We start from the raw sequence: 72,089 nt of genomic DNA on the forward strand, positions 1-72,089 counted from the left end.
AATTGTAATTTAACATCTGACTTTACCATAAGTTAGGATTTTAAATTAGGATTCCAGAGGCACTAAACATGAACGAGTTGTCTCTTGCCATTTAGAAATTACACTTATAGAATGTAATAAATCAACTTGAATGTCATCATATGGGGGAGATAGGTCTTGCAGTAGTGAAAAACGAATTTAAACGTTTATCACTACTAGTACATGTCTTACTATTTATATACACTGCACTCTGCCCCTGTGGCTGTCCAAGGCCTACCTTAGGGATGACTTATATGTATTAACCGCTTCGCTGCAACGCACATTCACCTGCTGTGCAGGCAAATTGTACGCGTGCGGGAATCAGACAGCCCCGGCCGTCAGACAGACACGCCCACCGTGACATTAGACGGCCGGGGTCAGTCCGATGCACGGAAGAGATTAAAAAGGAAGGTTTGGACACACACTTGGAGAACATTTGCATGCTGAGAGCTGGTGCAGAATCTGATGTGATCCATTTCTGGTAGTACCAGAGGTATGGGGCCGCCCTTGTAATCCCAAAGGACCTTCTGTAGATATAAAATAACCTACTAGCAAGGGGGGGGATGAAATATAGGTATATTTTACACCTGTTTCCATTTAGCATTATAGCATGCTTTCTCCCTTTGTATTTTATGGAATAGTAACTATGCTGATAATCTTGTTGCTTATAATATGTCTGCTTGTATAAGCTAAGATACTGCGCATGAGAACACAGCATTAGAAATAAATATATCAAACTTGCACATGTCTTCTTTTACTCCCTGTTTTGGACTGGTATGATAGTATAACGAAAGAGTGTTCATGTGTTCCACATTGCCTGAGGCAATCTAAGTTCCATGTTCTGGGTTGTCTAATCATTGGTGTTATGGAAGAGCCAATGAGATACTGATGCTAGTCTGGTAGGGGATATTGGGGACTAAGGTGAGTTTTGGCACACCCTAATTCACTGAGGTTCCAAGTCTCTATGCACAGTTCTGTGTAGGAACAGAATCACTGCTACACCACCAAGAGCATACTTTACCCAAATGTGCAACATCTCAGCCCTGTATGAGCACAGAAGTCAAAGGCACACCACATGAAAGGGATAAGGGGCAGCAAAATGCAGCACACACACATAACATTCAGAGCACATCAACATTGACAACAATGTGGTACAAACTGCAACACGTTCACAACAGGATAGAGGACACAACTGGTGTTGCTTGTGTGTAGAAACTGGCCAATCACATTTTGCATAGCAGGGAAATGTAAGTTGATAATGTACAAGTACAAACACACACCTGTGATGTTGTTGAAATGTCAACTGTCCCACATCAAATAGGCAGCTCCTCCCAAACAGTCACAATGTACACTTGTCATGCAGTCTGTATGTAAACTCATATAATGTGTCAACATACATGTGAACATAATGTTAAACTATATCTCTCCTTCACATTGCAGAGGGAAAATCAACACCTCCTGCAGAGCTGACCGAACATCTCTTCACTGATGACGAAGAGTACCTCCACACCATCGACCCTGACGCCCTCCAACAGCTCATAGACATCCTCAGCACCCCACCTCCAGGAGCAGGCCAGCCCAGCTGCATCGAGGGGACCCCACCCCCTGCACAGACCACACAGCAGGAAGCACCCACCACCACAGCTGTCTCCCAGGACCCACCGAACAACACATGGCCTTCCAACGCCGTGTGTTGGGGTGCCAGAAGATGGCTGATCAGGTGCGGGTGGGGTTCGACCTCATGGCATCCAAACTAAATGCCATACGTGGGTGTCTAAGTCCCATCAGGGACCACTCACAGTACCTAACAGACACCTACAGTCTGCTCCATGCTCTCCAACGATCCATGGCTGACATCACTGGAGTCCTGACTCTGAGACAAGAACAACTGTCTAGTCAGAGTGGCTCCAGCGATCTCAGCCGGGAGTTGGGACACATGCGCAGGATCATGGAGAACATGGAGCGGACGCAGGCACAAATAATGGCTGCCACAGCTGCACACCAGCGAGAGGTAGCTGGGTTCTTCCATGCCCTGCAGACCCTCATCATGGCATTTCTGCCACAAGGCCGAGCGCAGATGAATGCTGCTGCTACTACTCCATCTACATCTCCGCCCCTGAAGTGTTAGTGACACACAGTGCTGCAAACAATCCACCTCGGGTCACTGATTTGTCACTGCCACACAATGATGCAGACAAAACAACACCACCCACATGTGAGGCACATGAAACATCAGAGGATGAAGATGCGGCTTGATTCTGCCTCAGTGATAAGAAGGAAGCGGTAGCATTCATCTCCGCCATATGGCCTGTTTCTGCTTGGTTCTGCGCTCTGCATCATCACCTTCCACTGTCCCCTGATACACTCTGCGACACTCACCTTTGACCTCGACATGGACTGCCATATTCTGTTTGGTTACCAAGGACAAAGCAATCAGACTGCGGACTGAACTGTTCCTCTACCGATGAACTTGTCAATCCCTAAAGGTCTCTGGCTGGCCCTCCACTGGGCAACAATGTAAAGTGGGTTTGCATGGCCCTGTATTGCTCCATCCTCAACAGTCCACCAAATGTGAATAAAACATTCTAGTTCACACAGATGTGTCATGTCTATGATCAATCAAGTATGAAAGTATGGATGAATGTAGGGGGAGTGATTCCCCCTCACGTCCATGTTGCTAATGTTGTGGGACTTGAGTCACAGGGTGCAACTTGCTGCATCATGGGTGTAAATATTTGAGCCCAAATGACGCCCTGTTGTCTTTTCTTGGTCACAAATGACAGCCTTTATGTCATGAATTTTGACACATGTGATATGCTGCTGAGTGGGATTACGTACTATCTTTGACACCCTGAAATGGCATTTTGAATATGTGACACCCTAAACAGGCTCTCTGTGCAGAGGTGACGCACCCACCATCTAATTGCCATTTGTGAGATTGTTAGCACTAAATGGTGCACTTACACTTGTCAGAGTGATGAGCTTATGCGGAGGAGTGACATGCACACAGGGAATGTGTGTTGGAATGAATCTATTTGTACATGCTGTGCCTGTGGTCCTTTTGTCCTGTCCCATGATTGCTGAGGACAGTCACAATGTGAAGTGCTCATGTGAAGAAATTGTTAATGATTGTGTTCCTTCCGGCTATTCTAGCTGCACTTGTGTGTGTTCCACCTGCCTCATCTTCATAATCATCATCTGGTGTATCTGGCACTTGGATCCATGGGACATTGGTGCGTACACATATGTTGTGCAACACACAACATGCTATGATCATCTTGCACACTATTTCCGGGTTGTACGCAAGTCTTCCACCTGTGATGTCCAGGCACATGAAACGTGACTTTAACACGCCAAATGAGTGCTCCACAATGCCCCTGGTGCCTTTGTGGGCTGCATTGTACTGCCTCTGGGCCTGGGTGTTCGTGTCTTGGAGGGGTGTCACCATTCACGGGCGGAGTGCATATCCTTACTCACCTGTGACAGGAGAGAGAGATATGTGTCAATCGGTGGCTCTGCATTCTGTGTTGGCTGGTTTATTAGTTTAGTGGTGTGTGGTGTGTGCGACTTTTGGATTCATGTTTGACATGTATTGCTTGTGGCAAATGAGCGGCATTCATGTGTATTACATTGCCTCACAGCTTCTCCTCACACCCCCAAGCCTATTTACTTGTGTGCGCTGTGCGGTTGCATCACTTGCACTCCTAAAACACACCATTGTCATGACTGTCTGCGTCTGTCCACCAAACTGACAACAACACTGGGATATTGGCCATTGAAAGTGGTTGGCCACATGTGTGTAGGCCTATGGTCAGGATTTGTCAGACACAGAGACACACGCAGTATTTACTTTGTTGGCCATCCCGGAGGTGAACCACGCCCAGAGTCCAGGGCTATTTATTTCCCCTCCTACACTGAACTGGCGTATGCCGGCCCAGCTCACTCCACTTACGCTTACAGGGGGGACGACATAGCTACATGTCCAAGGTCTTCCTCACTGCCTGAGGTAACATGGTTGCGTCCACTGTCCACAACACGACAAACACCAGCAGGGTATGTCGACATAGACATGTCTGTGCTCTGCATACTGAAGTCTGTCCAGCACATTACCGCCACACTTGGCATTGTGTACATTCTTATCCATGGGTCACTTGCCTCCTTCACACAGACTTGGTTCCCACCTCTCCCCACATTCAGAAATTATGTGGCAGAGGTACCATGACTTGGATGGTTTGTCTAGATGGCTGGCCACGGTTACCACAGTTACTTGTGTTGTCGTGTCTGGTAGGTGGGCATTTTGGTTGGCATGTTGTAAGTGATTTTGTAACGTGTGCATTCCCAAAGTTGTGAGTTGCATTATTGTGGAGTTGAGGTGTGTAGTGTGTTCATTTGGTACTTGCTAGCGAGCAATGCATTTTTATAGGTGCCATACTGGAAGCGCTGGTTGATGATGGACTGTCGGAAGATGTAGGAATCATGCACACGGCCTGGGTAGTTGGCGACAATGGTAATTGTGTGCAGTGTCGGCAGGGGGCACAAGTAGAACATGTGTGCAGTCAATTGCCCACAACAAGTGCGGGAAGCAAGCTATGGCGTAGAAGCCTTGCTTGGTCTCCAGCTGTTCCTGCTCAGTGTGGGGGAAGTGTAGGTGATGGGGTACAGCGCTGGTGATGGCATCCAAGACAGGTGTGAGGAACTTTGATAGGGCTGGCTGTGAGACTCCTCCGACTCTGGCAGTTGTTGTTTGGAAGGTACCAGAGGCCAACAGGTGCAGCACAGCCAGCAGCTGTGTCTGCAGAGGGATGTTGGTTCTCCGCTGTGCTGGTACCATCAGCCTGTGGGCAATGTGGGTCAGGATGTGGAGGATGGCTGTCCTTTTGAGCCTGTAGTGGGCAATGACATCCTGTGGTGTTAAGTCTGTGAGGCTGGTGCATTTTTGGAAGGTCCGCTGTCTTGTTCTGCTCTGCCTTTGTGGTAGTCCGGGGTGGTTTGGGGACGGGCCTGGGGATGGTGGCGGTAGGTGTTGTGACCCTCTTAGATCTCCGAGCTGCAGGATCAGAAGCTCCATGACATTTGTTGGTCTTCAGATGTGGCTCTGGGCTGGGCTTCCTTTTATACTGCAGGTTGTCGTCCTGCTTAACATCGGTAGAAGGCAGGTGTTAAATCCCTGCTGCTAACGCTCCTTATCGCCTGTTTTTGGATCGCATCGCCAATCTGGCTGATCGTTGAGAATATCGTGAAGTGGTATTTTCGTGTGTTTTTGCACGGGAACGCCTGCTCTGTATATCATTAGCGTTAGTTGTCACTCTCACCCACGCCAAAGTTTTTTGTGCCAGCTATCGCTGGAAAACTGGCGATATCAGCAGATTGCACCAGCTTAAGAATAGGGCGATAAATCTATCTCCACTTTTGCGGTGCTAAAGTACTGATAAATCGGCAATAAGTCCTTGAGAACATGCCCCAAAGTGTATTAGAAAATGTGTCTAGATTGCTACTTAGCTTGAAGAGGAGAGAAGCTCCAGAGACACGCCTTTGATGTTCACAGATGCCCTGCCTTTTCCTGCCCTGGCTCCAGACTAACAACAGGGTATGCAGCCCTTTGTGGACAATGGAGCGCGTCAGGTGAAGGCTCTTTACATTAGACGGACAAAATGCTGCCGATTTCAGTTTATGTGTCCCTTAAATCCAAGCTGGATTAGTGCCAGCACTTGGGAACAGTAAGAGAGGTTTAAAAATGCATATATTTATTGCTTCTACTGCAGTGGCAGCGGAAAGTCCAATATCTCTTATGCAGGTTTGTTCTTAATACCCGGGGGATCCTTTCAGTGAGACGGACGCTTTCTTTGTAAAGTTAGAAATGCTGGGCCTCATTTATGAGGCCCCTTGCGCCACCGGAATGTCACTTTTTATGATGTTCCATGGCGCAGAAGCCTGAGTGATATTTATCAGGCAGCACTAAGCCACTTTTTTTGGCTTAATGCTGCCTGATAAATATCAGTCCCTTTAACGCAGTGTTCTGCGTTAAAGGGACGTGCAATGGGTGTTGCTGGGGGCGTTCCCAACAACCTCCATTGCCTTTTGACACTGCCCCAGATTTACGAGAAATCACAAATCTGAGGCAGTGCCAAAAGCTTACACCTCCCCACGGGAGGCGTAAGGGAGGCGCAACAGGGAGAAATATCTTTATTTCAAAATGTTTTTCCTTTTTCTATGTGTGCTGCATTCTGCAAATGTTCCATCGAAATTCCCACTAAAACTGCCATGTTGATTTAGATTTAAAATACCAGAGTGTGACCCAAATGATACCATGAGTTAATGTCGATTTCACTATGGTTCAACTATCGTTCCTCAGGACATTTTCAGACCCTATGCCCTGTAGTGACTGACGTGATCTGCTTTTGCCTGTAGATGGCAAGATGCAGGTCATGCTGCCTGCACTGTTGTCCACACATAAATACAGAATACAAAGGAACTCAGAATCTTTCATACATCAGAGCTAAAAAACTGGAACAAATCTTAAGACAGAGTAAATAACTTGGCAAGCACTTTATGTAGAACAGGGGCGAAAAGGTATCTCCACAATATAATCTCCTACAATGAGACCATTTTTGGGACAACAATGTTACTTTTACTAAACAGACCAGCTAACATTACACTTTCTTGATGCAACCCCACACTCTCATGCAAACAGATCTGCACCAACATTGGTTTGTCTTGAAGAACAGAATAAATTGCCACTATATGACAAGGAACAGGCACGAATGATAATACAAACCCCCTGTTTTACTTCTTCCTCTTATCTCGTGCACTAGTTGCTACTTGCTGTTGTTAGTCTTTTGATCTGCACTTGTGTGATTTGTTTCCCATTGGAGACATCTGTCTGTTAGAGCTGCTGACAACCTCTCAGGCCAATGAGAGTCCATTGGATATTGATGAAGATCTACCTTTGTTGCCACCATTTCAACTCAGATGTTTTTTATCGCTGTTGCTGAGGCTATTCCTCATTTCCAAAAGGGAGGCTGCTAGGTATGCACTTTTCAGAAACCTGGGAAGTAGATTAAAAACAGAGGATGTTGTCCCCAGATTCCAGTGCGGTCTGTCTCTAGACCCAGAAATAGAATGGCTTCTCTTCTTGTGACAGCATGGAAAGATATACTGGGAGTTGTTATGTTACTTATTTTATTGGATATTTCTACTACAGTTGACATGTCAACCACCAATCACTACTCCAGCATCTTAGGTACCAAGTGTGGATCACAGAGGACACTTTCAAACAGAGTTCTGACTTCAAAAGCAACATATTCCAACAGGTAAAACTCACAATTTTTTCTAGGAAAGGAACCAACTTGACCTGCGGGTTGCCCGTTTCTCACCTTTCACATGTTGTAATTAACAAGTAAATGCATGCCTCTTCTTCTATAATTGACGCTTTGTATTAAACCAAGATTCATAAACCAATAGAGTACATATCATGTGTGCTAGATGATGTTGAATTGTATGACACTCCTTATGGACTGCAGTGGTAACACTAGGGAGAGGAGCTTTTACTGGCTTCGACTCAACCATGACCCCAAAGTCATTCTTTCTAGTGAACAAGAGAGGAACTCCATCAACCTGCCTTAGTTATGTTCAGAGCCACTGGAAATATGCGATTGTGTGGCAGCGAGGTTTTTCACATAATTATTGATTTGCAGCTTTTGCCACATAATCCACCATCTACTGCATAATCTGTATGGGTTACCGCTCACTGGAAGGCTCTATGAAAAGGTTGACTGGTCACCTTTCTGTTGCTTGCCTCTATATTTGGGTGTTAAACTGAAACAGATGTGGTGCAACCAATGCCCAAGCAGCGTTAGCAAGCATAAAAATATCAAAATAATCAAGTAATACTATGATAAAATGTGCTAAACGACACCATATAATTTGCCTTTTCTTGCCGGGTAATTTATTCAACCATGCCACATAATTTGGCCCTCCCCTGCCGCATAAAGCAGTGGCCCGGGTTATACTCAACATATCTTTACACTATGTATTATTACCTCCTACAAGATCCAACTTATGGGTGTGGTTTGGTCTCCCAGATTTCTTACTCTCCCCCTTTATACTTCCATCATAATGTCTAATTCCATCAAAATAGTTTTTTTGCATTTCTAGTGTTTGAAAAACATAATCCCATGCATGGTAATTTTGGATAGAGGCATAATCATGAGTCCCTTTTTAGTATATGAATCATCATATACTACTACAATGATATGGATGTAGTTTTCCCTAGCACTCACCTCAGACAGTGTCAAGTAATCCAAAAACACTGTGTGGTCAGGCTGATTTTTTGCCAGAAGAAGCTGCCTAGGCACAAATAAACCTCATTTAACTACTAGTAGAAGTTGGATCTAGTTTGAAACAGCATGTCATTCCTAATAATGCTGTCCTCTTTACGGCCCTTTGTAGTTGAAGCAAAAGTGAATACATTATATGTCTAGAAGATACCTAAAGTCAGGATAGGAAATTTTTTTAACAGTCCCAGTCCTCACACTTACATAGATACAATGGCTCCTGGAAACAAATGGAATGATTTCCCCTTCAAAACATTTCAGGAGGAAATCAAGGGAGATCTGAGGAGACAGATGGAGGAATATTTTATGTTTAATAAGGCCACCGCTCCAGAACAAATAGTGTGGGAAGCTTTCAAGACTTACTTAAGGGGTCTATTTACCACTATAATGATAAAGAGAAGTAAGATTAGAAAGGAAACAGAGAGGAATTCATTACAGGAGATCAAGCAAAAAGAGCAACAGCTGCAGAAGGCTTCACTCGAACAACATGCTAACATACACATCTTACAACAAGAGTTAGAAAATTTGAAAGCGAAATATCAGGCGAATCTTGATAAGGTTATCAAAGAAAAATGTGATTCAAGTAAACTTCGCAACTTCTCATATGGGGAAAAATGTGGCCGCCTTCTTGCATGGAAGGCTAGGTCTGATAGAGCAAGAAATCAAATCAACGGCCTCAGAGTGCAAAGTTCTGGAGATGTCTCCTATGCTAATGAGGTAATATCGGAAGAGGCAAGAAGATACATGCAGACCCTATATTCCGAAACCAAGGATAAATCTAATCTGGATGTAGATGGATGGTTGGAGGGGGTCAGACTTCCGCAGTGTCAGGAGGACGACTTTGACTTTGTAAGATCTGAGATAAAAGAGGGGGAAGTACATAATCAGATGAAGAAGATGGCAAAAGGAAAAGCTGTGGGTCCGGATGGACTCCCTGTGGAGGTATATCAAACTGGTGCGGAGATAATTGTCCCGGTTCTCACTTCTCTGTTTAACAAAATATATCTGGCTGGTGAACCTATTCCAAAGACCTGGTTGGAGGCCTCAGTTGCTTTGATCCTAAAGCCGAATAAGGACCCCCTGACTATTGAATCATATAGGCCAATCTCGCTGCTGAACACTGACTACAAGATTTTTGCAGGAGTCTTGGCGGCGAGGCTGGCCAAAGTAATTAAAACTATCGTGCATGAGGACCAGAGGGGTTTCATGCCAGGTAGGCAGATTAACGAGTTGACTTTTCAGGCCATTACAGCAATAGACTATGCTACTGATAAGAAACTTCCGTTGACCATTGTAGCAATAGACGCCGCAAAGGCATTTGATCAAGTCAATTGGGAATATCTCTGGGATGTACTATCCGGTTTCGGCTTACCAACTAACTTTATCACCTCTGCAAAAGCACTGTACCTGAACCCAAAGGCAAAGATTTTTGTAAATGGGACGCTCACAGACTGGGTTCAAATATCAAGGGGTACTAGGCAGGGGTGCCCCCTTTCCCCCTTATTGTTCAACTTATATATTAAGCCATTAGTGATTAAATTAAGGGCAGATCATTTAATAAAACCCTTTTCCATAACAGATTTGGATCTAAAGTTCGCCTTATATGCAGATGACCTTTTAATGTTTACTTCCAATCCTGAGGTAGCAATACCTAGACTTTTCGAACATGCAGAAGCTTTTGGAGAGACCTCTGGATATAGAATAAATAAGGAAAAAACAGAAACCATGCAATGGAATCAGGAGGTAGTGTTGCCTGAAGCAAAATTAAGGATGAGGTACCTTGGGATCCAGTTAGTCCAGGACATTACTCAGATATCGAAAGTTAATTTGGACAAGGTGTATAAGGACATTTGTGGACAATTGCAGCGTTGGTCCGGGATCCCATTAAACATCTTCGGGAGGGTCAATCTTATAAAGATGATTATACTGCCAAAGGTAACTTTCCTGTTTAACTCAATACCCTTATCTTTTGATACAAATGAGGTGGGTAAACTACAAGGAAAAATAGGTTCATTTATCTTGAACTCCAAAATGCCCAGAATTTCTGCTAAGAAGTTAAGGAGACAATTAAAAATGGGAGGACTGGCGCTACCTGACATCTTGCATTATGGCCATTCCTTCCACTTTAAAAATTTCAGAGTTATGGCAGGCAAGGCAGATGCATCTTTTTTGGGACATTTGTTTCAGCCAATATTGCATGATATCCCCCAAGGCTACGAATATTTCTTATTTAAGTTTGGAGACCCCAGATTTTAAAAAAGGTCAGACTAAAGGTTTTAGTTACGGCTCTGAAGAATTGGGTTTTCTTCAGGAAAAAACTACAAATTCCATACTATGCTCCTCAGGCCCCAATATGGGACTCTCCAGGGACCCCAGAATGTCTTAGAGACCGACTGTCAACCCCTCTCAAATTAGCAGGGCTAATGCAGTGGAGAGATTTACAAAATGACCAACAGCTATTGGGGTGGGATTCCCTCTTCATGTTGACTGGAGGAACCCTTACAAGATTTAAATATTACCAGCTGTCAAGCTGGTGGTCTACTGAAATATTGGATTGTGCATCTAACCCGAAATTTGATTTTGTAAATAGAAAGGGGCGTTGGGATAAAGAGCTCTCTTTCTGGTATGAGGCATTGATGGAAAAAGAGGGAGTTACTGATTTGGAACTTCAGAATCTCTGGGGAAATGTTGAGGGATTGGATAGTAACAAACTGGTAGACCTGTGGGGAGATTCTTTTAGTCTGGTGAACGGAATAGTAAAGTCAGCTCCTCTTAAACGAAACCATCTGTTCACACTGTACAGGGTGTATTTTTCCCCAAAAAGATTGACAAGGATCACAAACCTGCAATATAGCTGCCCACGGTGCAAATCTTTAGAGGCAGATGACTTACATATGTTTGTGAATGCCCTGGTCTCAAGCTGTTTTGGAAAAAAATTGAGTTTTTTTTGGTGGAGGTATTAGGAACACGGATTGTGGTGTCACCGGTAATGATCCTGTTCGGTCTAGAGGCGGATTACCACCTCGATAATCTGCAGACTAAATTTATTTTCTATGTGATGTTATTGGCAAGACGAGAAATATGTAAAGTATGGAAATCTGAAGATGCTCCCACTTTTTCTGAATGTTTAAGGTATATTATAAATATTAGTGAGTCTGATATAGCATGTGATAATTCCTCAGAGTACAAGATCTGGGAGCTCCTTGTCGCATGGCGGAACAGATGAGAGTATTCCGATGATTTCACCTGGGTACTGTCGGTGCTTAGTCCTCAACCAATCCGGGGGTCGCCAAGTCACAGAGGTTGAGGTGGATAAAGCAAACAGTAAACACTAGAGGGGGGTATCTTTTCCTGCCTCCACTGGCATCAAATTCTGTGGTCGTAACATCGAGATGTCAGGGGGGGGGGGGAGAGGATCTCCGTCTAGAGCACCCAAAAAATTGGTATATGAGGAATACAAAAAAATTAAAAATAAATAAATAAATAAAAAAAAAACATTTCTAGCCAGAGTTGCTTGTTATTTTGAGCCTGTATAAGTCCTCGAGGTAGAGTACCAAGGAACTCCCTCTTTCGCTGTTCGGTCTGCTATATAAATACAATATCTATCGATTTCAGATGTCAATTTGTTTGATAAATGAGAATTTTCAAAAATTAACAAATATTTTTAGGCAAAACAGACAAATATAACTATAAGTAAGTGACAAAGTAAGACTATATAAGGAAAACTTGTTCTTTCAAAAGAAGTATCTGAAGGGGATTTGGATATGTGGTGTTCTTAGTGAATTTTAGGAAACAAGACCCTGCTAACTCATTCTGACATCTATTTCTATGATTTTTTAATTCATTGACATTTACCAGTGTTACTGATATCCTCTATTCATAATTCTTCTGCAAGTGTAAGTGGATTTTGATTTCCCTCTATCTTTTTTTAAATTCTTTCATATTCCCCCTTTTATTCCTCTCTTTTTTTTCTTCCCATTCCCATTCCTGCCCTCTAGAGTTCCTTGTGAGCTTTTTTAATTCATTTTTTAAAAAGCACATCTCTCCCAAAAACAGCCACATTTTACCCACTGTCCCATTCACGACCTGCTTTGGGGTAGAGGTTGGAACTCATTCTGTCTTTCTTTCTCACCGCCCTCTTCTCATCTGTGGTCGTCTCTTTTGTCAACATTCAACCTATTTTTTTCAGCCTCCTATCCTATGCATATTCCACTTTCTCATCTCAGCTGTTGCCTTACCTACAACTCCGTAATTTTGTTTTTCATAAACAATTTTTTCATTTCGCTTCATCCCTACTTATTAATTTGCTCTGTCTTGTTCACCATTCCTGATTTCGGTTTAGGATTATGATAGAAAGACACAACTGAAAACATAAATTCTCCTTTTGATTGTTGTAAGTTCTCGTTTTTAAGTATCTTTGAGGTAAAACTTTCCATCCTTATTTAATGGATTATTGAAGGTTTTCGTGTTTCTTTTTTTTAACTGGACTTATTGATTTGGGCTTGTAATCTTGAGCTTTTTTTCCATCAATTTATTGTTTTACAAAATGTACTTTTCCTGAAAGAAGGGTTTCAACAGCTTGTTTGCGTCAACTTTTGTAATTGAAATGTTTGTATTTTTGATATTTACCATCACTGGTGAGAGATTGAGTGTGTCGGTTCCATGACTGATGTGTAATGATACCTCTCAACTTCAGCATGTCACTATCATGGCTCATGGTGGTGATGATCTGGGCTAACGATGTAGCAGCTGGCATATTTGATTTTAAAACAAAATTGATGCAGGCTGCAGCTGTCTTGTATGGAGTACCCAGACCTTGTATAGGGGCTCTGGAAACGTAGTCAGCATTGTTTTGATCCTTTCCTGGTTGATGCACAATGATATAATTGTATTCTTGTAATGATAGAGCCCACCTTTCAATGTGAGTAGGCATCTTGGCTTTTAGATTGCCAAAGTTAGTCAATATAGCTTGATTGCCTTCATGATCAGGTACCAGCATAAAAGGCTTTCCAGACAGGAACACATGGAAATGTTCACAAGCCCACACCACAGCTAAACTTTCTTTCCAAGGTTGTGAGTAAGCATGCTGTGTCTGGGACAAACTTCTACTGGCATTTGCCACAATATGCCTTTGAGCATTTTGTGTCTGCTGTGCTGTGCAAGGATAGTGCAGCATCAACAACTACTATATGATGCTTTGGACTGAAGAAGGCAATTTTGAGCAGCAGTTTCAATGGCTTGAAATGGTTCTCCCATTCTTGTGACCACTAAAATTAAAACATTTTCTTTGTTAACTCTGGCAATGAAGCACTTACAGTAGCAAATTCTTGTATGGATCTTGAACAGTAACTGGACACGCCAAGAATGTAAATGTCTCAGCATTTGACACTGCTTGTACTTTCAGGTATCATATCCCCATTTGAATAGAAATGGCCAAAGAACATTGGGGCATATTACCAACAACTAGCGATAATTATCGCTATGTTGGTTTAGCGGCGATATTTTTATCGCCGAGCTGCGGCGATTTTTATCGCTTAGGAACCTTGCTATTAACAAGGTTTATCTCCTAAGCGATAAAAATCGGTCGAAATGCATGAATATCGCTGAAAAGTCCACGATATTCATGCATTACCAAGCTAATGCTCTTAGCCATGTTATCCACCTACCATTGAATAACATGGCTAAGAACTGCTCAGGGGCGCGAATATCTCCAAAAGTTGGTAATAGGAGATAGCGATGTTAGCGACTGTTTCCAGTCGCTAACATCTTGGCATGCCCACTTTGCATGTCATTAGTGATAAATATCACTGACATGCAAAGCAGGGCCCTAGATGGTCACTATCTCCTACTAGCTGTCGCTAACTGGTGTTAGTGACAGCTAGGTAATAGGGAGATAATTTTATCTCCGCTTTCTTGGCTTTTAAAGCCAAAAAAGCGGAGATAAACCCCCTTGATAATATGCCCCTTTAACTTTGTCTTCCGGAGCTCACACTTGTCTGAATTCAAAGTCAAACCTGCATCAGTAAGTAAATGCAACTTGTGTGAGAGCTTTATAATGCTCCTTCTGTGTAGCTCTGAAAATCAATATGTCATCACTATAACTGAATACAGGTTGTATGACACGTATGGAGAAGAAAGGTTGGAAGTAATGTACATGCAATCTTTTTCAAGTTACAGTTTAAATCAAAGCAAGAAAAGACCTTTGCGCCTTTCAATAGCATTATCACATCAGCAATATGTGGAACTTGATGTCATTCTCGTTAAATTGTCTTGTTTGCTTGACGCATGTCATCACTTATGCATACTGCTCCTTCACTGTCCTTTTTGGACACTATCACTATAGGAGAAACCAATGGCATCAGACCAGTTGAAATGCTCTATGATGTCATGGTAAGTAACAATTAAAGTTCTTTTTCAACCGCACCTTGTAAATCAAAAGCAATTTGTCTATGTCTCTGAGTAACAGGACATACATCTTCCTTAATATGCAACTTTACTTTCATGGTCTTAAGTTTTCCAAAACCATGAAATAACAAAGGGAATTGACAAACCATTTTGTGATGAACATTCATGTTCTAGTTCACCGACATCAGTGCCATGTCAGCATTTGTACTGAAACTGAGCAGGCAGGCATTAGTCTCTGTACATTGAAGCACATGGATGGGTGCTTACACCTTTGTCTTCTTGTATTTCATTTTCATTACAAATTAACCGTGACTTTTTATGGGCGTCGATGCAGCCCATGTGTTCACTTTGGTTTTCGATGGCATGAATCGTGAAAAAGGAGATCATTCATTGTATTTCTCTTTAGGCATTATGTTTATCGATACATCACTATCGATGATGAAAGGAATCGAGCAACCATTTATTTTTAATGTGATCTTTGAACAATGTTTGTATGACTTTGATGCTTTGGCATGTCGTCTTTTCTTTAACTCCCATTTTTCCTCACATGCAGCCAGTCCGACATGCGCTTATTTCTCTGCGGTGAACACCGAGATGGCACAACCATAGTCCTCACCTTCACTTGATATTGAGCTGGAAGATCTATTTACAGTGATTTAGATGACGATCTACTCCGTTCAGTGTCAATTTGCCAGAATTGATGTCGCCGCTTGGCCTTATGGATGTGCATCGAATGTTGCTTCTGGAATGTTCTGGTGGCCATTTTGCTTTTATTGTGCGGTGCGCTTACATTTTCTTATGCTTTACAAACTGTCACAAAACATTTCTCTTTCCCACAGTCTTTACATATCTGTCCAATGGTGGGACATTTACCTTCCTGTGGAAATGAAAACACACATCTAAACATCTAAAACATAACTTCTTTTTACATGTAGACATCATTTTGTGTCCTTCAGTCTTTGCTCACTTACGCTTACTCATCACTGATACACTATAGGCACCTCCTGCCTCTACATCATCAACTTCCCTTTCAGCACGCTCCTCTGCTCTGTCAGCGATCAATATTCACTCCAGACTAAGAGTTTCTCTCAGCATGCATCGTCTGAATGAATCTGACAGGCATCTCTAAGACGTATAACTTCTTCATCGTTAAATTAATTGAACTTACAGTGTTTGATAAATTGATTAATCTCTCCACAAATTCATAAATTGTGTCACCAACTTTATTGCATTCTTGACTGAAAATGTTTCTTTCATAATCAACGTTGGCCCTGGATTGAGCATAAGATTCAACGTTTCTTTAATCTGATGATAGGGGAGTTCTTCATCAGTTTGCAGCATTTTCTTTATAACTTCTTTGATGCCATCACCAGCAAGATTTTTGAGTTATAAATAATCCTTTAGTTTATTTAAGTGCATCAATGAAATCTTCAAATGTCTCTATCAACACAGTCCAATTATCACAAATATTTTGCTTTTTGGCTGTATCGAATGGTGGTGAGGGTTTCAGGAATGCACCAGTGTTGTTGACCAGTGTGGAACTTAATAACACCACTGGTGGATCACTGTGACTTGGTTAATGCAACTCATCTGTGAGACCATGAGACGGTCTGGCCCCTGAATCATCTTTAATGATAGCTGACAATGTGACTTTCTTCCCTGCCAACTGATAAATTTCACTATTCCGAGAATAGCTCATGCCTCTTTATTCATCGAAGACCTGTGACATTGTTCTGAGCCCTCCGCCACAGTTTTGGTGGTTGGCAACTTAAAGTATGGACGCCTCAGTAAAAACAACCTCGGGAACTTCTCCCGGAGCCACTGCACCGAGTGCGCAGTGATACAATGACTCCCTTTATTGGATTCTGTAAGTCATTTATTTCTTGTCTTCTGTCAATTTGCGCTTTCTGACACCTAGTTGATCTCTACCTGGCAGTGCTTCCATTTGCAGCATTATTGTGCAAGTTATGATTCTCAGCAGCTGAGCTTCATAAACCTGGTTGAATGCGCCTTCAGCCTTAACACTCTGTATAGTGTACAACTTTATCTTGCATGGCAAAGCGGTACATTTATGTATGGCCTGACGAGAAGATTCTCAGCCATCCACGTGTAGATTCTTCGCAACGTTTTTGTTGTCTTAAACTGCTTTACACAAGCTAGCACTGGGCTTTGACTCCCTATGCATGAAGCATTGATTCCACACTTTGACAGTGACACTTGGCATGCATGAGCAGTTTACCTGGACCACAGTAAACTCTCTGGGAGAGCACACCATTCTTCAGATTATTTATCCCCTATCTCGTCTCTAGTTGTAGCATCCTCCTCAGCCTGGGCACCTGCCACACACACACACACATACACACCTTAATATTACATGTCTTAATTCGTCTGCGTCATTCTAAAACAAGCTTTCATTACATTCGCTCAGGCACCTACATCACAGCTCTACAGAGTCTGTTTGGAGCCTAAAGTGTTCTGTCCAGCATGATAGTACAGTAGGTTAGGAATACTGGAAAAACTATTTGTGGTTGAAGGTTTTTTGTGAGCTCAAAACATAAAACCCTTCCTTTTGAAAATTATGTTGATGATGCAGTAGGGCTTCTAACCTTGTGTCAAGACTCACAGAAAGAATTGTGTATCACAGAACAGGAAGCATACTCTCCACACTCCCTTTATCTACTTATATGTAAATACAGATTCAGCCAGAGAAAGTTTTGTAAACTTTGGAAGGTTGTACCGTGGAGGTTGCAATGATATACTAGATTGCTAACTAGCACTGATATTCCTTACAGGTTATTTGTTCACTTCCGGTTTGACTTAGACAGCACAAATATCTAATCCAGTTTGGAAGTTGTCTGCCAATGAATTACTTAATTTAATGGCTGTTCCACTTGCCATTTAAGGCAACAAAGCGCAGCACAGCAGGACAACCTGCTGCACTGCATTGCGTGACAGGGAGAGGGCAGGAATGGGCCATATCTATTAAGATATGGCACATTCCTGCCCTCTCCCTGTGCTGGCTCACCGAGTGCAGTCTAGCGACAATGCTGGCACGATTGCTTTTGTGCAGAAAGGGACACTTTCCTGCACAAAAACAATAATCTGAGGCTTTTTCCCGCTGCAACGCACATAGAAAGAGGAAAAAAGGATGGGAAATTAAGATATTTCTCCTCGTTTCACCTTACCTGGAAAAGCATAGCATTTTGACACATTCCCAGGTTTACTAGTGTTGGTAAATCTGGGAAAGTGCCAAAAACCATGGGTGGATGCATGGGAACACCGACGTTCCACCCATGGTATGCCTTCCAAGGCAGAGTAACGCACGGCAGCGGCTTGCACTGCCATTGTGATTCCAAATTTAGCATGCCATACAGAGCCATGCAAGGTGGCTCTTCGTGGCATAGTAAATATCTTAAGGGCTTGCATCGCCTTGGATCGTCTTGCGTAACGCAATGGTGACACAAACCCTCAGCAAATCTGGGCCTTAATTTGTCACCCAGCTTTCTGTTCCTCCGCTTTGTTATTTTCCAATACACCCAGATACTTCGGAGCTGATGATTGGAGAAATGTAGGATTCTCTCTCTCTTTACTCTTTTGTTTGCTTTCCTGTTTAAATTGCTTAGCTGCTGCTCTCATCACTCCCCTGAATCCAGGTTTCCGATTGAAGCAAATACTCATCACTGCCTCATCTGCCCTGGATCTTGGAAATCCTCAAAACTTGCTATGTGTTTATTATGTTCAAGGCAAATACCTATCAAGTCTTGCATTTGTGCAAATTTTCTCTTAAGGTGATCATAAATACTGTGAACACCACACATTTGAAGACTCAGCTACTGAACCTTTTTGCCACAGATGCAGCTTACTCCTGTATGTATCTCTTTCCTGTCCCCTCTTTTTTTTGTATCTTCATTAGGTGTGGATGTGTAAGTCTTGTCCTTGACACCCTCAGCATCACTCTTTAAATCCCCAAACAATACAGTACTTGGTTTGAGCTCCACTAGTGACCGCCTTCACTCTAACCTCTCACTGGCCCTAAAGATGCTTTACATTTCAAAACAAAGCCATCACCTGTGTAAAGGAACATCATGACCGTTTAGAAACAAACGAAAACAAGAAGGCCGCTCCCGAGTGAGCTCCGGTGTTTTTGCGCCCGTTTTTCGATATAAATGCTGATTTTTGGATCCAAATGCAGCCCAAATAAGGTAGCTGTATTGCTACAGCTCTTACCTGTGTTTTGCTGTGTTTTTGGGGCCATTTCTTCGATGTAAGCAGTGTTTTCAGCCCTGCAGCCTCTGCTCCAGCTCTGCCTTTAGGTACAGCCTGCTTTGTTAGTCAGAGGGGCGGAGCAATCTTCTAGGAAAGGGCCTGGCTTCGGCCTAGCCACTCCCATAGCTCATTTTAGGTGCTGCACCAGCTCTTATACAGCTTTTTCACTGCTTCCTCTATATTTTGCCATTCTTTCTACTTTGTTCTGTTTTATTAACTCTAATATTACCTAAAATGTATAATAAAAATAATCTTCATTCAAAAAGGAGGCAACAAGTTTCACCTCCAACGATCAAATCAAAAGCGGTGGTGTCTCCAGAACCCTCTCTAGCCTTAATTTTAGAAGAAATTCAGGCACTTGGTCTCAATACTGATTCTATTTCCTCCGAGATTAAAAATGTGCGAAAGGAAATGGCAAGTTTATCAATGAAAAGTTCTGATAATGCCATTAAAATACAGGATAATAAGACAAAGCTTGAATCCTTTACCCCACTTGTTGCAAAAATATCACCTATGTCTGCGCAGATGTTAGATATGGAAAATCGCAACAGGCAATACAATTTATGAATTTTTAATTTGCCAGAGGATGTTGAGGGTGGCAATTGCAGATTATATTTGGAAAATCTGATTCCTGGCCTTCCACAAATTAAATTCTCAGAAAAATTTGAGATTGACAAGGCTCACAGGATACCTTTTCACCGCAATCCTCAGCATACTAAACCACGACAAATGATATTCAAAGTTCTTCATCATCATCACCTAATTCTGATAAGAAAAGCTGCTCAGGAAATCCCTTCTTTGATGGTCAATGGGAATAAAATCTTTATTCATCAGGAATTTGCTAAAGAGACAGTTGCAATTCGCAAAGAATTCACTGCTATTCGTCCTCAACTACGTAGTCTTGGTTTCAAATATGGCCTTTATGATCCATCGACAAGGCGTAGATGGAAAGACAATCTTTCAAAATCTTTTCACCGTCCGGATGAGCTGCGACAGTTTTTGGATCGTCATTCACAACTTTCCATGGATACTCATGACTCTAATACCTGAATACATCTGGCTGCATTTGTTCTGAATTAATCAACGTTATTATTCTATAAGGCTCCAACGGTTCAGGTCATGCTTGTAAAGCGTGTCCGCGTTTCTTTCTTGATATTTGTGTACTTTGTTTGTCATTTTTTTCCCTTGTTTTACCTTTTCCTGTCCGGGTATGTATTCTGGAGTTACTAATTTCTCTTTTTCATTTCTTATTATATGTGCTTTTTCTGACTAACCTCTTCTTTCCTTTTTTCTTCTTCTTCATCCAGTATGGCTAATCTCAAGATAATTTCCTTAAATGTTAAAGGTTTGCACCATCCAGTTAAGCGTACCAAAATTTTAGATTATTTAGGCAGTTTCAAAGCGGATTTTTGTTTTCTGCAAGAAACTCATGTTCATGATAAAATCCTAAATTATATGAATAGAAAATGGGTTGACAGTATTGTTTCTTCTCCTGCTAATGACAAGAAAAATGGGGTTGCTATACTTTTTTCAAAGAAATCTCAGTGCCAAATTTTAAGTAAAATTATAGATACAGATGGGAGATATTGAATTGTTAAAGTTAAAGTTCATGACTTTTTATTAAATGTATATGGGCCCACGGCAGATGAACCTGGTTTATGGAATATTCTTGCAAAAGAGGTGTTAAAAATTGGGAATGTCCCTTTAATTGTTGCTGGTGATTTTAATGTTATTTATGATCCTTTATTAGATAGACTATCTCGTAAGAGATTTCATCCCCTAAACTTTATTTTGCTTTTAAGAGGTTTCTTCAAACTACTAAATTGGTTGATATCTGGCATCTCCACTTTCCTACTGAAAAAAGGATTACTTTCTTTTCAAATCCACACAATTCTCATTCTAGAATTGATTATATCTTAGTCACAGGACAACTTATTAATTCTATCAAGACTCCTATGAGTGGTAATATTGATGTTTCTGATCATGCTATGATTTATTGTATTTTAAATTTAAATCCATCCTTCAACAAACTCTCTAGATGGAGAATGAACTCTAGCATAGCCCTCAATGATCGTAACAAGCCAAAACTTTTCCATGCCATTACTGAATATTTTCAACTGAATCCTGAAGGTTCTACTTCTATGGTTAATAGATGGGATGCTTTTAAGTCTTATGTTCGAGGTGCTACCATTTCTATTATGGCTCACGAAAATAAGACTTTCAATGCTAGTATTAAGCATTTAGAAAAACAAATTGCAAAGTATGAACGTCTCTTTATTACGTCTAATGATACACAATATAGGGATGTTACAAAAGCTACGTTATGATTTCAGTACAATTCTTAGTAAAAGAGCTGGTATTCAGATTTCTAAGGCCAAGGCTAAATTTAGTTTCAGTGCAAATAAATCAGGAAAACATTTAGCAAACTACCTTCACATTAAAAAAGATTAAACTCAAATTACTTCTATTCATGGCCCTAATGGTAAAATTGCTTTATCTCATAAAGATATTGTTAATGAATTCTTGGAATTTTATTCTAAATTATATAATAAACCTGATTTTAATGATGATTCTTTGGTAGATTTTTTCCTCATGTGATCTACCTAAGATTTCTCCGTCAGATAAACTTGGCCTTGACTCACCCATTACTAAGGAATAAATCCTATCTGCAATAACATCTCTCAAATTAAATAAATCTCCTGGTCCTGATGGTATACCTGCAGAATTTTATAAAGAATTTCAAGCCCAACTCTCACCTTTATTATTTCAACTTTTCACTACGTTTAGTTCTAAAGGAAGTACGTCTGGGTCTTTTACTGAGGCTTTAATTATTGTTCTTTCTAAGCCAGATGAAGATCCCACTCTGGTTTCTAATTACCTCCAAATCTCTTTAATTAAACAGGATTGTAAATTATATGCTAAAATATTGGCCACACGTTTATCCCCTATATTGGATTCTATCATACATTCAGATCAATCTGGGTTTATGAGGAATAGATATTCAGCTAATACTACTAGAACTTTGTTACATGTCATTGAACAAGGACATACGTTGGCTAGTCCTTCAGGAGTCATGGCTTTGGATGCTGAAAAAGCCTTTGATAAACTTCATTGGCAACTTCTTTTTCATACCTTATCGTCTTTTAATTTTGGTGATGCTTTTATTCGCATGGTTTCCACTTTATATTTTGCACCCACTGCACGTTTATTTATTAATGGCCAAATCTCTACTCAATTTCCGCTTTTTAGGGGTACTCGTCAGGGGTGTCCACTTTCCCCTCTATTGTTTTTAATTTGTATTGAACCCTTTCTTGCTACTATAAGGAAATGTGAAAATACTAAAGGAATCATTGTTAAAGATGTTATTATTAAAACCCTAGCATATGCCGATGATGTACTTTTATTTATCAGTGATCCTTTGTCCTCTTTTCCTTCCTTAATTGAAATAATAACAAAGCATTCTATGGTTTCTGGGTATAAATTAAATACTAACAAAACAGATTTTTTTCCTTTACATGTTTACTGTACTCCTGATATGATTTCTATGAATGACATTATTTGGCAAAAGAATAAATTAAAATATCTGGGAATATTTTTCTCTTCCTCTATAAAATCAACATTAACTTTAAACAGTAACTTGTGTTAGATTATATTAAAGATAAATCGTCTAAATGGTATTCATTACATCTGTCATGGTGGAGTAGATTAGAATCTATTAAAATGAATATAGCACCTAAAATCTTTTACACCCTTGCTGTGATCCCCATTCAATTCAATTTTATTAAGATGTTGATAAACTTCTTTCCAAATTTCTCTGGAATAACAAAGCACACCGTATTAGTTATAAAAAATTTAAAATGTCTAAAGGTAATGCTGGATTTGGTATCCCAGATTTTATGCTCTATTATAAAAGCATTATTTTAAAACAAAGTGCCATATGGTTAAATCAATCCTTTCTATTTAATCCACCTACATGGTTCCACATTGAAAATTCCATTCTAAAACCCTTTCGACTTCCCACTCTGTTAACAATGTCCAACAAATCTTCAATTTTTCAAAAATCCAATATCCTTTGATCCACTAAAATGATTTTCAATTATTTAGATTCAATTTTTCAACATCCCATGTGTAGTACTGATAAATTATCTTTATGGTATAGCAATGTTATTAAATTAAATAGTAATGTTAATTTTTGGTTCTCTTGGATGAATGCTGGAATTTTTTACCTTAAAGATGTTTGTTCTAACAACAATTTTATATCATTTGAGGTTTTGCAAACTAAGTTTGGTTTAGCTACTTCTGATCTTATAAAATATGAGTGTTTATGTAATTCGATTTTAGATTCTTTTAAGCAACGTATTCCTGCTAATACTAAAGCTGATTTATCCATATATATCCAAACTATTTCAACTAATCATCATGGTGTCTCTATCCTATATAGGAAATGGTCTAATAATCTAGGAGGTAATATAAATATGATTGCTACGTTCTTGACTGATGAGCTATCACTTTCCTTATCTGATAATACATGGAAACAGATCTGGCTTAGTAATATATCTGGATGGTTACCTGTTTCTCTTTTCAAAACTAATTCTTATATTCTACTTAATTGTTTATGGACTCCAGTGCGTTTATTTAGGGCTAAACTTCTTCAATCTGATACTTGATGGCATTGTTATTTACAGCCTGGTTCGGTTCAACATATGCTTTTTTCTTGTCCTTTAATTTCCATATTCTGGGACGAAGTTTGATTTGTTATTAAAAAGACTCTAAATATCCAGAAAGATATTTCATATATAAGATGTTTCAAAGTTATCAGTTTATGCTTGGTGGGCATGGGTTATTTTTACAAGAAGAGGTGCTCAGTTACCTATGTCTGGGGTTTGTCAAAAATCTGTTGCTTATCATTCATTCTGGAGTCCTGTTGATATTTATTTATCAAATTATAAGTATATTTATTACTTGTTCTCCATTTATTATTCTTTTATTGTATAAATTGATATTGATTAGTAACTCTATTTGTATTTTCTTATCAATTTGCCATTTTATTGTTTCTCTCCCTCCCTCCTCCTTTTTAGATTTTCTATAATTACGTTTATCATTATATCTATTGAATTGTTTAAGCACTTATTGTAATTAAGGTATTATAATTGATTGTTTTGTATTATTTCTCTTTTTTGTATGTCTTGCTTGTTTGTTTCTTATGAAATAATTTGCAATAAAATATTTTGAACTTGAGAAACAAATCCAATTCAACATTATCAATACACCACAGCTATTTTGGTAATGCATTTGCTAATCCAGCATTATTGTTTTACATAAAGGAAAACATACACTATAACATTTTCATTCCTATATTAGTCAAACTTCTTTATATGCTGATTTCTAGAATTCAGGAGAAATCGCCACCAAAAGGTGAGATTTCTCAAACAATTGCCAATTAGAAGCAATAAAGGAATTTTGCAAGCAGGATTGACATAGTCAGAATATGATGGGTGTTTCCAGGCGCAAATTTGTCAGATCACAATTTTAGGAAAGAGTCCAAAATTACCTGGAAATTCTGAATGGCATGCTGTACTCGGTGGAGGGACCTGATTTAGCATGTTATACCTAAACCCCTGGTAGATTACTTATAATCCTATGATAAGTATCCATTCCAAAATTACTGATACCCTCTTCATTTGTAATTTCAGGTTGAAAATTACTGATTCAGGTTGACTTCATAACTTGGACTATGTGCCTGAATATTTACTGCATCAGATATACAAATACAAGCCAAGCATAGGCCAGTCATGACAGAAGAAAAGTATACTGCTCTCCTCACCCAATATTCTTTATTCCAAGAAGATGTTATGCCCAGAGACAGGAAAAACCTTAGGTCGAACGAACTTTGCAATTGCCATATTGACCTAATACATCAGGTGGCTGTTTCATGCAGCTTAATACATATGCTGATGTGACAATATGGATACTGTCTTACGGAGAACTTGGATAGTAACTGGTTAATGGTTTTATTCGACCTTCCCCCTCTTCTTTTTATAACTGGTAAATTAAAGATTTGCACTGACATACGCTCAGTACATCTTTGAATATTCAGTGCATGCTAAAGTTTCATTAACGGGCATTAACAGGTAATGCATACCCTATCTATTTAATTATATGAAGGGTTTTGCTTTGCATCACCATTTCACCTTATGTCCGTGTCACTCTGCTTAATATGTCAGGCGGTATAGATCTAGGAAAAGACTTGCAATGACAATTCGCTTGGATTATATTGATATCTCAAGAGTAACACTTCAAATGTAAAGCTGGGAGATAGTTTCTTGTTCGTTGTTCTCTGTGAGCCTTAGTTGGGTCCAGTTCCTTCATGAAGGGACACAGTACTGATGATGTTTTTCTCAAAGCTAATAACTCCCTTGATATATTTTTTTTACTGTTTTGTATAGTGCTACCTTCACCCAAGGGCATTACAGCACTTCTCTTGAAATTACATTAAACATTTTGATTTATTTAGAAATAAGGAGATTAAGGGTGTTTGACTTGGCATCCTTTGCGTGGTTTCCCCTGACCTTTTGCCTCTACCCCCCGCATTTTTGACTATGTACTGGATTTCGTATATTGCTGGCATAGATGCTTTGGGATAGTCTGTGCCAAAGTACAAGTGCTCCATGTGCAAATTGTTACTATGATTGGTTAGTCATGATTTTTTTTTTTAATTTGTTTTTATTGCAGAATTAGAAACCACAGAATACAAATGTTCAACCAGTCCACTCGTAATGTCCCCCTGATCAATCATGAAATCGTATACCATACACAGCCATTCAGCCCGCATCCCGGAGGCCGGGCGGCATATTACCCTACATAGTAGGAAGGCATCACGGTGAGTGTCCCTTGGGGACAATGGTCGAAAGATCATTTTACGTATCTGCATTTTACCCCCCCACCCACAACAAATAACATCGTCAGCCATCCCACTTGTGCAGTCAGTACTACTAGCCTCTTCCGGACCCGCCCCGAGCACTGTAGGGCCCCCCACACCTGGCACGCACCCCCTTACCGCCTCCCGCTCATCGCCTTCGCCCCACTTGCCCTTCTTAGCTCAGAGTCGCCATCGCGGTCAACCAACCTCCTGGCTTCCGACCCACCCCGAACCCCCACTGAACAATCCCCCAGTGTCCCCTCCCCGGCAACTGCTAATGGTGTGTGTCCCGTCCGTAAGTGTAGTATGGATTCCGCTACAGTGTCAATGACAACTCTGAGTTGGTATGCCTCGCAGTGTCCACAGGTCCCAGTCACTCAGTCCTCATCTTCCACTAAAGAGTCACGCAAGGCTTGCACCACCAATTCCCACGCTCGCACTGCATCCAAGGCTTTCTCATTACCAAGCTTGACAGCCTGTTTCATTCGAAGCACACTCTCACATTCAGACCACCGCAGCAGTTCATTCTTCCACCTCCTCACTGACGGCCCGCTCCTCGACTTCCAATGCCATGAGATCTCTCTTTGCACCAGTATCAGACCCAAGTCAATAAATTTGCTCGTCACCTTAGTGTGTTTGGTGTGCGGGAACCAGAGCAACAAACACGCTGCCATGTCGAAGTCCACCTCCCTGTCAGTCACATCGTTTAGGAGGTCCCCAACCTCCGCCCAGTAGGCCTCCAAATGCGGACAACCCCAGAACAAATGATCCATGTCCGCTTCCGGAGACGAACACCTCGGGCACCGTGCGTCCTGCACCTGGAAGTACCGCCGTATTTTGTCCGGGGTCAGATAGGCCCTATGTAGCACAAAGAAGTGCACTTGTTGGAAACGTGCATTCCTCGTGCCTTTCCATGTGCGCCGTAAAATGTGGCTCCACACCGTGTCTGGAATGGGCCTGCCCACACTCTCCTCCCATTTAGCTTTGAGCCCCTGGAGTGGTTCCAGACCCTCGTGCAACATCCTATTATGAAAGCAGGTCACAGCCTTAAAGGTGCCCGCTGCCATCACCACATACTGGCACGCCATAGTTGTGTCCGGTTCTATGAGCCCTCCCTTCCAGTGCCTCTGTATAGCCGCTACCACCGCCGCATGCAAGAGGAACCCCCCATCAGATAGCCCGAACTGTTCCTGAAGCACTCCGAAGGGCACCAAAGTCCCATCGATGTACAGGTCTCCCACCACCTGAAGTCCCATCTCCTCCCATTCCAGCAACGGGGACCAGTCTCCTCCGTGCGGTAGGGCCGTCAGCATGCCGATCGGAATTTCCGGCGCATAAGGCCGAGTCGCTTTCGCTCTCCTAAGACTCCTCTGCCAGCACAGCCTGAGCGTTCGTTCCTCCATAGTGAGGCCCCGCAGCTCCAGCCTCTGCTGCATAACGATATAAGACAGCACATGGCGTTGTATCCCCAGCTCTCGGTCTCCCTCCGGTCCCCTAAACACCCGGGCCACATTTTGCGTGAGAACCTGTAGTTGCGCCGCCAAGTAATACAGTTCAAAATCAGGTACAGCCAACCCCCCTCAATTCTGGGGCGTAGCAACGTACTCAAAGCCACTCTACGGCGGCCATGTCCCCACAGGAAACCTATAATCATCGTCCTCAGGTCCCTAAAGATCCTCTGAGGAATCCAAATAGGCAACGTCCGAAAGTAGTACAGGAGGCGGGGGAGCGCCACCATTTTCAAGAGAGCAATCCTACCCAGTACCGTCAGCGGGAGGGTCGACCAAAAGGACATACTGCCCCTCAGCGCCCGAACGCACCGGCCAATGTTGCCTTCCAATAGGTCCGTGGCCACGTGGTAGATACGGACTCCCAGATAAGTGAAACAAGATGGCTCCCATACGACCCCTAGGTCACGAGCAGGGCTGGGCGACTCCGCTCTCAGCGGGAACACACAGGTCTTCGCCCAGTTGACCTTAAGGCCCGACAACTGGCCAAACTCCGATAACAGGTCCATCGCTCCTTCCAGGGCCCGCTCCGTGTCGTCTAGGTATAACAGCAGGTCGTCCGCATATAGCGAGATGTAATGTAGCCTCCCGCCGCTATTTATCCCCGCGTATCTGTCACCCGACCTGGCGTGGACCGCCAAGGGTTCTATCGCCAGAGCGAACAGGAGGGGGGAAAGGGAGCACCCCTGTCTCGTGCCCCTGCCCACCGGGTATGCCGCAGACACCAGACCGCCCAAACGTACCCGCGCCGTCGCTGAAGAGTACAAGACCTTCGTCCACCGGCGGAACCCATCACCTATGCCAAACCTCTCCAGCACTCCATCCAGGAAGGCCCATTCCAAACTATCGAATGCCTTCTCTATGTCCACTGATAAGACCGCCTGGGTCCCATCTTCATCCAAAATGGCGTCCATTATCCCAACCAGGCTACGGATATTCAGCGCCGTACTCCTCGTAGGGATAAACCCCGCCTGATCCCCGTGTACCAGGCCCGTCATGTGTGGGGCCAGTCTGGCGGCCAGAATCCAGCTCAGGATTTTGTAGTCCACCGTCAACATGGACAACGGGCGATAGGACCTCACATCTGTTGCATCCCTGCCGGGCTTTAGGAGCGGTACAATCAAAGCCTCCCTCATGGACCCAGGCAAACCCCCTGACTCATAAGCCTCCGTGTACACCACCAGCAGCCTGGGCGCCAAGCTATCTACAAAATGTTGGTAGAATTCTATTGGTAACCCGTCCACTCCGGGTGTTTTATTCCGAGCCATATGTTTAATGGCCGCCCGTATTTCAGTAAGCGTGATCGGTCCGCCCAACTCTGTTGCGTCTTCCTCATCCAGGGCCGGAAGCTGCCTCGCCCCTAAGTCCTCCTCAATTTCCTGTGCCTCTGCACCCAACTGACTCTGGTACAATTCCTCATAATACACCCGAAAGCACTCCAACACCGCCGCCTGGGAATATACCGTCTCCCCCTGTGCGTTGTTAATGCTAAGGACCGGGCAGCCCCTAAGTTCAGGGTTAGCGAGTCTGGCCAAGAGCGTGCCCACCTTATCCCGCTCAGCGTGCGCTCTGATAGCGTATTGCCTGTAGTCATAACACCTCAACCGTTCCGTTTCGGTGGCGACCACCTCCTTTGCTTCCAACAACCGGGCCTGTAAGTCTGGCCTGGCCGGCCTGCGCCTCTCCAAGTCTCTCAGATTCTCCTCCGCTTTCGCAAGTGCATTCAACACAGTCGTACGAGCATTCGAAAAACGACCCAGGCATACCCCTCTCACTACTATTTTCATCGCATCCCATTCAGTGGACCTACTCGTGGCCGTACCCTCGTTTTCACCAAAGTAGTTATCGATGCCCTGTTGGACAGCTTCACTAAACACTGAGTCTTCCAGCGTGTCCGGTCGGAGCCGCCATGTTGGTATCGCCGAGCGCTCCCGCTGCCACTGGATATGTACCAATAGGGGATTATGATCCGAGATAGTTCTAGCCAAATATTCAGAGTGTGAAATCAATGTGGCCAGGGATCCGCTACAGAGCATTGAATCTATCCTCACATGCAGTGCGTGGAGAGCTGAGTAAAAGGAATAGTCCCTGGTGTCCCTGTGCTGTTCCCGCCACACATCCAGCAACCCCCACCTGTCCTGCCAGTCCTTCCTGTGCATGGCCAACTTACGTACCGGGGAATCAACAAGGGGGGGGTGAGACCTATCCAGGACCACATCCGTAATCGAGTTAAAGTCCCCCCCTAGTACCACGGGGCCCGCTGGGAAAGATGCCAAGGACCCGGAAAGGCCATCGAAGTATCGGGCCTGCTCAGTATTTGGCGCATACACACAACAGAGAACCACATCCCTGCCATATAATCTCCCCTCCACCGCCACAAACCTGCCATCAGGGTCCACTACTTGGTTCAGCACCTGGAACGGTATCCCTGCTCTTACCCAAATCAATACCCCCCTGGCATATGCTGAGTAAGTGGTGCCGAACACCTGGCCCCGCCATCGTTTTTGCAACGCAGCGCACTCTTTTTTTGTCAGATGGGTCTCTTGTAACATAGCTATCTGGACCCCCCTTCGCACCAGATATGCGTGCACCTTGTGGCGTTTGATCATGGTTCGTAGTCCCCGGACATTCCACGTTAGGCATTTTAAGTTAGGTAACGTCCCCATACCAGCAGCGATCAGTCCAGGTCAAACAACACCAGTTCACATCCCCCCCACAGCAGTTGCCCCCCCCGACACAAACTTTAAACAGAAAAACCTCCCAAACCCCACTCCCCAGGACAGAGCCTACAAACCCAGTGTCAGCCCCGATCCAAACCTCAAACCAACCACACATTCTCCTAACCTGTGGTCTCCACCACAGAAGGCCTTAAGGGCCCTAGGGGGGTGAGTTATTGCCGACTCCAGCTAGCGGAGTCCACACCCCGCGCTCCCATCCCATCCAGCCTACGTGGCACCCAATCCGGCAACCCACCCATCACCAACAGGATACCGCCCTACCATTAGATCCAGTCCAAGTCCCAACACAGCCTCAACCGTGAAATATCCCATCAGAAGTCTGGGGGGTCACCACCGGCCCCTTCGAGCTTTCCGCTTCCGAGAGGTCCTCTCCTGTCCTGCTGCCTTCTCCGCCAGAGTCAGATTCCACCAGTTCACTTTCCGGTTGCGACCCCGTGATGGCCGCCGTCGCTGCGAGCGCATCTCTCTTTTCCGCTGCCATTTGAGCCTCCCTTTTCTCCCGCTGGCGCCTATTGCGGGACCGGATGCGTTGCGATTGTCTGACCTGAGATTGTTTAGGCCGATCTCGCCTACTTTTGTGCGACCTGTCCGTCCCCGCTCTATACGACTCCAGCCACTGCCATGCCTCGTCCGGAGTCTGAAAGAAGTGCGTGGTCTCATCTAGGATGACCCGTAGCTTGGCCGGGAAGAGCAAGGAGTATTGAATGCCCTCTTCTCGCAGCTCATTCTTCACCGCCAGGAACGATGCTCTATTCCTTTGGACCGCCTGGGTGTAGTCAGGGAAGATTGTGACCCTGCTGTTCTCCACCTCAAACGGGCCCGACATCTGAGCCCTCTGGATGAGGAGGTCCCGGTCCTTATAATGGAGGAGCCGTACCACCATCGGTCGGGGGGGGCGGCCAAGTCCTGGCGGGCGAGCAGGCACCCTGTGGGCTCGTTCCAGGGTAAAGAAAGGAGTGAGCCCCTCCGGCGCCACCACAGTTCGAAACCAGTCCTCCATGTAGGCCACCGCATCCTCCCCCTCAATTCGCTCCGGCAGGCCTACGACCCGCACGTTATTCCTCCTATTGCGGCCTTCGGCATCCTCCGCACGTCGTTCCAACGAGTCCAGCCGGGCCAGTATGTCTGTGATCTCATGTTCCGCGGTCACCACCGACGGTTTCAGATCTAATAGCAGCCGATCATGGTCCTTGACCTTATCCGCCAGCTTCGCATGGTCCGCTCGCAATAGCCCTAGCCCCGTGGCTACTTGCGCGATGTCCTGCTGCAACTCCTCCTTGGTCGAGGTAATTGCATCTAGTATGGCATCCAAACGTCGATTCAGGCGCTGCTCCTGGTCCAACTCCTTCGGAGGGGTCTCGCCCATCTGGGACGACGCCGCTAGGTCCCCCTGTCCGCGCTCCACGGCCACCGGCCCTCCCGTAGCCGCCATTTTAGGGTACTGCGTCTTAAGCCAGGAAACCCGTCCAGTCCCAGCACCCGTGGGTCGGTGCAAACTTTCCAAAATTGAACAGGATCAAGTGCCCCTGCCGGTGCCCTCAATTCCAAGGGCCAAGTGGGTGAGCACTGTTCGACCTTCCCCCTCGTGAGCCTGGAGGAGGATAGGAAAAGGGAGGGATAGCGGCCAGCAAGTGTCCTCAAAGTCCAAGCGGGGTCGGGTCCCTGTCCCCCGACCTTCGGGACTGTCGCCGCAGTCCTCACCGCTTCGATCTCTCGGCCGTAGAGCCTTCCGCCGGTCGATGCCAAAGCAGCTCAATCTCGGTGTCCGGAGCTGCCCGATCGCTCCGCCGCCATCTTCTTCTCACTCTCGGCGACACCTCTGCTGTCGCCCAACTTGGTCTCCTCGGGGCCAGCAGTCCCCCGGCTACTCTCTACCAACGCCCAGCGGTCCCTCTATACTTCGTAGGGAAGGAGTGTCGACCTCGGGTCGCCCAGGGTGCTGAAATCAGGAGAATTAGCGGGATTCCGCGCGGAGTTGCGAGCTCACGCCGCCATCCCGATCGGCGTCCAAGCCACGCCCCCATGATTGGTTAGTCATGATTAGCATATTTGATTCACTGGTAAGTCCCTAGCAAAATGCATTGTGTGTGCCCAGGGCCTGTAAATCAAATGCTACTAGTGGGCCTGTTGCACGGATTGTGCCACCCACACCAGTAGCCTTTCAAAAGTGTCTCAGACCTGACACTGAAGTGTCTACGCATGCAGTTTTAACCGCCATGTCAGCTTGACAAGTGCAGCCACTTGCCAGACCCTAACCATCCCCTTTTCTTACATGTAAGTCACCCCTAAGGTAGGACCAAGGTACCCCCATGGGCAGGTTGCAGTGTACTGGTGTGCTTTACATGTCCTGATAGTGAAATACTGTGTTGGTCACGTTTCACTATTGCTAGGACTATCTCTTCCATATGCAATCATTGGAGCTGCACTGCAACATTTTACATGTGTAACTTTCAATTGGGAACAGTTAGAAATTTGGAGTTTAGGCTCTCTGAACTCAGAATTTAATAACGCACCTTTTAGTAAACATTGTTTTTAAATTGTATGTTTGAAAGTGCCACTTTTAGAAAGTGGGTATTTTATTTTTTAACCATTTCGTGTGCCTCTGCCTGTTTATGTATTCACCGTCTGGTTATGGAGCTGGTGGTGTGTATTCACTTTAGACAGTCACAATGGGGGTTGAGTTTTGTACTGCCTTTCCTTGGTGACTTGTAGACAGGCTAAATCGACCTTTCTGCATTTAGAGTGGCGGGAGGAGATTTCACTAGCACCTGAATAGGCTGTGTCTGCTCTGCACAATGCTGTCTCTACCTCCTGTACTGAAGCTGGATCAGGGAGGACAGAATTGGTTTGTACTGAGCTAAGAGACTACATAGAGAAAATGTGGTATAAGTAGTGGCCCTAAAACCCAGAATTTTAGATTACTTTTGGACTAAGAGGGCCCTACCAAGAAGAAGAGCCGAAGATCTGTCGGGAGGAGTACTGCCCTTTTGCTGTGTGTTGCTTTGCTGATTTGGCCTGATCTTGCTGCTTCTATCTTTGGGCAGTGGAAAGGACTGGACTTTTGACTTGCTGTGGTATCCTGCTTCAGAAGATTCTCCAAGGGATTGAAGTAGAGCTTACCTCCTATTCTGAAGTTTCATGGACACAAAGACTTTACCTGCAACTTGCTAAACAGCACCTGGACTCTACTGCTTGGCTCCTGATTGCCAACGGGTGCCAATTTCAGTTCCTGAGCCTTGGGATTGGGTGCTTGGTATTGCAACCCAAGAAAAACTACATCAACACGGTGAGCGACACCTCCAGTGATGTCGCCACCTGGCCCGAGGCGGTGGGCACCGCAGGTGAAGTGCACGACGCATCCCCCCCCCCCCCCCCCCGAACTGCAGCTCCGATGCCCATCGATGCCTGCAAGTTATCGACATGGGTAATTCCCCGAACTCACAGTAACTGCACTGCTTAATAGAACCAACGCCTCGTCGCCGAAACCACCTCACCCTCCCAGCTAGCCTGGACTCAACAGCTCGCCTCCTCGTGGACTCAACTCCTTGCCTTTCCTGTGGCAGTAAGGAGACGGCCTTACCTCGGGCCATCGACCCTCACCTTGTGCCGCTGTGCACCATCTTCACACCTCATGTCCAAGGTACTGTTACTTCGGGGTCCATGTGATTTTGTGTCTGGCCCGTACACCTCACGTTCGGTGCAGTATTTTGGATTTGTACCTGTCACGATGTCGTAAGAGTTTCAGTTGGAGCTATATGTTTCTACAAGCTTTATTTTTGCAATAATCTTTCTAAAAGTGATATCTTCATTAAGGCTCCTTGTTTTTCGTTTTTACTGATTTTTACAGATAAATACAGACAGAAATCCATTTATTTTCTTGTCTGTATTTATTTTTAAATATGGATAAAAATGAACATTGGGTGCTTTTTGAGTGATTCTAAATACACTTTGCCATGACTGCCAGGCCACTAACTGTGTAGGTTGATAGGTCAGGGGGTTAAAAAAATAATTTTAGTTAAGAGGCTTAAACAGCAGTGGCTAGGCACAAGGCTGATACTGAAATGTGCACATTTTCATACAAGTGCATTGATTTATCTTCTGCGGTTATTGGTATCACTGAAACCTGGGAGGCATTCAAGCACAACTGCATATTTATTGGTTAAATAAATGTGGAAATATACCAGTTTCAGCTTTACTTTTTCAACAAAACCCATAATAAATATGGATAAATATAAATAAAGTTGACAAAAAATAAATAAGGATAAATGCAGATGGAAAGAACAAAAAATGAAATACCATAAAACCGGGAGCCCTAATCTTGATATATGTATGGTGGATTTCGTAGTTTGGATCTTGTTTGGTTTAAATAAAAATACTTAATCAGGGCTGGACTGGGAACCCAAAGCAGCCCTGGAAAATATCAGACCAGCCCCCATTTTGTGTATAGCGAGTGCAGCAAGTGAGCCTGACCACTTTAATGGTGTTTGAAGGAGGGGGGGCTCTCTCGTCAAGAAAACTTGGGAGAAAATGGTGCATTCTACATCACATTTTCATTATATTTTCAATTGTATTCTTTTTTCAAGTATAGTAAATGATGACCTTAAAGCTCACCAGAATATGGCAATATGTATTGTGGCTCTGCACAGATTCCCTCAGTATCACCCTCCAACAGTGCCTCTTATATCTCCATAGCCCTCTCACATGTATTACATTTGTTTTAGAGCACCTCTCATACCAGTGTAGAATGTCGGACAATAGTGGCCGGCACAACACAAAGGTGGGGGGCGGGGGATTGATGGACAAGCAGGCGGGAAGGGGGGTACGACAGAAAAAGGGAAAATAATCTTTTAAAAAGTACCTTTCGCTGCAGTCTCCAACGCCAACGTCCACCTCGCTGCTCTCCTAGTAGTCTCTGGGGGAAAAGCAGAGCTGCCCAGCTAATCCAGACGCTGCTCTCATGCTATGAGAGCAGCACCAGGATTGGTCCTAACAGCCTGCTCTGTCGCTCCGACAATGCCTTGTAGCCTGCAGCTTTTCTCCAACCCAGCTGTGAACACAGCTGGGTTGGAGAAATAGAAGTGTGCATGTCTGTTTGTCAGGCGCAGGTCGGGCGGCCAAACTTACATGCAGACTTCTAAGTGCCCACCACTCCTCCCAACCCGACCCTCCCAACACACATGCTTAAGGCAGTCAGTCTCTGAAAAACACAATGATGTTTTATTATCATTTTATATTTCTGTGACTGAGAAGTGGGGCGATGCTCCTCCACCATTACGGAGGAGCCGCCCCTGTGTTTGAGCATTTTACGTCACACACACACAAAGACTACGAATCATACATGTGTAAATCAGTGTATAGAAAATGTGACATAAAACAAAGGGGACTACAAGGTGTAGGATTCACATGACATTCATACCTGTGGGTATTTTTTAAGAGTCCTTGGTCTGGGGAATCACAAACTTAGGATTCCGATAACACAGTGCTTAGGGTTTTCTTCACTAATAAGCATTTACCTCTACCCAAATAAAACCCTTTTCAGCAAAATTAGGATAATGAAAGACTGGGGAAATAAAATAATTTTCTAACCTAGATTGCGATTGTAACTTATGAACTGCACTGTAACAAATGAAACTCTGTGACAAAAGCAGTAACCAACTGAGCTATGCTCATAAAATACTGTTCTATGATCTGTATAGTACATAAGGAGTGGTGTGTTCACATGAGTGCCAGGGCATTGCCCCCCTGTGTGCCAGCCATCACGCATATATTATATAAACATTTGCAGAATTAAGGTGAATTTCATTATGACCCGGCCCAGCACTGACTTCTATCACCATGGTGCTGCCCGATGAAGTACCGTGGACTGTTCCAAGCATCATTAGTGGCAGCCACCCAATTAAATGAAGTGCACATGCCAGTTTAGCTGTTTTGTTTTCCATGGTCAACTTGACATAGATAATTCAGCTCTCCTCAACCTATGCACTACAAGTAAGCCGAGGGAACACAAATGCAGCCTACTAGTCCCTCTCTGAGCACCGTGTCTGCCTGCCCTATCCAATCCAGGTGCTGCTGACATGCTGTTCACTAATACAAACAACATGAAAGCAGCATTAGGATTGGTTTAGTTGGTGGGCAACATAATTGCCCTTCTCCCAGACTCCACTGTCTCTCTGCACCAATAGTGTTCTCCCTGCACCGCCTTTCACCTGGTACGCGGCTCAAACAACATAGGCATAGGGCTTCATTCAGCCGTTCCATTAGGCACTCTCCCTGTAATTGGCGAACTAACTGAAAGTTAGCTGACTGTGCTGTAATTGATTTATTGAGCCTTCTTTCAGGCATTAAGGCCCATATTTATCAAGGTGTTATTGCCCCTGTGCCAAGCAATGGGTAACAAGGGTGAGATTTATCAAGGCACGTAAGACCACCTTGTGTGGCCCTGAGTGGCTTGATAAATCAAGAGTAACTCAAGGCAGTACAAACTGCTGCCTTGTGTTACTCTGCCCTACGGAGGCATTGCAAGGGTGGTGCGTGGGTCCTACCACACATCCACATATTGGATTTTGAGGCATTCCTAGACTTACCAATAGCGGTAGACCTGAGAATGCGTCAACATGCTACGCCTCCCAAGGTGAAGCAAAAGAGTAAAATGCCTCTCAGGATTGTTTTTGTGCAGGGCATTGCCCCTTCCTGCACAAAAGCAATCCTGACCACAACGCAGACACCCTTGCTCCATGACACAAGGGTGCCTGCATTGGCACTAGACAGCCAAAAGTGTGCAAGTGCTAGAAAAGGACAGGAATGCTCTGTATAATGTTAAATATGACACAGTCCTACCTTTTCCCTTTCAAGTAGTACACCGAGGTGGCTTGCTACGTTGCAGTGCTAGAAATATATATATATATATATATATATATATATATATATATATATATATATATATATATATATATATATATATATATATATATATATATATATATACCCATAGGTATCTTAAAAAAACTAAGTAACAACCACACGTTAACAACGCCACACATTCTGTGATCCTTCGTGGAGTCTCTGGTTCAAATTTCAATATTTCTAATCGTTCACACCATCCGATCTTCCTTCACAAACTCTGGGGCAGATTTACAAGAAACTGACGCATCTATATAGATGCGTCAGTTTCCCTGCGCCTGAGTGAAAAACCCTTGCGCCACCATAGAAGCTCCATATTTACAATACGGCGCACAATGGTGCAAGAATTGACAGATGCGTCAGAAATTCTGAAGCATCTAGTGGTGGAAAAGTCACGCATTTTTGGAGTTGTGTCGCAAGGACGACGCAACTCCAGCAATGCGTGTTGTGACCTATATCAAATACACTGCGTCACTCATTGCGCCTGCTTCAAGCAGGCATAAGGTTTTGACGCAATGGCGTCCTAAAAGTCACGCAGTGAAATCTTGTCGATTTTACTGCATCACTTTTACAAGGCTTTCCTGCGTGGGAACGCGTACCCTGCATACATTATACCTGACGCAGGTATAATGTCACGCAGGGCTTTACAACGTGCCGCATCTCCCTAGATGCGTCACGTTGTAATTTGACACATTTTTTACGCCGTCGTTGCCTCACAAAAGTGACGCGATGACAGCATAAAAGGGACACATGGGGCTTGTAAATCTGCCCCTCTGTATTTTGTGCAACACGATTATTGAAATTTGGGAAGCACTTGCAAGCGAGACCCAGACTTGGGTGTAGAAACGCTTGAAAGTGCCAAGCAGTCGCAAGGTGTCTTTGTTGACCTTTACTGGTTTCCTTGTTGCTTAGAGGCTCTATTGATTGCATGTGTGCAGATTTAGCAAGTGAAACCTGGTTTGTTTCCTAATATAAAAATATAAATAGAATCTTTTGAAAACAAGCCAAGCATCATTATTCAGTGAGGTTTAAGTAATCTGCCTGGCAGCTGAGGCCTATTCCATCGGAAAATGAATTACTTCAAAGTCACTGCACATCCGGGGTTAATTGATCAGAACCTGCAATGCTCTGTCTGCGATATTCCTGTTTTACAACACTGGGACACCAACAACTGCTGCGAGTAATGAAACATCTGCAGATGTAACCACTCAGAATTGATTGCCATCATTTTTCCGCAGTTCTAAAGGTAAAAAGCCTTGAGTAAAAATGAAATCATCATGGTGGTACAAAAATAATACTGCAAAAATGCATCAAATTTAGAATAGCCATTTCAGAATATACAGTGAAGTAAACGAAAATAGGCATCACATTGAGTGCAGAAGAATTAGTGGCTAGTGCTTCGAGGCTAAGAGGTCACGGTCCGTATTCTGACACTGAGACAGACCTGCCCGCCCAATCTTGGCTGAAGAGAATTGGTTGCATAGGTCGTGAGATTCTGAGCACGCCAAGAAGTGATTAAAAGCAGTCTGAGGATTTGATGTATGACAAATAGAGATGTCCTGAATATATGGGTTATAAGCCATCAAGACAACCTGTGTTGTAGCTGAGAACTCACAGAAATCCAGCACAAAGTTTATGTTAACTTTCTTTAAAATAGTGTAAGCTATAATGTGGAATTGGAGTCAATGGACAGATGTGAACGCAGCACCAAGGGGTTTCAGTCACCAATTTCACTTTCCTGAAAGGTTTAGTTTGGCACCCACCATGAAAGAGAGGACAGGCTGCCTTAGGGTGAGGGGCAGCAAGTTTATGTACAATGGGTACCACAGGCTCGCTCTCCTTCTACGCTGTGACATATTACACAACACCGGTTTTCTCATCCACCCTGGCCCTTGTGACTCGAACTTGGGGTATGGCCGAAAATAGAAAAAAGAACTGAGAAGCTTAAAAGCGCACAAAATGATATTCAATTTTGGTTGGTATAGCCTTAGATGTTGGTTTGAGGTTGGCTGTTGTGTTAGGTTGGCCTAAAGTCGGTTTGTTGATCTAGTCCTATACTGCGGTTACTCGCTGCCGAAATTCTGCTTTGGCGAGATGGGAGGGTGTGGCTGGGGTTTGCCGCTTGTTTCAGGTCCTCTCTGTGCTTTGGCATTCATTGGTGTAAATATTCAAATCTACAAGGACTGACAATCAAGGATGTCTACTACACACACATGTATGTATATGAATGTGTTTAGGTCATTTTTCCTGTTAAACTATTCCAAGACATCACACATTTTGTTTCTCATCTGTGATGTTAGATTGTGACAACTACAAGTGTCTTTGCGTAATTATTTGAAATGTGAGCATTTGAGTGAAATTCAAAGACAGAATTGGGTGCTATTTTAGCACACAAAAAACAACAAGCACCACAAACAACAGGCACTTGCGTTTGTGTTGTTCCTGTGTGCTTGCACTACATTTTTGCATTGACTGGCGCATGACGTGCCATTATAGTGTACCTTTGCATAGCGTGTGTAATGCAAAATTAGGCAGGATTATACCCACCTAGTGGAAATTTGTCCTCAGTCTACTAACATCTAGCATTGTGCGAGGAACATTTTAAATTATGCCACGAAATTCGCAAATTTAGCATTTAATGTAATTTCACATTTTGTACTATTTGCTTGCTGATGGTGTCTGGAAACCTAAAGCCCAGGACTGGACTGGGAATCCAAAGCAGCCCTGGCAAACGCTATCAGACCAGCCTCCATATTTAGGGTGACCAACTGGCATAGGTGCAAATTCAGGACGGTGAGAGTAAAAATTAAGGACAAAGGAACTAATTTCAGGACAAAAATTCAGGACAAATAGTTAAAATTCAGGACAAAACTTCGGGACGAAAGGTACATTCTCCAGACACGTCAGAGGTGGTCGCGCAATAGTATATAAGTAAGTAAATTAACAACCACCTAAGTACAAGTCTAAATAAGTTTATATTAGGTTGAGACAATCATGCACTTCACGGTTTTTCAGTATGGCCGCAGCTTGCTACCTTAGACAATTCAAAATTCGCACCTCGCTCCAGCAGGTACATTACTCACCAGACAATGGTGAACTGCACCTGAATATAAGTGAGCCCGCTTTTATTGTTGATTGAAAACTACTGGCTATACAAGGAATAGAACTACGTATAAAACGGCAAGGGTGACTCGACAAGCATAGGGAGAAAATCAATATATTAATGACAGTATACTGTAAGTAGTCCGTACGCTCTTCTTCCTTGGGTCTACCATTTAAGGCCCCAAATGATCCAGACAAATGAAGATTAAGGAAGGAGCGTCGTGTTTATAAATAAGTCTTCAGTTCGAATGCTGTGTTCCAAAGTTTTATTATTGCAAAATTCATCCAATATCAGCAATCAAAGATTTATTCCAACAGCACAAAGGTTCAGTTGATTGTGGATTCAATAATCTAATCTCACCCAAATCAATGTTGTGTAGATAACTTAAAACAGCCAACGCGTTTTGTCCTATACGGACATCAGGGCTCTTGAATAACTAATCAACAAGTGGTGCGGTGGCCTTTACTAAGTGCCTAGATCCAACACATCAGATACTCACCGCGATTCCCAACAACATTCAATTGATAAATATTCTGACTGGTAAACTCTCAAAATGACGAATCCTTATTCTATTTAGGCCTGGATAAAGTGACTTGTATAATCGCCAAATTTATATCTCCCTAGTAAAGAATCCAATATAATTCACAAAAAGTTCAAAAAGGTTCCAGAGCAACCATTTGCCTCCATCTAGGCAAAGCGAAGTTCAATTCAACGAGATCCAGGCCGGCGACACTAGGTACGTGTACATCTACTGTGCCTTATAGAATAAGGAGTCGGATTGGATTATTGAATCCACATTCAACTGAACTTTTGTGCTGTTGGAATCTTTGATTACTGATATTGGATGAATTTTGCAATAATAAAACTTTGGAACATTCGAACTGAAGACTTGTTTATGAACACGACGCTCCTTCCTTAATCTTCATTTGTCTGGTTATACAAGGAACTTTGCAGTGCCAGCCCCCAGTAACAACCCCCCCCCCCCCCCTTTCCAGCCTCCCAGGGAAACTTCCGATGCCTGGTCCAGCCAGTCCGGCCTTGCTACCACCCTCCAATAGTGCCCCTCATCTTCACTTAGACGGTCTCTCATGTGTATTTATTTTCTTTTATAGTGTTACTCATCCCAAGTATGTAGCGCAGGGTGTCGGAGTGTGTTACATCACACACGCATTATATAGAGACAATGACTCATATTAACATGAAAGTCAATGTATAGGAAATGTTACTTCAGATAATGGGTGCTACAAGGTGTAATCATTCTTTCATCCATCATTCAGTCTTTCACCATTCATTCTTCCATCTGTGTGTCCAGCTATATCCAAACATATTCAACCATTTGCAAACCTATCCACCAAATATCCTTCCATCCATCATTTCACTCATCAATCCCTCCATCCACCCTTTCACTCATCCATCCATTATTCATCTACCCAACCTTTCACCCCATCCATCCGTACAGTCATCCATCCATTCTTCCACCCATCCATGTATTCACTCACCCTTCCAGCCATTTACCCTTTTACCCATCCAGCCATCCATTCACTGACTCATCCATCCACCCATTCACTTACTCATCCATCCACCCAGTCTCTTATCCTTCCACCCATTCACTCTTTCAGTCATTCATCCTCACTTTCTCTCTCCATCCCCCTTTCACTTATCCATCCATCCACCCACCCATCTACTCACCCATTCATGAATCCATCCATTGATCTTATTACTCATCCATCCTTTCACTCTTCTAGCCCTCCGTTCTCTCATCCATCCACCCTTTCTCTCATTCATCAATCCTTACATCCACCCTTTCACTCATCCATCCATTCACCCTTTCACTTATCAATTCATCCATCCACCCATTCACTCGCCCATCATCTACCCTTTCACTCATCCATCCATCCTTTCACACACCCATCCACCCTTTTACCCATCCATCTACCCTTCCACCCATACATACATTTACCTTTTCTCTCATCCATACTTCCACTCATTCACTCATCCATCCATCCTTTTTAATTCTCTATCCATTCCCCCTTTCATTCATCCATTCATACTTTCAGTAATCCATCCAGCCATTCACACATTCCTTCACTTATTTACTCACCCACCTATTCACATTATGAGCTGAGCCTTTGTCTACAGAGTTGCAGACAGAAGAGGCACATCAAGAACTTCACCTTTCTGTAGTTCCTAAAGCAAAGGGTGGGGTGGGTTCACTATGCCCCTGCACACAGGCAGTCTGAAAACGTAGAAGTCATGAATCATGCATGATGCACAGTGCCAGGATGTGAGGTGACTGTGACATGGTGTTTTTTCCAGGGCTTTAAGTGGTGTAAAAAAACTTGTGGGTCTCTTCAAAGGGGGTGTTTGATGTAATTAAGAGTGTGGTTTAAAACACCTAGGCTAAAAGTCTGCGCTTAGCATAGTGTTTCGCATGACTGGTATTGTTATTTCTGTCATTTCATCCTCCAGATACCTAATACAGCAAGTATCATTACACCAACAACAAGCCAGGACTATTGGCTTTGTCAATGTTTGCTATTTCCTTAAAATAAAAAAGCAGCAACCATGGCTTTGCTGAATATTATATTGAAAATACTTCAGTTCTAAAATGATGAGACAGGAAAGAACGATAACCCGTTCTTTTTAACTTCTTTTACTGGCTTCTTTAAATGAACTTTTCTCTTACATTGCAGGAGGAGGCCGCCACACGCTTTTAACACCCCAGACTGCCCCATTGACATTCTGTATGTGGCAATTAGCCGGCATACAGAATGACAATGGGCGGGAGGGGCTGCTCTTGTGCTCCAGGAGGAGCACGAGGCGCTCCGTCAGCGAGGGAGAGGCCTCTCACAGGGAGCAGTACTGCTCCCTGTGATGGCCAAAATTACGGACAAAAGGCGTCCGTAAAAGGGATCCTCAATGACAATGGACGTGAGGTCCCAATTACGGACTGTCCGTGAAATTTACGGACGGTTGGTCACCCTATCCATATGGTGTATAGCGAGCGAGTGAGCCTGACCACTACAATGGGGTTCGGGGGTGTTCTTCCACCAAGAAAAATTGAAAGGTAATGGAGCATTCTACAACACATTTTCATTATATTTTCAACTGTATTCATTTTTAAAGCATAGTAATTGATGACCTTAAAGTGCCCTGGGATACGGCAATCTGTATTGGGGATCTTCAATGATTCCCTCATTATCACCCTCCAATAGGGCCTCTCATCTCTCCAAAGCCCCTCACTCACATGTATTTTATTTATTTTATAGCACTTCTCATACCAGTGTAGGGAGTCAGACCATATTACATCAAACACACACACACACAGACAATGAATCATATGTATGTAAACCAGTGTATAGAAAATGTTACATAAAACAAATGGGACAACAAGGTGTAGGATTCACATGTCATCCATACTGGCAGGCATTTTTAAAGAGTCCTTGGTCTGGAGAAGCACAGACTTAGGATTCAGACCGTAACACAGTGGTTAGGGTTGACTTTACTAATACAAATTTATTTCTACCCAAAGAAACTTTTTTTAGCAAAATTAGGACAATGAAAGACTGGGGGAGAAAACATAACTTTCAAACCTAGATTACGATTGTAACTTATGAACTGCACAGTAACTAAATGAGCTCTTTGACAAAATCAGTAACCCACTAAGCTATGCACATAAAATACAGTTCTTTGATCTGTGTAGTGCATGTTGTTTGCAACAGGTATATTAACCCTCTGCAGTACCTTGGGTTATCCAAAATTGCCTGAAAACTGGTGGATATGCAAGGTACTCTGCAGTGCTTTTAAACCTGCTACATTGCTACATTCCAGACCCAAGCAACAAAAGTGCCCCCCCCCCCCCCCCCCGCCCAGCCTTCCATCCTCCAGAGTAAAGGCACGATGCCTGGTCCTGCCAGTCCGGCCTTGCTACGCCCGATATCTCACATCACTTTTTTGCACAAGGTATGCCCTTTGTGAAAGATAAATAATCATGCGAGATACCAACAAACCATATTTTTCTCCTAAAGCATAATTTCACATAATTACGTGCAGTACTTCTTGATGGTTCTAGATGAAGACATCGATTTTACAGCTTTCCCAAAAGGTGACCATAAAAAATGGCTCAAAAAATTCCATGCCATAGCCTGGGACCAGGCAGTAGACAATTAATTTACTGTTCTCAGCAACCTACATTTCAACACTGTTAATTGCACAAGAGAGGCAGTGTCAACAATGGTGGGATTGGGATTATGTTTGCAGTGTCGGTTTAAATGGTGAACACAAACATGGAGCCTCATTTACCAAAAAATGATGCAGCACTGTGTTGCAAACCATTTTGCATCATTTTAAAAGTACAGGGATGCGCTTATTAACAACATTACGACACACACGTGTGTTTCCCCTGCACTGGTGCACAATTGGCTGCCATGCTCCAGTACAGAGGGAAATAAAGTGTATGATTGTGTGCATGTACGTGTATGCATGTTTGTGTGTGTGATAGTAATGCAGCATCTTCATTGAAAAAAAATGTGTTTGGTTTTAAAAAAAATTGTGGTATCACAATAGATTAGCAAACAGTGGATTAACGCATCTGCTGCAGAGATCGCTGCATTTAATACCCTGATTATTGCCTCAGTCCTCACCATGATGAGATTATTAAAGCTCATGTGTAATTTTATTGCATCCTCAATCAGCTTCCTCAACGCAGGTAGATACAGTTTGATGGCACTTCAGAAGGCTTTTGTTCCAAAAATAACAACATTTTTATGAAACATGTCCTTCTTCACTGCTGTCACATCAGATTTTGAGAAAGTCCTTTGTTCACGGCCTCTGGCTGGGTCCGTGCATGTCAGGGTGATCATGCTGGCACGTGAACCCTGTCTGCTTCGTGTAGCAAAATCTCATAAAGCCATTTTATCAAACTTGTAATAATTAATGGCTGAGAACACCTAACAGTATTTGTGCCAGTACATTAATATTCCAATGTAAGTCCTACAATATTTGATAATATGTAAAGAGCACAAGGACTTTGCTCTGTTATTCGCGTTGTTCTCAGTAAGTGTTGTGTTTTTTTGTCCGCATGTTCCTTTGTGCTCTCTGTCCCTGCGACCATTCCCAAATCAGTGCTTCTTTGACCCTCAGTTTTTCTGGGTTGCACTGGGAAACCTAAAGCAGCCTTGGCAAAAATGGTCAAATCAGCCCTGTTCCCTTTATCTCCTCACTCTGTCTCTTTAATTCCATCAATTCTCACTGTCCTTGCCTCTTTTCCTCTCGTCTCAATCTCTGATCTTCATGCTTGCTCCATCCCTTTCTCCCCCTCCCCATACCTTATCATAAGTTCAGTGGCAGCTGCTAAGGAACGGGGGTAGCGAGGCTGGGGGATGGGGGAAGTTGATAATATAAACAGGTACCTGGTTACGGCCGCCGTCTCTCCTCCGTCCTCTACTCTTCCTCCTGATCAGGGCCGGACTGGCCATAGCGGGAACCGGGTATTTTCCTGGTGGGCCACCAGGGTGGGGGCCTGTTTTGGGCCTATGGGAGTTATTTTTGTTACCAGGGGCCAGCAATATCAGCCCCCTGTAACAAAAACGGCCAAAATCGGCCGAAACCGGCCCTTGCAAACATCTCGGCCGCACCTTTCCGAGGGGAACCGGCCGAGCAGTTTGCCAGGGCCGGTTTCAAATCCCAGTCCTACCCTGCTCAGGATTCCCAGAAGCAGGAAGCTCTCAGGCTCCCCTAAGCCAATCATGACACTCCTATCACAAGCATGACAGAAGCGTTGTTATTGGTCTGAAGTGCCTGAGAACCTTGGAATAGTTTTCCACCCGGCTGTGCAACACAGAGAAGTGGAGAAATGCTAAATACTCATGACGGTTGTCTGGTCCAAAACGGTTGGCCAAACCGTCATGCACATTTAGTAGTGCCCATACCACTCCTCCTCCTGTGAACCAGCCCAGCCCCGCCTTGTCCCAACCTTGCTCCGTGCAGAAAAATAAAATGATAATTACAATGTTTTATTAGCATTTTATTTTTCCTTGTTGCATTCCTCTGAGAGCAGTGGGGCCCTGCATAAGTTAGATGAAGAAGACCAGAAGATGTTGGAGGGGGTCTGCAAAATGTACTAAAGACCAGGAAACCCATACGCTTCCCCCTGAATGATGGTTAATTAAAACCATTCACATTTTGTAAAAACCCATTTATTTTATGCACTGCAAAAAACATTAATTTACAATTTCAGAAAATAGTTTAAAATAATTGAAATAAAAAAAAGATAAGAAACAGCAAGATGGCCAATAATGAAAGTGCTTGATGAATAATGTGTGAATCATAGATATGCTGTGCCTGGAGATCTTCTAGACTTCACCCGTGAAGCGTTTCTTGAGGCCACTTTGTCCATGAACATCACAAATTGCTCAAAAAGCCAGCAGTTCCTTACCTTAAAGAAGTGATAATTTGCCTCTTGGCACAGATGGGTAATTCTTGAAGTAGTGGCTTTAACTAGATCGCCTTTCCCATTCGAAGCTCGGACATGTACACAGTATTGTGGAGAAGTGTGGCTCAGGGGTTAGAGGCGGCAGACCTGGAGCTTGAGTTCGGCCCTGGACCAGGGTTCAATTCCCCGCCTCGTTGGGTCTTGGGCTCAAAAAATTCCACGGACTCGTTAATTCTCGCTCCGGTGCCTTCTCGACTCACGGGTTCACACTCTGCGACTCTGGGCAATAGCTTGCCTAATCTCCACAACGGACCCTCGCGGCGGGATGCCTGGCTTTCACCTTGTGGATACCCTGCCAGGGTTATCTCACAGGGGAATACCAGGACGGGTTCCCTAAGCAAGCGCGGAGATGCCCCAGGGTAAGTCATGTGCTATATAAGCTTCATTCATTTCATTTCATATTCATTGGTTTGAGTTGGAGCAGTTGTGTCAGATACAGTCTTTGCGTTAATATTTTCATCTTTGGGCTATTTCCCCTACTTCAAATGTGCCCATCCGTAATCTTAATAACCTTAGTTTGTAAGATATTGACAGGGGGAGTGTCAGCTAGAGTTGAGGATTCAGCTCGCCATAGGTCACAGCTGCAAACAGATTATGGGACTTTGTAATATGAAAATGTTCCTTTTTTGTGGAGTGGCTTATGAAAGTCTTCTGTAAAAGCCTTTGCATGAGTCATGTGGGATCTTGAGGGCCCAAGGCTTTGTAAATTGATCAAGGTCTTCCCACTGGAAGCTTTCCAGGGAGATGACGGCAGATTGAACATATCTTGACCGAGATGGATTTTAACACTCTCAGCGTCTGCCTTCTTTAATTCGAACCAAAGTTTCAATGGATTGGCCTTCTGTGCCAGTCTTTGGTCTATAAGACCAAATTCTAATCAAAACTGTGATTATTTTTATAGATTTTGGAACCCAAAAGATTTGACAAAAATGCCTTGATTGCTGCAGATATAACCACCCCACCCCCAAAAAAAAGAATTGTCTGGTGTGGCACCTATGCCGTATACAAGGGATATACAAGAACGTAGCTTTTATGGCTCGAAGTAACGGCAGTACTACTTTGTATAGGCTTGCTGCTATCCCCGTCGCCTTTGAAAAACATCCATATGAAGGCTTGAAATGCTCAAGGCCTAAAAATCGATTGAAAGATATTTGTAGGAAGTAGTTTTATAGATGTAATCTCCTAATTTCCATGACCAGGAGTCATTGTGAACGTGGCAATGTAGTTTTTCTGGTTGATTTCTACCTCGTTGGTGTTACAGTAAGAGGCCAGGTTGTTGAGTGACAATTGTAGCCCACTGGCTGAACAATCCAACAATACTGTATCATCAGCATACTGCATAATATGCAATTGCTGATTATTAAGCCGCAGGATATGAGTTTACGTTTTCCAGGGCAGATTCAATATCAGCAGTAAATATTTTGAAAAGAATATGGGCTAGGATCAACCCTGCTTTAGCCCATTGGTAATAATGGATACTCTACTTGCCAAAGTGTCATCCCCACTGAGTTGGACTTGAACCCAATTATTAGAGTAAAGGGCAATGGTGGTGTTTAGTATTTATATTGGAAGGCCCCAAGTGCTTGATTTCTACCATAACTGAGTTCTATCGATACCGCCAAAGGTTTTTCTACAGCCAATAAAATACGTGCAGGGCTTGCTTATTGGTAAGGGTTTTATGAATTAGGTGAGCCAGTGCCATGCTATTGTGAGTGGTTCCATTGTGTTTTTATTGTGTTTTGACAGAAGCCAGCCTGGAACCAAGGGATCATGTTTGCCTAAGAGGTCTTGCAAGTCTTGGAGGATCAATAAAGCAAAGACTCCACCTCAAGCAGGGATATCAATCAATTATTTGCTGGCTCATCCCCACTCCATTTTTTGTGAATGAGGAAAGTGTACGACCCCTGTCAGGATGGAGGGACCATGCTGGTTAAAAGACTTTGTCAAATACACTGTTCTTTTCTTTGATACAGAATTGTAGGTTTGCTTTAAAGATTGCTGTAGGCAAGTTATTTAGCCGTGGGGCACAATCGCTCCTTCCCTTGACAATGATCTTTTCAATTGCTAGGGGCTTCTTCCCCACATGAATATAGCATAACAATGGATTGGTAGAGTTGGTCGAGTGAAGCATTGTTGGAGCTTGCTAGGTAGGTACAGATGGTGCATTTGAAGCATCGATGTTAGTTCTACATAAGCAGGAGATGTACTTTTCCCATCTCATGCTATCAAGTTTATTGTGCCTTGGTGGGTTAAATGAAGTGGTGAGCTGATTTACCCACTTCCAAAATTGGCAGCTATTTGCAGACATAGCCACTTTGCATGAGAAGATCCTAATTTGTTTTTGTGCCGCCTACTTAGCTTCCCACACTAACTTCTTGTACTGCATTCGCAGTTGACGGAGTTCAGCCATACATTGTTCTACACCTTGGGTTCCATTGCCGACTGAGCTGGCTAATTTAGCTACTTTTCGTTTTTTAGGTTTAAATCTTATTTCTTGATTTAACAGCTGGTTTGTCAGTGTACATTGCAAAGGGTATTCAATCATGGACTGTGCAGGGCCCGGGCGGCTGACGCACCAAAAGTACCAACAAAACACCAGAAACTAAACTGCATGTGATTTATTGTCAGAGTGTAATGCCCAGTGTTGGAGTTGCAGATAGTGCAGTGTTAGACCTGGCATTTCTTAGCGTGATTACCCCTGATTTTTTTTGCCTCTATCTCCTCTATTTTTAACTGACTTAGATGCTTTGGGTACTTTGCCAAGGCTGATCGGTGTCAAAGTGCAAGTGCTACCTGTATAAAGTATAATGGTAATTGGTTGTCCATGATTGGTATGTTTGCCTTACTAGTAAAGTACCTAGTAAAGTGTGCTAGGTGTGCCAGGTAATGCAACTACTACTACTGGGCCTACAGCAATACTTGTGCCACCCACACCAATAGCCTTAAAAGGGAACTCACGCCTGCCATTGCAGTGCCTGCGCACAGTTTGTTAAACTGCCATGTTGTTCTGACAAGTGCACCCACTTGCCAGACCCTACCCTACCCTAGGCTGCTACAGCCCTTCATTTTGACCGCTCCTTTTTCCAACTTGAAGCGGAGCGAGTAGGGCGTGTGCGGAGAAACAGCGATCGCTCCTAAATTGGCGGACAGGCTCGATCCCCCGAAGTGAAGGAAGAGAGGGCGGAGGCGCTCAAAATGGCGGGCGGCACTACACCGTGGACTCCGCTGACTGCGGCCGCCGCTGGGAGGTAGGATTGCGTCCTGCGCTACCCTGGTTTGTCGAGACTCTCGCCGATCTTCTCAGCAGCTGGCATAATTTCCACTAGCTTCACTTCGGTGGAGACCCCCACCGAGGGAATCCTCCCAGCGCTTGCCTGACTCTAAGATGGCGGCCGGCGGCGGCTTTTGGATGGCGATCACCGCTTCCACCGGCTCGCCCCAACTTCTCTCCGGCCTCCTGCTAATCCTGCGGCCCTCTCTCGGATTTTCTGGCCTGCCTCCCGACCTGCTGCCAGTTTGGGGCCACTGCCAGTGCCGGAATGCCCTGCGGCCCTGCAACTCGGGCCGGATCTACGGACCACTCACCCCTCCCCCCACATGGCACCAGTGTTCTGAATGTGCCGCTGCTCCCGGAGTCCACACTGCTTGCGGTTGAATCCACACACAACCCACCGGCTGCCGTGCAGCGCCTCACTGCCAACGCGTTAACGCACCAACAGCGTCAACATGGCCTTCACCACCTGGCACACTCTCACCCCCACCGAGATGGCTGACCGCAAGCTCTCCAAGATGGTGACGCACCTGCGGCTGGCCTCCAGCTTCATCTCCCACCTTCTCTTCTGGACTTATTTACTTTTTGTTCTGTCCTGGCCGACACTTTGCTGCTGATTTCGGACAGTTTTCTCTGGACTCTGACCCTCCTTCCATTCCCTCATCCTTTAACCCTTTCCCCCGTTGATGATCCTCAAATGGTTCTTTCCTTTTCTGCTTTGCCTTCTCTCCATACCCTTCCATCCCCCCCACCCTCCCTTTGTGCTGTGACTGCATCCACACTTATGGAACTCTGTTTTTTTGCATACCCTAATCACTAGTATATGCAGTAGACCGTTGTTCTCTCTACCATTCCTATCTGATCCTTAGAGTATATCCAGTCATATCCCTTCCTTTGTATATAGAGATAACTCTAGCGACCAGTCTCCTACGTGACTGTTGGAGTATATCCATGTGTTTCCCTTCCCTATGTATATAGAGATAACTCTAATCACTAGTATATGTAGTAGACCTTTGTAATATCTACCACTCCAATGTGACTCTTAGAGTATATCCATGTGTTTCCCTTCCCTATGTATATAGAGATAACTCTAATCACTAGTATATGTAGTAGACCTTTGTAATATCTACCACTCCTATGTGACTCTTAGAGTATATCCAGTCATATCCCCTCCCTATGTATATAGAGATAACTCTAACCACTAGACTATGCAGGAGTCCGCTATGCTCTCTACCATTCCTATGTGACTATTAGAGTATATCCAGTCTTATCCCTTCCCTATGTATATAGAGATAACTCTAATCACTAGTATATGTAGTAGACCTTTGTAATATCTACCACTCCAATGTGACTCTTAGAGTATATCCATGTGTTTCCCTTCCCTATGTATATAGAGATAACTCTAATCACTAGTATATGTAGTAGACCTTTGTAATATCTACCACTCCTATGTGACTCTTAGAGTATATCCAGTCATATCCCCTCCCTATGTATATAGAGATAACTCTAACCACTAGACTATGCAGGAGTCCGCTATGCTCTCTACCATTCCTATGTGACTATTAGAGTATATCCAGTCTTATCCCTTCCCTATGTATATAGAGATAACTCTAATCACTAGTGTATGGAGTAGTCCGCTGTGCTCTCTACCATTCCTATGTGACTCTTAGAGTATATCCATGTGTATCCCCTCCCTTTGTAGATAGAGATATCACCAGTATATGCCTAGAGTATTTCAATTTGTATCTCCTCCTTATGTGACTCTACCTCTTGTACATTTGCAATTTTTTTCTGTTTGTATCCTCTATGTAACGCATGCAATCCTAAGTCCTTAAGTTTTCAACTGGTTCTTATGTAAAGCAAAAATTTGCTATGTTCTCAAATGGTTCTTATGTAAAGCGCTCTGACACCTTCGGGTAAAGTTCGCGCTATATAAAATTCCACAAATAAATGTGAAAGGTAGGACATGTACTAAGGTGTGTACCATGTCCTAACAGTGAAATACTCTCCATTTCGTTTTTCACTGTTGAAAGGCCATCTTGCCCATAGGACAGAATGAGGAGACTGTGTAATATGTTTTCCAGCCTATCTTCCCATACGATTACAATGGAGAGTTGAAGTTTAGTGTGCCTGAACTCACAATGTAACAACAAATCTTTTTATGAAGGTGGTTTTTGCATTGTGTGTTTAGAAACCATTCTTTTAGAAGTGGCTGGGTTTTTGTGCTCTAACATTTCTGTGTGTCTCTGCCTGGTTGTGGATTAACTGTCGGGATTTGAAAGTGAAAGGATCTGGGGAATGTCTTGACCCAGGGGAGGAGGTGAGACAGCAACAGGCTGACCTGCTTTCAATATGGAGTGTAGCGGGGAGGAGTAGCCCCTTGAGGTGAAGAGGCCTGAGTTGCTGCCATAAAACAATGGTCCCATCACCTGCTGAGTGACTGAGAATCCAGACCCCCACTAATCCAAGGAAGAAGGTGTCACTGGCAGGAAGGCACCCAAACTGGTTTGAACAGGGCTCAGCGATACTGTGTGCGTGTGCTTTTGCAGCCTGAACCTTTCTTGATGATCTTTCTTTTATCGTGTGCACCGCAATCCAAGTGAGTCTCAGCTATGCTGTGTGCGTGTGCTTGGTGCAGCCTGAGACCTTCGTGAGGTTTGCCTTGTTTTCGTGAACCCGAATCCATGTGAGTCTCAGCGCTGCTGTGTGCGTGTGCTTGGTGCAGCCTGAGACCTCCGTGGAGATTACCTTGTGATAATGCACCTGGAGTTAAAGTGAGTCTCAGCGACGATGTGTGCTTGTTCTTCGTGCAGCCTGAGACCTTCGTGAGGAGTGCACAGTGATCGTGCACCCAAAGCTCAAGTGAGTCTCAGGGACGCTGTGTGCGTGTGCCCTGTGGCAGAATGAGATCTTCGTAGTAGTAGCAGCCCGGACCGGCATCCCCGGAGGAGCTGAGCCACTGGCCGTAGCTCGCCATTGCCAGTTTGCAAAGATTGCATCGGAGAACCAAGTCACTGGAAGAGAAGAGGAGAGTGAGGTTGCACCCCCCAGGTAACGTGTGTCGATGCCTGGGGTGGGGTGCGGGCTCGAGGGAGACGCTCTGCTTCGTCATTCCAGCAGCGCGAGCCTCTGCTGTGGCTTGTATTGCGGCCTGTACTTGCCTAGGGAGTGGCAGTACCAGGGCCGGAGTGCGGAGCTGCATTTTTTGTCATGCCATACGCGTGTTGGGGGAAACTGTTGACAGAGGCTAACTGCAAGTCAGCACGAGTGGCTGAGAGACCGCCTGTGCTGGATTGTATTACACATTACTTTATTCCTGCTTAACGGAGTACCTGATTGTCGTATTACACATTGCATAATTCCTGCATAACAAATTATCTGATGAGTGTATTACGCATTGCATTATTCCTGCATAACGAAGTACCTGATTGGTGTATTACGCATGGCATTATTTCTGCATTGCAAACTACTGGATTTTCGTATGATGCATTGATCCAATTCAATCCAATTCAAGGCACGCATGGCTCACAAAGCACTTTCAGGGAAGGGATACTCCTTCTGCCGATCTACTTTTCGGCCCTATCGTGCTAAAAGGGCCTTAAGGTCAGACAAGAAAAATCTGGTAGTAGTCGCAAAAATAAAAATATCAAGGAGCGGAGGATGCCTTTTTTCATATAATGTTGCCATCCTGTGGAATCGCCTCCCCCTTCAGGTCCGGCTTGAACCTAATTATTTGACCTTTCAGAAACAAATTAAAACTTTTCTCTTTCTCTAAATACTGCTCGGAGCCTCTGATCGCATTGCCGCAGCGCTGGGATGCCCTCAGATAAACATGCGCTCTAGAAATGATGCTTCAATGCAATTCATTGTAACTGCATAAAGAACCACCTGATTAGTGTATTATGCATTGCATTATTTCTGCATAACGAAGTACCTGGTTGTTGAGTTACGCATTGCATTACTTCTACATTGCAAAGTGCAAGATTGTTACGTTACTGTGACCCGGTCCCTGTTTCACCTCCGCCTGGACTATGCCCCCCTGAAACCTTACCGTTGCCACGGACTTCCCATTCACGCACTTTTAGACAATCCCCTCGGGTCCGTAACAGTGTCAGAACGAACAGCATGACCCACAGTGCCCCGCCCCTCTCTCTGTTCCAGGAACCTATCACCGGGCCTCAGACACCGGAAGTACGTCACCGTGAACTCGGAAGTCCCACCCAGGAGGCAGCGACAGCACCAGTGAAAAGCGAAAGCCACTGCGAGGAAGAGGTCGGAGCATTGTGGCAGGATACTCAGACTGGTGTTGGAGAGCGAGAGGAAGAGCAAGCCGAAGAAGACGAGTGGACGGAGGACTGGTGGAGCCCTTGAGGAGGTGGCTGAAGAGCGGCCGTGGCTCACTGGAGAGCTACGGCGGACCGCGTGAGTAGCGTAAACCTCCCCGTGAGCACGCTAGGTGCTCTGTGTATATATTGTATAGTTCTCTCACCTTTAGGCACTTGTCACACGTTAACTGCACTGTGATTATTGTAAAGCACTTCACCTTGCAAACGCCCCTCTTCCCGTCACCGTCACCCTAACACTCTTTTCTCTGACCTACTTCCCTATCTTTCGGTACGTTCCTCTTCCCCATAGAACCCTCCCTCACTAGTCCTTCCTTTTCTTCCCACGCACGTCCCGGTGTCGGTGTCAGCATACGTTTTGAGACCCGGTTCGGTCTAATGGTCCCTTCTTTCTCTTATTGCCCTCCGAGGTAACTCCCCAGCAACGGAGACGAAGAACATCCCGGGACCCTGCAAGCAGACGACCGTCGACCAGGAAGAACCATCCCATCTTGCCGGACTACCTTTACCATCCTGTCTGTTGACTCTCGTACCAATAAAAACCAACTATAGCCCACTACATTCGGCCTCCTTGCCTGATTTTCCGGCCCGCGACACCCCCACGATCACAGTTACGCATTGCATTATTTTTACATTGCACAGTGCTTTATTGTTGTGTTACGCATTGCATTACTTTTCCATTGCAAAGTGCCTGATTCTAGCATGACGAACTGCATAACATACAGTGGAATGTTTAGAAGTGTTCATTAATATCTCTAGAAAGTACAAGGGCTGGCTGGTCTAACAACCATCCAGGAGGAATATTACACATACTCATATGTTGGATTTATGTTGTGTGGTCTTATCGTATATCTTTTTATATCAAATTTATACTCGTTTTTATAAAACTCGTGTGTAGTCCATTTGTGCCGTCATCATAGGGTTGCTGTGAGCTTGGTTGCAAATACTTTACACATTTACCTTGAAGATAAGCCTGGCTTCTTGTGCCAAGCTACCAAGGGGGTGAGCGGGGGCTATCTCAGAAGGTGTCCTTCCTTTCCCTGACGTGGAAACGAGGGTCCCTATTTGGCCTAAGATACCTACCTCAGCCAACCAGGGATCCATGCAGCCTTTCTGATTCAGGAATTCCATATTCAGATCTAACTTGTGGGAAAGAGATCACTCCCAGTTCATCTTATAGGTGACCCAGGGTGTGGCTTTCTGTAGCACGCCAGTGTGTAAAAGCAGTCTCGCCTAACCCCGAGCTGGATTGTCAAAGAGTGGGGTGAGAGGGGAGGGTAATGTAGTCAGCCCATGTCTCGTGTTGGTCTGGTCCCATGTCGTTAGTGTGGGTGGTGTAATATTGGAAGCATATAGATTAGGAGGTCTATGCAGTTTCTCCAGGAAGGGGATCTTCCTGAACGATGTGCCCGCCATCGCTCGATCCTGGAAAAGGCAGTGTTTCTCGGATTCAGTGCGGTTCATTCCACTAGGCGTCATAACTGTGCAGCTTTGTAGTAAAGGTGGATGTCTGGGACCCCCAGTCTGCCTTCGTTAGGTGGGAGGGTGCTAATGAGTTTCTTCATCCATGGTTTGGTTTACAGCCCTGCTATATAAAGAGGGAGAGTTCTGACTGTACTCGGTTTAACCATCCCACTTGGGGTTGTACAGGAAGTGTCTGGAACAGGTATAGGATATTGGGTAAAATTGTCATTTTAATGGCCGCTATCCTCCCTAGCCATGAAACAGGATAATGCTTCCACTACCTCAGGTCCGAGCAAATTTGAGTGTGGAGCTTGGCGTAGTTGACTGTTGCTATAATTTGTAAATGTAAATGTAAATGTACAGGAATTTATATAGCGCAAATCACCGAGCGGTTTCTAAGCGCTTGCTTAGGGAACCCGTCCTAGTATTCCCCTGTGAGATAACCCCGGCAGGGTATCCACAAGGTGAAAGCCAGGCATCCCGCCGCAAGGGGCCGTTGTGGAGATTAAGCAAGCTATTGCCCAGAGTCGCAGAGTGTGAACCCGTGAATCGAGTAGGCACCGGAGCAATAATTGTCAAGTCCATGGACATTTTAGGACTCAAGACCCCGCCGAGCCGGGAATTGAACCCTGGTCCCGGGCTGACCTCTGCTTCCAGGTCTGCCTCCTCTAACCAGCGAGCCACACTTCTCCGGGCGCCAACTGGATCATCAAGTATGGGACTGTGTCCCTGTCCACTGTATTGGGTGCTGGTGTTGAAGGCATGCCTGTGTGTGTGGTGACAGCGAGAGGTTGAGAGCAACCGACTTCTCAATATTGACTTTGAACCCTGAGGCCTGCGCAAAGGAGTCGAGCTCCGTCAGGAAGGCCCCCAAAGCTACAGCCGGGTCCGAAAGGGTGACCAGCACATCGTCCCATATAAGCTTATGGAATGGAAGTCACTTCCAAATTGTATTCTAGTGATTTGTGGGTGTTACCTAACTCTCTGGGCCAGTGCAGTGCAAAAAGCAGGGGTGAGAGTGGGCACCCCTACCTTGTACCTCTGCCTTTGGGGAATGGTGTCGAGGTGTGCCCATTTACTCAAATGGACGCCGTGGGGGAGTGATAGCAGTTCAAAATGTGTGTCCTCATTTTCTCGTCATGACCGGCGCGGGTCATCACCTGCTCCAGGTAAGGCCAGTGGACCCTGTCAAAGGCCTTCTCCGCGTCGATGGTGAGGAGTATTAAATCTCCTGATATCCGTGACGTTTCTCAATAAGATGTAAGAGACTCTTAGTGTTGTCGCTCATCTGCCTGTGCAGGATGAATCCCACCTGGTCGGGATCAATTAGCCCTGGCATGTGGATTACTAATCTACATGCTAAGATCACGGTATATAATTTTAGGTCTATATTCAGGAGGGGACTGGGGCGGTATGCACCGCAGCTGGTTTTGTCCTTTCCGGGCTTGGGAATAACCACAATAGCGGCCTCTAGCAGTGATTTGGGAATTGCTCCCTGGGATGGGAAAGTATTAAAAAGCCTAGTTAGGAAGTGGTGCCTGTGTAGGGCAAAATTGCTTATAAAAGGCCACAGTATAACCGTCCGGTCCAGGGGATTCGGATAATTGGAGTTTTGAAATGGCTATGAATTCTTCTATTCGACTGTCCCCCTCTAATTGCTCTGAGTGTTCTGGGGTTAAGGTGGGAAGGTGTGCCTCGGTCAGGTAGGCGTCTCTATCTGCGTCCTCCAACTTCTGCCCCGCATATAACTGGGTGTAGAAGTCTCAAAATGCCTCAGCTATAACTACATCCTCTGTGACTAGTCTCCCAGTCTGATCTCGTATCTCTTGCACGCCATGCGACTGTTGGGCCTTTTGTAGTTTGTGGGCTAACAGACTCCCACATCTGTCGATCCCAACGTAGAATCAGTGGCATAGTCATAACACCGCTTATTCCGCTCTGACCTGATCCATGGCCGCTAGTTGTGCCCGAGCTTTAGTCAGCTGGGCCAAATCCTAGGTACCCCTGTCCGCTGGTGCATTTGTTATAATATCCTTGTTTTCTGCGTGAGCTCCACCCTCTTTCGCCTGTGCTCCGCATTGTCTGCCGCCGAGATGGCTATTAGCTCACCCATAATCATGACCTTGAGCGCCTCCCATTGCGTTGCCATTAGGGTGTCGGTATTATCATTGTGTGAGAGGTAGTCATAAATAGCGCACTGTACTTGCTCGACCACGGCAGGGCGTTGCAGTAGGGGTCCCGAAGACGCCACTGTCGTTTGGACCTTTGGGAGGCTGGGAGGGTGAATGTGGCTACTACGGGAGTGTGATCCGACACTGATGCCACATAAATGTCCACAGTTGATGTGAGGTTGCGGAGAGGCTCAAAACCTATTAGGCAGGCGAGTCTGGTGTATGTTTTGTGGGTATTGGAGTAGGACGAATATTCTCTGAGGTGGGGGTGATGACACCTCCATAGATCTACTAGGCCTACATCCTTCAGTCTAGCCAGCCCTGCAGTGGAGAGCGTGCCTGTCTGGTCGGAGCTTTGTGAAGACCTGTCCAGGGAGTTGTCAAAGACTAGGTTAAAGTCACCCCCCAGTCAAATTTTACGCTCAACTGTTGCAGTGGCCTCCATCAGACCCTCATGGATGAATCGTTCCTGGCCCTCTTTGGGTGCGTACAAGGACCCAATAACCATAGTGTGCCCCCCATTGTACAATTGATATGTCAGTAGCCTTCCCCTGATCTCCACCACCTTCTGACCTACCTTCCCTTGGAAGGCCTTGGAGTCTAAAATAGCCACTTCCACTGAATTAGAAGGACAAGACGTAAAACATTGCATGGGGAACATACAAGATTTGAGTAGGTGACAGTCCCGGGAAAACAGATGTGTCTCTTGCAACAGGCATATGTCAGCTCTGGTACTCTCCAGGTATGAGAGTATCGCCCTGTGCTTAACAGGATTGTTAAGACCTCTCACATTGAGTGTGAGGATCTTGAGATTAGTGGGGGTCATCTAGTGCTCTAATGTCGGGAAGTAAGTACAGGGACCCATGGCTGGATCTGTGCATCCTGGCCAGCATGTTAGTGTAGAGTGAGCCCTGTGTCTCGTGGCAAGGCCCTTATGTGTCGCGAGCAGTGAATAGGGGACCTCAATAACAAAAAAAACCACAAAGTTTATTTATTTATTTATTTATTTATAGCATTTGTAAAGCGCTTCTGCAACCCTACGGGCATCCTGGCGCTGTGTACATATTGCTGAAAATACTGTGCATCAGAGGAGGGGGATAGTATAAAGTTCTGGTGAGATTAAACTTTGGGGAAGAGCCATGTTTTCATCTTTTTACGGAAGGCCATCAGTTCGTCTGTATTCCTGATGTCGATAGGCAATTTGTTCCACAGATGGGCTGCGGCTATGCTGAAAGCTCTGCCACCATAAGTGGCTTTCCTGATCCTAGGAATGCTTATCAGTTTGGAAGATGAGGAACGGAGGGACCGTGTGGGTATATACCATTTGAATTTCTTTTGAAGTGGTCGGGGGCCCATTCCGTGTACTGCCCTAAAGACAATGCAGAGGGATTTAAAGCAGATCCTTTGATGTACAGGTAGCCAGTGAAGATCGGCTAGAGCGAGGGTGGTAGAGGATCTTCGCTCTCGGGAGAGTGCCAGCTTCGCTGCTGCCGCCTGGATGCTTTGCAGTCTGCAGATCAAATAGGCCGGGGATTCCAGAAGCAGAGCATTACAGTAATCCAGGCGGCTGAGAATGGTGCTCCTAACTATGGTGGTTCTGACCTGCGCTGGTAAGAGGGGTAGCAGCTTTCGCAGTCCTCTCATTAAAGCAAAGCAGCTACTCATCTGCTTGTTGACATTGGTCTCTAAGCTCAGACAGTCGTTAAAGCTGACTCCGAGATTCTTCACTGATTTCACTGGGGTTAATGACTCCCCCGAGTCCAAGGGCCAGAAATCGGTGGGTAGACTTCTGGTAATTCTGCCAACTGTGCAGTGCATTATTTCCGTTTTATCACTATTAAATTGTAGTGAGTTCTGGTTTAGCCAGAGTGTCATTTCTGCCATGCAGGTATGGAAAGCCGTGAGTGAGTTGGCCTGGGCACCATCAAGGGAAATCATCAGCTGCGTGTCGTCCGCATAGTTGATCACGCTAATACCGTGGGCCTTGATAATGCCCAACAGGGGTTGCATATATATATTAAAAAGTATCGGACTGATTGCGGACCCTTGTGGGACGCCATGTGGGACTTTAACAAATTCCGACTGATATGGGGGGATGGCTACTGCCTGCCATCTGTCTTTTAAATAGGAGTGAAACCAATCGAGCGCCACTCCGCCGATTCCAATGTTTTTTAGTCTTGTCAGCAGGATGTCGTGGCTCACCGTATCGAATGCGGCGGACAGGTCCAGCAGAATTAGGATTGCTGATTCCCCCCTGTCCGCCCTCATTCGCAGGTCATCCAGAACTGTCAGCAGAGCTGACTCGGTTCCGTGAGCTGGTCTGAAACCGAATTGCTCCTCTTCCAGGATGTTGTTGGTTTCTAGGAAGAGGGCAAGGGATCTGCTGACCCACCGCTCTATGATCTTTATAGGGTATGGCAGGAGCGATATAGGACGGAAGTTTTTTTTGCAGTTCGGGTCTAGATTAGGTTTCTTTAATAGGGGGGTAACAACCGCCAATTTCCATTCTTTTGGTACTGTGCCAGAAATGAGGGATTGATTGCAAAGCTGTTGCAATACTGGGAAAAGGTCATCCCTGAACTCCTTTACTATTTTGTGAGGCAAAGGGTCCAAAGGGGACCCTGAAGTTGTATTAAGAGCAGTTTTTGTGAAGTCTTGTTCTGTAAGGACTTTAAAATTTTCTAAGGTAGCCTTTGGGTTGGGTCGTCCTGCGTTGTCTTCGCTCTTCTCCCTATTCTCGGGGTTACTATTATCCTGCTCAGAGGAGATGGAAGCACCCTTCATTCCCTCAATGATTTTAGTGATTTTTTCCTGAAAGAAGGAAGCTAAGTCATCGCATAATTCTTGTGAGGGCTTAATTTGACTGTTCGCACAATCCGGATTGGATAACTCTCTGATTATCCTGAAAGTGTCACGGGACTTATTAGAGCTGTGGAGTAGTAAGTCGGCGAAATAGTTTGCTTTGGCTGCGATGATATCTTTTTTATATCTTACAATGGTTTGTCTCCATATCAGTTTCTCCGGCTCCGAGTAATTTTTTCTCCACATCCTTTCGGCGTTTTTACAGGCTCTTTTCAGTGCCTTCAGGTTATCCGTGTACCAGGGCGCGGAGGGTCTTCCTCTTTTCCTGATTACTTTCAGGGGTACAGTATCGTCGAGCTTTTTGGTTACTTCTTTACACAACGTGAGATAGTTAGTGGTGATGTCGTTCTCTGGGTTGAACGAATTCCCAATGTGATGGAGATTGAACTTTCCTTTCTCTTTCCTTTTTAGCAGGCCTTTCTAATCGCGTCCAATAAAGGATCTGCTCTGTGTATTAGTAGGTCCTGTATTGGTCAAGGTGTGAATGTTGAAAAGTAGGAGGTGATGGTCTGACCAATCTACTGGGAGCGTTGTTCTCATTGTAATAAGATCCTCTGCAGCAAATATTAGATCCAGTGTATTTCCCTGTTTATGTGTGGGGGGAGTTATCCACTGTTTCAGCCCTAAGTTTTCCCAAGAGTGGGTGATATTGTGGAAGGCCGTGTATAGTTGGTCATTATCCCAAAGATTGAAATCTCCTAGTACCAGTAGTTTGCTGTGTGAGATTGATATGTTGTTGATGACGGCAATCAATTCCTGCTGTTGTGTTGCGTTGATATGTCCCGGAGTCCTATAGCAGATTAGGCTCGTGAGGCAGTGGCCTGAGTCATGTCTGATCGATATCCCAAGTATTTCAGCACATGAAACCGTGTCGACATCTAAGGTAGCAACATTTAGCTCCTCTTTAAAGATGATCCTCAAAGAAACTAAAAAGTAACGGAACAACCATATGAGTAGAGAGTAAGAGTTCAGGATACAATCCGACATCCAAGGAAAACTGGTGGGAAGTCTGTATGGGGTCCATAATGTGGCCAAGGTTGTCCCACCGTCCCGCCTGCCGCCCGCCCAAATGCATTGAGAGGGAAAAGATACAGACATCATATAATATGCTCACGAAGCTTGTGTCTTTGCCAGCGCCTCTGGGAGGGCCTCCAGGACCGCCTTTTGCCCCTTTGTGATCTCTTCCATATCTGGTCGTTTTGGGCGGCTTCTGCAGCCCTGCTGCCTCCATCTCGGTTGCGAATCCCCGGATCCAGGGGCGGGGTTGCTATTCCCATCGTCGTCATCGGGGACTTCAATGCCCAGCAGCTGACACACCTCTGAGAGAGAGCACAGTTGGTAAAGCTTGCTATCTAGACAGAAGATTAGACTGAACGGGTGGCCCCAGGAGTAGGAGATGCCGTGCTGGCATAGATGCATAGTGATGGGTCGAAAGGTTTTGTGCGTCTGTAAAGTGAGTGCGGCACGGTCTTGGTACAGGGTTTAGAGCTTCACCCCTGATATCAACCGGGTGCATGGCTCTGGATTTATGGAGAATCTTCTCTTTTGTGCGGAAATCCTGTATATAGACCAATATGTCCACAGGCGGGGCTTTGTCTGAGTGGGGTGGACCCACTCTGTGTGCTCTGTCTATATTAATGGCCCGGTGGGCTGCCGAGAATATGATTGAAGAGGTCTCTTGTGTAGGCGAAGATGTCCCCGGCTTCCTCCCTGGTTTTCACTCCTCTAATACGGATATTGTGTCTGCAGGAGCGGTTTTCGAGGTGAATTTGTAGGTCCACCTGCTGATCATGGAGGCGGATGACTTCTTCTTGCAAGGCTGTCATTTCAGTGTCCTTGTTATCGCCCTTGTCTTCCAGTGTAGCAACCTGCTCCCATATTTCATCCACATCTCGTTGAATGTATTTGATTTCTGACATGAGGTCGCATTTAACTGTTTGGAGGTCCTTGAGAAGAGTTGTGAAGAGGGACTCAAGGAGGGCTCGCGTCACCGATCCCTGTATGGTGCTGTCTCCCTGCGTTTGGGCGGGTACACTCTGGAGAGAGTGACTCATCGTGGTTCTACCCTGGGGCCGGGCAAATAGTTCCTTCAGCGTCTTATCCTTCTTCCCGCGGGTAGAAGACATAGTTTGTTGCAGGTGGGTTGATGGGTTCTTAGAAGTAACAGTAGACACAACAGATTCCAAGGCCAAGTGATCTAGTGCAGGTCAGTGGTTGTGCCCCACTCTATAAGACCACAATGGGGAACTGCGGTGCAACAGGTCAAACGCCTCTCTCTGGCTGTCTGGGCCTCAGTGTCCAGCCTCCCAGGGGGGGGCTCAGTCCCCGAGGCGGCCAAAGACTACCTCACTTTGTGTAGAGCACTATGTAGGTGGGTCCCAGCCTCGTCAGGTCTAAAAGCAGCCACCTGGCCACGTCCCCCGAATGCGCATTGGGGTGCCAGTGGGGAGGCCATCAGCACTGCCAGTCACCCTCCAGTCGGGATATACCAGATCCCACCGAGCAGATCCTCTCTTCTCGTTGATGTTTAGCACAGTTGTGATATGGGGCCACCTTGTGCCAGCTCCGCATAGGGAGCACAGCGGACGCAGGTTTGGGCTCACCTCGTCCGGTTCACATGCGGTCCGTGGGCTCCTGTGGATAGTGGTGAGGCTTGGTTCACAATAGCCTGTGTGGTCTCTCGGCGAGTGGGGGTCAAAGCTGCCATCTGAGTGCTGGGCCTAAGCTAGGGGATGAAGGGGGAGCCACAAGCTGCACCTAAATCTAGTCGGGCTGCCTCCGCAAGTCGCCGGGCTACGCTCTCAGCAACTGCCTCTACCGGCGGGCACGCTCATGCCCCCCCACTCGTCCGTCCCCTGCTGCTCTTGGCTATGTCGCTTGCTCCTGGCCATCAGGCAATGCAGGGGGAGAGGCCAGAGTCCGGTTCACAATCAGTGCCCCCGGGGGGGGGGGGCCAGGTCCTTCGCCCACACACAGTCCACCGGCTCATCACTGCTCTGGGTCACGCCTGGCTTCACTGCTTCACCAGGCCCAGGCCTCCATGCACATGTTCCCCCCTATGGTGCTGCTAGTGGCTTGGCTAGTTCTGCCAGGACAGTGCTGGGGCACAGTGTCTCACCTCCTTCAGCGGACCCAGCCATGTGCGTCAGGGTCCACGCCCTCCTCTATCGCGGTAAGCGCCATCTTCCACCTATGGCCGCAGGCCACGGCCTCTTCCCGCTGCAGCATCAATCCATTCACCGTGCCAGGGGGAATCAGGTCTACGGCGCCCACAGTGGCTCACCTGCACTCAGCTGCGATCGGCTCAGGGGGCCCGTCGCAGCTCCCAGTCAGGCCTGGCCGCACTGCCCCACTAGGCCCGGCGGCAGCTCCTCTATTGTGTGCAGGCCTCAGTGCGTGCGGGGGCCGTATGTGTTTCCTGCCCGTTCTGCTCCTCCGGCAGTCCTCACCAGGCCAGCCTGGTCACACACGTTTCCTCTGCGATGTCACCAGAGGCTTCGCTCATTCCACCGGTGCTGGGCGATGTTTGACCAAGGGTCTCACCTTCCCCAATGGATCCGGCCGTGTGCGTCCCCTCTCGCGCTCTCCTCAGTTGCGGCCGTCACTGCAGTCTGTCCCCGGCTGTGGGCCGCAGCATCTCGTCGCTGCAATTATGGACCTTGGACTACTATAATGAACCCAGCGCTTCTCTGGGTCTATCCCAAACTGATTCCGTCCTCGGGCCAGGCTCTGACCACAGGAGGTGCTGTATGCGGGCGACGACGAACGTGAGCAGAAAAACACCGTCCTATCTTTCCGCTATCTTGGCCACTCTCTCTACTTTTCGTTTTTCATTCAGCAGACTAGTTGAGAAACATGGGGGCAGATTTATGAAGGCCTTGCGCCGCCGGTGCGTCATTTTTAACATGGGAAAAAGTGACACACCGGTGGCGCAAGTCCTTCATAAATCTGCCCCATGATGCCTCCCCATTTGTGGGAGCATCTGAAAAGTGACATCTTTTGCTCATCGTTTTGCTTAGCTCAGAATGTAAATCAGACATTGCACACTCTGAGATTGAAGACCTATAGGGTTAATTATCGATTGCGATGGAGTTTTAATACTTTGTTCACTCGCCTCCAAAGCTGTTCCTCCAGGCCAGATGCCTTTTGGCACTGAAGGATCAGTAATGCGATTTAATCTTGGGGAGGCATGACCATTTCCTAGATTTGTGTGTCACAAATGATTTTATAACCTTGAATCTGCAGCACTATCTTTTGAAGAAAGTGATCACTTTCCAGCTGATGGTCGATCTGAAATCCCATTAGCTGGTTAAAGAGAGCGATAAAAAAGGTCTAGTCCAATATAGCCCCAAATTTAGGGGCCAGGTTATGGTGGGCCGCTGGTCGGTCAAGGATATATTGGTTATTCAAAGCAAGTAATACGAGTGAATGGAAAGCTTCAACCAAAGTGTTGCCTTTTGCATTTGTTCATTGAGGATGGAAAAGAGGGGGGGTACTGTGTCAGATTAAATCCATTTACCATGTGGATTTTACGTTATCGCAAAAGTTCAGGTTAATGTCCTCGGTGATGATTAGTTCTGCTCCTCAGTTAGCAATAGTGATGTCATGCAAGTGATTGCTGAGATAATCAACTTTGACTTCAATAGTTTTTAGGTCGAGCTGACGTAGCATTCATGCGAAAGCATGAATGCTGTCAGCAAGACAACTAATGTCATCCGTATTTAGGAAAGTGGACAGCAGAGTGTCACGCGCTTTCCCAGTGTCGGATTTCACCGCGGGAGCGAGCGCGCTTGCCAGACCGCAGGGCTTGCATGCAAACACAGCGCGCACACAGGCAGGCCCCATCCACTGCACGCACAGGCACACGCGCGCGCGCAAACACACACACACACACACACACACACACACGCACACGCAGGCACACACATGCAGGCACACAGCCACCCCCGCCCTGTCCCGCCCGCCCCCTCCCGCCCCCTCCCCTCTTACCTCACCGGAGTCGGGCTCGCACCATCTGCCAAGGGAGCCCCGCAGAGCACTCGAGCTCCTCTCCCACTCTACGAAGAAGCGGAGCTCTCCCCATAGGCATGGGGGCCTCGCAGTCTCCCCGCTGGTCTTCACCCGGTCCCCCTCCTGGGACCCGGGACTTCATGCAGCACTTCTTTTCTACGGGCTCGCGCTGGTCCAAAGGAAACGAAACTAAAGAGTGGCGCGCATGCGCAAGCAGCCCCCGCCCTCCCACTGCTCACAGGCCGGCAAAGAGCGCTGACTCAAGGTGCTGTTTTACATGTAGGGAGATAATAATTAATTAGCATTTGGAGAAGGAACTGCGGTCCCTCGTGAAATACCGCACGCCTAAAGCTTCTTTAATTTAAGCGAGAGAGAGGGCTGCGGCAGAATAATGAGCAGATAGGCATGTTGTGTTATTAAAAACAACAAGGTGTGATAGCTGCAGAGAGTGAGGGCTGAGGACCTGCGGTGTGACAGCAACTACTTCTTACTCGAAAATTAAGAACTACACACATTCCAGGGGATCCCAGAATCTTGTACAACACCGGTGTCTGCTGCTCTTCATGTTTGTGTATTTTTTTTTAAATTGTATTTGAAAAAGATATGGTTGCACTTTGAAGAAACGCAGCATGCACCCTGTGTGATAGTTGTGTAAACGTTGCACCCATCAACCTCACACCGCAATGGAATGCTGCCTACCACCTCAGACATCGCTGTTTATTTATTTATTTTTACTTAATAGATAGAGATATGCTAATAATTGCCGCCGATGCCGAGGCTCCAAACATGTTAAGGGCATCCGTTTTAGCACTTCCCTCTCCCGTGTTATGTTTAATTTGTGGCTCCGGCACGATTCTCTGCATCATTTGTTTCAGATGCTACGGTAACTGGACATAATATCGACTACATAATATCGAATGGACAAAATATCGACGGAAAAATATCGACAATACCAAAATATCGACTATAGGAATATCGTTGAACAAAATATCGACTGCAAAAATGACCCAAAAATATCGAATACAAAAATATCGACTCAAAAATATCGACTAGACAAAATATCGAAATATAGTGAAAGTAAAAAATATCGAAAAAATGTTAGAAAATATTGATTTAATAAAATATTATATATATAATATATTAATAAATAGTACCTAATGTTTAGGAGCGGGTTGTGGGTTTATAGGGGAATAGGGTGGGAAGTAATTTAATAATAATTAATTAGTTAATATATGTTTGGTAATTGTTTTAATTAGATTTTAATTGGTAATTAATTAATATTAATTAGTTAATTGTTTAATTGATTAATTAGCATATAAGTTAATTGATTAATTGATTAATTGATTATTAATATTTTTTTTAATAATTATTTTGTATATGATTTTAATTGATATATTGGTTATTAATTAATAATAATTAGTGATTTTTTGTATTAAGAATTAGTATATTATTGAAATGTATTAATTGCTAACACATTAATTATAAATAGTTAATGATGTAATTAATATATTGCATATCATTTAAATAAATTAATTGGTAATTAATTTATAATAATGACTTAATTACATTAATTGTATACATTTAAATGTAATGTGTTAATTTATGTTGTAGTTAATTAATTAATTGGAATTAAACAATATTAATTAATCTAAATTATTATTTTTATAGGTAATGTGAAAATATATTTTATAATATTTTTTTACAATAAATATGTATTTTTCATATATATATGTTTAATGTTGTGTTCATTATTATTTATAGTGTTCTGGCTTAGTTTCATAGTTTTTGTTATAGGTTAATTTTTTAGGGTTTTGGGTCTTTTTTCTAGTCGTGAGTAAAAGTGTATTTAGTGGGATTTGGGAAATTTTTACGTTTGTGGGTAAATGTGTATTTTTGAGTTTGAGGGTCAGTTTTCAGTTCTTGTGTAAAGGGCTATTTGTAGAGTTCAGGGTCAGTTTTTAGTTTGTGGGTAAAGGGGTATTTGTAGGGTTCAGGGTCAGTTTTCAGTTTGTGGGTAAAGGGGTATTTGTAGGGTTCAGGGTCAGTTTTCAGTTTGTGGGTAAAGGGGTATTTGTTGGGTTCAGGGTCAGTTTTCAGTTTGTGGGTAAAGGGGTATTTGTAGGGTTCAGGGTCAGTTTTCAGTTTGTTGGGAAAGGAGTATTTGTAGGGTTCAGGGTCAGTTTTCAGTTTGTGGGTGTAGGGGTATTTGTAGGGTTCAGGGTCAGTTTTCAGGTTGTTGGGAAAGGAGTGTTTGTAGGGTTCAGGGTCAGTTTTCAGTTTGTGGGTGTAGGGGTATTTGTAGGGTTCAGGGTCAGTTTTCAGTTTGTGGGTAAAGGGGTATTTGTAGGGTTCAGGGTCAGTTTTCAGTTTGTTGGGAAAGGAGTATTTGTAGGGTTCAGGGTCAGTTTTCAGTTTGTGGGTGTAGGGGTATTTGTAGGGTTCAGGGTCAGTTTTCAGTTTGTGGGTAAAGGGGTATTTGTAGGGTTCAGGGTCAGTTTTCAGTTTGTTGGGAAAGGAGTATTTGTAGGGTTCAGGGTCAGTTTTCAGTTTGTGGGTAAAGGGGTATTTGTAGGGTTCAGGGTCAGTTTTCAGTTTGTGGGTAAAGGGGTATTTGTTGGGTTCAGGGTCAGTTTTCAGTTTGTGGGTAAAGGGGTATTTGTAGGGTTCAGGGTCAGTTTTCTGTTTGTTGGGAAAGGAGTATTTGTAGGGTTCAGGGTCAGTTTTCAGTTTGTGGGTGTAGGGGTATTTGTAGGGTTCAGGGTCAGTTTTCAGTTTGTTGGGAAAGGAGTATTTGTAGGGTTCAGGGTCAGTTTTCAGTTTGTGGGTGTAGGGGTATTTGTAGGGTTCAGGGTCAGTTTTCAGTTTGTGGGTAAAGGGGTATTTGTAGGGTTCAGGGTCAGTTTTCAGTTTGTGGGTGTAGGGGTATTTGTAGGGTTCAGGGTCAGTTTTCAGTCTGTTGATAAAGGGGTATTTGTAGGGTTCTGGGTCAGTTTTGGCCTTTAGGGTGAAGGGGTCTTTTTAGTGTTTTGGGACAGTTTTGGGTATTTTAGAGTGCTGATAGTTTAAGTTAACAGTGATACATTAAATTTATTACACAAAAATAGCTATTATTATAACTTTACATTAGTACCCTTTATTTAGATCAAAACTATTTATGTATTAGCATGTTTTCAGACAGTAGCTAGAGTGGAGTTGGAATTCTAATTATTAATTGGTTGGTGTACAGCACCATCAGTAATATTACCAACACTGGAGTTGGATTAATAAAAATACATTGGTTAGTCTCCACCACATTTTATGCTATTACCTTGAGTGTAGTAGGAATAGTACAATAATTTTTGTTAGTGTCCTGCAGCTTCTATGATTTGAGATTGACTGGAGTAGTAACAATATATATACAATTGGTCAGTGTGCAGCACATTTGTATACATTTGTTCATTACTGTAATTTACAAATAATAATTAATGCCACATAGATGTTTTCTAATAACTTTATTAAACAATTTTTCATTTTTTTATTGTGTACTACAATAAAATCACAAACAAATATAACATCATATTTTTTGAAACTTTTATTATTCACACAATAACATCTTTACATTTATATACATGTGGTCAATGTAAAACATAATTTGGATTACTAGATTTTCTCAGTAAATTTTACATATTCACATCAGTCACTTACAATTTAAACTATTTATATAGAAATATATGAAACAATGATTTTTTATATATTTCTTATATTAATATTTAATAATGTTAATATTAAATATTAATATAATAAAATATATAATACATATTTCTTTTTAACAAGTAACATGAGTAATATTACATTTTTAGGATCAATTCAAATACAAAAAAAAATTTTCTTGGTGTATATTTCACACAATGTTGTTTTTACATAAAACATATAAATCGATTTGGTTGTAAAGTTTATAAATGTATAGGGAAACAATATGTTTAATTATAATATCTGGTATTCATCAAATATTACTAAAGCAATTATATAATTTTGTTACACTTAGAAATAATTATATAACTTTTTTTACTAATTAATAAAAATAATAATTTTTTTATTAATTATTATTATTATTATTAATTAATAAACATAAACATTATTTTATTATTAACAAAAATATATACATTCACAGATAAAATAAAGACTTTTTTAAGGCCATTCTTTATATACTAAATGGTTCTACTTGTTATATTAATAACAATAAATAAGTTATATTATTTATCATTATTAATTATTCCCATAAACATTTTTAATGTTTTAGTAAAATTATACACAAATTTATTCATATAAATATACTGATTAACTAAATATTTACATCTTTTATTCAAAGTTTTATATAATTATTTAATATTATTAATATATAATACATATTATATATTAATTTATATTAAATATATATTTTTTTTAATAAAGGAAAATTGTCATGAGTATAGTGTATTAATTTGTTACATTATACATGTGTATGTATTATATATTTTACATTTAACATTGTTTATTCTATTATCCTTTTACACAAATGGGTTAAGGGGACTACTTTTTTACCGCGTAAGGTTATTGCGCTCCATTCAGGACTGGAGAAGTTCGCGGTTGGGAGTTGCTTCGCGTGGAGAGAGGTAAGGTTATTTTTAACTACAAATTATAAGTAAGTGGTCATGTTTGAGGGTATAATCAAACTCTGTAGTGTTTTTTGGTGTATGTATTAATAGTTTAATTTGCGTTTGGGTGAAAAGTTTCCGTTATAGATGTGTCGTGCTTTTTTTCCTTCAAGTCTAATTTTAAGTGTTCGGAAATGTCTTCTTACATGGTTAATGTTAATTGTTAGTATATTTACAAATGTGAAGGGGGTATTTGTGGGTGGCTTTCGTTATATACGTTATTTTACAGGTTTCGGTTCCTCGCACGAAAACTACATGGAAGGAAGCGTGTTTTTTAATGGAGAAACTAATGTTTAAGTTATTATTCTTACATTTTGACTTTTATCTCCTATTTTTCGTGTTTGCCAGGAGCGGTTTTTTCACTTTTTAAACCTTTTTCGGGTTTTTTGGAGGGTTTCGAATCGGATTGATACATTGATATGCGTAACCGTTTTTTAAAAATAGTGTGTATATAACTTTAAATCCTAACGTGTACACACTACTATTTTCGGGATTTCCTGGAGCGTTTGTTTACGTTTTACAATTTATTTTCGGGTTTTTGAGGGTTTCCCACATTGGAATAGTAAGATATTGGATTGGATTGTATGGATTGATTTTTCCTTCATTGCGTCTCTCAAGTTCAAAAATTGTAAGTATTTATTTTACTATTTTGATTGGGTGGGAAATGTCGATTTCTAATGTTATGTGTATGTTATAAAAAATTATAAACATTGCATATTTGTTACGATTTTATTTACATAAATTTTCTAAGTTTGTCAAACAAATATGTTTTATTTTTTATTTATTATATATGTTTATGACATGTGAATTTTATTAGTATTGTAAGAAGACATTCGTACATTTATTTGATACTTTTTAAAGTAGACTTTTTGCTATTATTGCCAGGTATTCTAAACCTCTAGTTGTAGGGTATAATGTGACTTGACTTTGAAGTAGTCAGAACATTTGTTGGGTTTGTTTAGTGAGTTTGGGCCCTATTTGTGACACTGATTGTTCCATTCTTAGTTCCTGATAGCTTTGTTCTTTTTTCAAAGCTTCAAGAAGGTTGTGGAATGTGGGTTTGCCTCGGTTTGTAGTTGCTTGGAAAGCATTATGCCACCCTTCAACACTGTTGTTGGTTTTAGCCTCTTGGTTTAAAGTACTGAGATAGACATTCCACCAAGGGATTTGGAATTTGGGCTGGCGTCGATGTCCTGATCTGTGCAACCTTCCCACCCAAGTGTCTTCAAAATAGTCTAGCAATGGTGTTAACTTATCCTCATTCCTCTTATAGTATGCGCTGTCAATTAATAAATTGTAATGTTCAGCAACATCTGTAACAGGGACGTAGGCCAGGGCTATTAACTTTTTAACTTGATAGGCAAAGGTGCTATCTGTAGAGTATAGTACACTTAAAGTAGATTTTTGGAGATGCCTCCATATACTCTGATTAAAATGATAATAGCAACCCTGGATTGCTGTGTGGGGAAATGTTCTCAAAATGCTATTTATCATAGCTAATTCGAAATCAATAATTATTTTTTCGGGAAAATAATTATTGATTTCCGTTTTGAGAACATTTAAAATTTCGGTGTAGGTTGTTTGCTGTTTGTTGGGTAGCAAACAGTAAATG

Source organism: Lissotriton vulgaris, chromosome 7 (assembly GCF_964263255.1).
Source record: "Lissotriton vulgaris chromosome 7, aLisVul1.2, whole genome shotgun sequence".
Lineage (NCBI taxonomy): Eukaryota > Metazoa > Chordata > Amphibia > Caudata > Salamandridae > Lissotriton > Lissotriton vulgaris.